The sequence below is a fragment of the Hemicordylus capensis genome, chromosome 4 (assembly GCF_027244095.1).
Source record: "Hemicordylus capensis ecotype Gifberg chromosome 4, rHemCap1.1.pri, whole genome shotgun sequence".
NCBI lineage: Eukaryota > Metazoa > Chordata > Lepidosauria > Squamata > Cordylidae > Hemicordylus > Hemicordylus capensis.
Genome location: NC_069660.1, coordinates 67,646,177 through 67,718,265, shown reverse-complemented (window position 1 = coordinate 67,718,265; position 72,089 = coordinate 67,646,177). Strand labels below are relative to the sequence as shown.

The 72,089-nt window shown below is 44.6% G+C and overlaps 1 protein-coding gene and 1 long non-coding RNA gene across 2 annotated transcripts; one reads left to right on the top strand and one right to left on the bottom strand.

The window, feature by feature from the left end:
• Nucleotides 1-30,769: 30,769 nt before the first annotated feature.
• On the bottom strand, nt 30,770-54,461 carry NUAK2 (NUAK family kinase 2). Its single transcript, XM_053250621.1, has 7 exons — nt 54,134-54,461; nt 44,518-44,638; nt 42,624-42,775; nt 38,950-39,015; nt 34,694-34,813; nt 34,096-34,228; nt 30,770-33,793 (listed from the first exon to the last, which is right to left on the bottom strand). Exons 1-7 carry the CDS (start codon nt 54,347-54,349, stop codon nt 32,658-32,660), a joined length of 1,944 nt encoding a protein of 647 aa, XP_053106596.1. The 5' UTR covers nt 54,350-54,461; the 3' UTR covers nt 30,770-32,657.
• On the top strand, nt 53,608-58,207 carry LOC128325139 (uncharacterized). The gene is made up of 2 exons (XR_008307279.1): nt 53,608-54,332; nt 56,624-58,207. It is a non-coding gene; the product is annotated as an uncharacterized LOC128325139 (long non-coding RNA).
• Nucleotides 58,208-72,089: the final 13,882 nt, after the last annotated feature.

Below are 72,089 nucleotides of genomic sequence, written 5' to 3'. Positions count from 1 at the left end.
CTTTATACAGTTGCTTCACAACACAACCAGGAAGTGGAGACGGAACAGGTGGCCCTCATTATTTGTGGGGGTTCGGTTCTTGTCTACAACAGCGGATAATGAAACCACGGATAATAAAACCTTAAGTCGATGGGAATTGGGGGGTTTGGTTCCAGAGCACAAGATAATGACAGAAAAATAACCAAAAAGACAGGGTAAAAGCAAATATAAGGATGGAGCACAGCACTGTACCTTGGCCACCTCAGCCCTCATAGGATCATAGGAACATAGGAAACTGCCATATACTGAGTCAGACCATTGGTCCATCTAGCTCAGTATTGTCTTCACAGACTGGCAGCAGCTTCTCCAAGGTTGCAGGCAGGAATCTCTCTCAGCCCTATCTTGGAGAAGCCAGGGAGGGAACTTGAAACCTTCTGCTCTTCCCAGAGTGGCTTCATCCCCTGAGGGGAATATCTTGCAGTGCTCACACATCAAGTCTCTCATTCATATGCAACCAGGGCAGACCCTGCTTAGCTATGGGGACAAGTCATGCTTGCTGCCACAAGACCAGCTCTCCTCTCCTTTCTCCCCTCCTCCCCTCCTGCTCTCTTACTCTCTAGCTTCTCTTCTCGGACCTCTGAAAAGTATAAGCATGCATATGTATTCAGTACTTGGTTTGGGCCCCTTTTGCAGCAATTACTGCCTCAATGCGGCGTGGCATGGATGCTATCAGCCTGTGGCACTGATGAGGTATTATGGAAGACCAGGATGCTTCATTAGCGGCCTTCAGCAATTCTGCATTGTTTGGTCTCATGTCTCTCATCCTTCTCTTGGCAATGCCCCATAGATTCTCTATGGGGTCAGGTCAGGCGAGTTTGCTGGCCAATCAAGTACAGTACACTGTATACTTTTCAGAGGTCCAATATTGTTCTATTCTTCAGTCCTTGTCTTCTTGGTTCCATGTAATATTCTAATTTTCTGAGATTGTGGATTTGGGGTTTTCATGAGCTGTACGCCATGATCATCACAATTATAACAAATTAAGGCTTGACTTATCTCGCTTTGCATGTAATGCGCCTGTCTCATATATCAGTTTCACCTTTTAATTTGCATTACTGAAATTAATGGACTTTTGCACAATATTCTAATTTTCCGAGTTTCACCTGTATATTGGGCAGCAGCAATATAGGAAGATGCTGATAGGCATCATCTCACACTGCGAGGGAGGAGGCAATGGTAATCTCCTCCTGTATTCTATTGAAGAGAACCACATGGCTCTGTGGTTGCCAGAAGTCGACACCGACTCAACGGCACAACTTTACCTTTACTTTCTATTTGCCCATGGGAGTTAGTTGGGTGGTTTTTTGTTTGTTTGTTTGCTTAACTTCTGTACCACCCACTTTGGCTCTGCCCACCACCTGCCTGTCTGGTGCCCACCCAGTCCCAGGAGTCAGCAGTCGCCACTGTTTCAGCATCTTCCTACCTCGCTGCTGCCCGATATAGGTGTTTCCCATATTCTGGGAAACATACCAGCGGGGATTTGAACCAGCTACCTCTTGGTCCATAGGCAAGCTACTTCCCCACTGCGCCATTAGGTGGCTACGAGATATAGAGTAGAAGTCCTTAAAGATTTTTGCAGGCACATCCTAAATGTGAGGTAAAAATATCAGAACAGAAAACATCCCTGCTGGATCAGACTCAAGGCCTATCTAGTCCAGCATCCTGTTTCACACAGTGGCCCACCAGATGCCTCTGAGAAGCCCACAGGCGACAAGTGAGGCTTGGCCCCTCTCTTGCTGCTGTTTCCCTGCAACTGGTATCTAGAGGCATCTTGTCTCTGGGGCTGGCGGTGGCCTATAGCCATCAAGATTAATAGCAGGTGCAGAGGGAGACTAGAGGCGGCCTGGGTTCAGCGCACCACCGCGGCCCCCATAACTCCATTGCCTGCATCAGACATGAGCGTCTGTCGTCAGACGCAGGGAGTGAATGTTAGCCACGCCCTCTGTAGGGGGAGTAATCTAGCTTGCAAACGGGGCCGCACGGTGAGCAAAATCAGCCAGTGCCGCATTTGCAGCATGACCAGAGTGGCTCCTCCTGCCTTTAAAAGGCAGGGAGAGCTACTCCCGGCCACACTGCAAACGTGGCACTGGCTGGTTCTAGTGTTGTGAGAGAGGGGGAGAAATTTCTCTCTATTCACTCTCTCTACCCCATGCATAATTTTATAAACCTCTGTCATGTCTCCCTGAGATACATATTTCTACACATATATTTTAAAAGTTTGAACAATACAATGGAATCTGATGAAGTGGGCTTCATCCTACAAAAGCTTATGCTACAACAAATTTGTTAGTCTTTAAGATGTGACAACGCTCTGTGTTTTGAATGGTAAGACTCTCACTTTGAATAACTGCTGTAATATCTCCAAACTCAGATCAAGAGAATAAGCATGTAGCAGTGTGTCCCCCCTTCTGCCTTCTTGCAGACTAGCTCCACACGAATAGCACTTTTCATGGGAATTGGACAGTGTTTCAGCTATTTCTTTGCTTTCCCCTCTTCTGTTCCATTGGTTGCATCGTCCCAGTTTGCACTAAGAATGCTCATTTTCTTCTTTTCCTTTCCTAAGCAATACAAGATACTTGTCTGTACTGACAATAAATCACAAGGAGGAGGAAATCGCAGCACCATTTCCAAAGGAGATTGTGTTGTAGTCGTTTCTCAGGGGTTAGTTAACACCCTGAATTTCTAGCTAGTTTTCTATGGAATCTTATCCTGCAAAAGTGCTTTTAAAAATTTATTTGAATGACACCGTGCATCTTAAAAGGGTGCTTAGTGCTTCCTGCGAAGGTGCAGAGTTCAGTTCTCAAAATGCTTGCTGCAGTGCAAAGGTACTGAACTGAAGTAAACCTACTGGGAAGGATGGAAGATGACTGAAATAAAATGTCTACTGAAATGAAAGAGTCGAGGGCTTTTCACAGGGTTTGGGGATCTGGCCCTTGACTTCCGTTAAAGCTCTGGATTGGACCTTTGTATCTTTTGGGAAAACATAAAGGGACTCATTAATAATCCTCATTTAGTGAATAGAGCCCTCCTTGTGGAGTGTGCTGCAGCCAGAGATCAGAGCGTGATGGGGGTGGAGTGGGAGGAGGGGTAGCTCTGGAAACAGCCACCATCCAGTGAAAAGGCCGTCTCCAAGGATCAGATGGAGAATGTTGGGACCCCACATGTAATTGTATTTGCTCAGTTCCCCCTTTTATCTTCAGCAGATGTGCCTTAAGCTGGGAAATGTAGAGTGTGAAAGGGTTTTGGAAAGAACTGGGTGGCTTGAGGCTGGGCAGCAATAAACGGAACCAGGATTCAATAGATCACTCTTTAAGGCATGATGGCGGGTTTAGGCACCTACTGGGATCACAAAGGGAAGAGGACCAGCACCTTGTTGGCCATCATCAGAGCAGGGATCAGCATCCCAGAGCATCAGTTCAGAAAACCATTGAAGATTAATGCTAACCCAAGGCCTACAGCTGACAAAGGTGGAATCCAGATCTGTCAATTCACCATCCAGTTCACCATACTAGGTTGATTTCTAGTTGATCTGTTTATTTTCTGTGCTTATTATTATTATTTACATTTTATATCCCGCTCTTCCTCCAAGGAGCCCAGAGTGGTGCACTACATACTTAAGTTTCTCCTCACAACAACCCTGTGAAGTAGGTTAGGCTGAGAGAGAAGTGACTGGCCCAGAGTCACCCAGCAAGTATCATGGCTGAATGGGGATTTGAACTTGGGTCTCCCCGATCCTAGTCTAGCACTCTAACCACTACACCACACTGGCTCTAATGTGTTAATGTAGCCCACTCTGATCCATAGATATTTGGAAGTATGCTTCACAGATTTTGGTCAGTGGCCTTACTCCCAAGTAAATGGACTATAGCCTTAATCTCATAATTTAACAAGCACTTGGGGGGTTTGTTAACCCTCAGAAGATTTGGGTTTAACTGCTGAGCCTCAACCAATTTTGGCTAATCTACAGAAGTGCTGAAGCTACATTACAAAAAGCCCAAGCAGCTGGGCACAGCAGTCCCGTTGTTACAGTTAACCCAGCATATCATAATTTACCTAAAAAATAAATAAATAAATAAAACAAATCAGGCTTTCTTTTACCCTGGCAAGGTCCTGATGGAATTATGCCAAGGCTCAACTTAGACAAGTGTCATTAGCTTTGTTGATTCTTGTTTGCTTCTGAAACTCTCTCTAAGATTAACTACACCCAGGATAAGGGTGGCTTTTGCCTACAGCAAGTTATGCTGAGATTTGTCTCCTGCCATGCCTCGAAATGCCATATTCTAGCAAACAAGATGCTACAGTGCCAAGTTCTGCTCTCAGAGGGCTGACTCTAGCTTGTGCAGGGCTGAGTGAAAATAGTTTGTGTGGCCCCTCATGATCAATCAATATTGACCAGGCCCTGCCAGAACTGGAAGTATCTTTGTTGTAATGCCGCAGAGTGCGGTCTCTGTAAGCGTAGAGTCCACACACAGCCCACCATTTCAGACTGCCCTGCTCTCAAATACTTAGGAACAGAGGGAACTGCATAATACCAAGTCAGACCCTTGGACCAACTACTTTAATACTGTCTACCCTGACTGCCAGTGGCTCTTCAAGATTTCAGGTTGGGGATGGGTCTTTCCCACCCCTGCGTGGAGATGCCATGGATTGAACCTGGGATCCAGAGGCGTAACTATAGGGGGGCAGGGGGGGCACGTGCCCCGGGCGCCATCTTTTCTGGTCACGTGGGGGGCGCCGCCATGACCAAATTTATTTATTTTTAAAAAATTTTTTTTGTTAATACAAATGTTTCCTGCTCAGTGCAGCAGCGCTGCAGCAGTCAAGGGAGTGCATCGGTGCCCCCTTCCCCACGAGTGGTCCCTTCCGCGCCGCCTGCGTCCCCCCCATTGCTTTGCTGGCGCCTGGTGGCCAGTCAGTGGCCTGGCTTGGCGGCGGCGGCGGGCGCTTGTGAGGAAAAACCTAAGTATAATGTAGTATGTTGGGGGGGCGGCGGGGGGGCACGGTGGGGGGGCGCCATTTCAGTGTTTGCCCCGGGAGCTGTTTTCCCTAGTTATGCCTCTGCTGGGATCTTCTGCATGCGGGGCCCAGCAGGTATTCTACTACTGTGCTGTGGTATCATCCCCAGTTCTCAGCTCTGGATTTACACTGCATTGCACATGCGTCTATTCCCCCAAATCTGAATTCGATGCATTCGTTCAGCACAACTGGCTCCCCTGAACTCAGCCTGTATTGGGGTGTGTGTCTCTGTGTGTGTATTCCCTCATGATACATGAGACAGCACTGGCTGACATCCAGATTGATGCTGCATGCACAGAAAAACGTTTTGCATGCACAATGGGGAAGGGACGATTTTCACCAATCTCTTATTCCCCATGTGGCCCACTGTGCCTTCTGAAAATATATCCCTGAGCACTGTGGGACCCTCAGGGACACATTTTCAGCTGGCCTAGAGGGCTGCAGAAGGAAGATATCTGCAAAAAGCACCCCTTCCCCATTGCATGCAGACATTTTTTTTAGCATGTCCAGTGTTAGTCTGGATGTCAGTCAGCGAGCCCAGTGCAGGCCAGGCCCTGGAGTCTACACAACTCAATGCATGATGTTAACATAGGGTTCTCAGATACCATATTTAACTTTTGTGGGTGGGGCGGAACATAGGAAGCTGCCATATACTGAGTCAGACCATTGGTCTATCTAGCTTGGTATTGTCTTCACAGACTGGCAGCGGCTTCTCCAAGGTTGCAGGCAGGAATCTCTCTCGGACCTATCTTGGAGATGCCAGGGAAGGAACGTGGAACCTAGATGCGAGGGGAGAGCTGGTCTTGTGGTAGCAAGCATGACTTGTCCTCATAGCAAAGCAGGGCCCACCCTGGTTGCATATGAATGGGGATGAAGCCGCTCTGGGAAGAGCAGAAGGTTTCAAGTTCCCTCCCTGGCTTCTCCAAGATAGGGCTGAGAGAGATTCCTGCCTGCAACCTTGGAGAAGCTGCTGCCAGTCTGTGAAGACAATACTGAGCTAGATAGACCGTGGTCTGACTCAGTATATGGCAGTTTCCTATGTTTCCTATGCTCTTCCCAGAGTGGCTCCATCCCCTAAGGGGAATATCTTACAGTGCTCACACTTCTAGTTTCCCATTCATATGCAGCTAGGGCAGACCCTGCTTAGTTAAGGGGACAAGTCATGCTTGCTACCACAAGACCAGTTCAAGACTGGTGGGGTGGGGTACTTGATGCCCAAGGATATGATTTGCACTAAATCATCAAACTGGATGTGAGAGCTGTTTTCGTTCCTATGTAGCCTAAAAGGCTCTTAGCAGAATGATTCCAGAACTAGGCCAGGTATATAATTAGCAAGAGAATTTGGCTGCGTTGTTGCTTACCTCTGAAAGCCAAAGAGAAGTATTTCCTTTTAGACTAAGCCAAAGCCAGCTCCCTTCAGTACAAAGCTCTTCCTACCCAGTGACTCCCTAGGAGCTGTGGCCTGCCTGGTATTTATTACCCATTTCTGAGCCAGCCCCTAACAATTTGTATTCAGGGAAGAAACATGTCCCTTTTCCTCCCTGCTGGCCCATTTGGTTTCACAGGCATGTGATGGAGGTTTAGCAGCCCCTCAGCAATGCAACGGAATGTCTGCCAGGAGCAGAGCAAGGCAGCCAGACCTCAGCCATAACATTCCTGCCCTGCCCTCCACTTCTTCCTCCTTCTGGGAGAGAGTAAAGAGAAACCGCAGACGCTCTTTGTTCCCAGCTGCTCGCTCAGCCACACTCTCCAGACTCAGGCTAAAGGCACAGCACCGAGGTCAGCACTAGTTCACTTGCAACCACCCAAGGCTGACCAGGAAACACCTTCTCCATGGCACAAACCTGGCCTGGGAGCATTAAGAATTGATGGGACATCGGGCTGGCCCCGGGATTCCAAATCCTGATCATCCATCTAGGAGAGAGGGTAGGCAACCTTGGCTCTCCGGCTGTTGTTGAACTACAACTCCCATCAGTCCCAGCCACAATGTATTATGACTGGACTATCTCCTCTGGGAATGGTGCATGGCTGAAAGGCAGAGGCGTGTTGATGGGAGAGTCAGTCTGTGGTGCCAACAGAATTCAGCCAGAGAGAGTGTGCACGGCAGTCATGTATATGCATAAAACAAAAGCCTGAGCTCAAACACCCATATCCAGTCGCAACCTAGACATTACAGAGCACAAGAAATATACCATAAGCTGTAATGGTCCCAGCCAGTACCAGATAGTTGAAACTCTTTTGACCCCTCCCCCTGAAACTTTTTTTTTTTGTTTTTAAGGTATCAGCTTGTAAATATTTTGTTTGTTTGTTTATCAATCATATTTATATACCACCTGACATGTGCCTCTCTAGGCAGTGTGCACAATTTTAAAAAAACAAACAAATATAAAACAGAGTTTAAAAAATTTAAACATTTTCACAGAATAAAAAGATTAAAGCAATTTCATATGATAGAAACAAAGAGTTTAAAATTAATTTCAAATAAATGCCTGAGAAAACAGGTGTGTCTTGTGGGTCTTCCTAAAAGCAATCATAGATGGAGATGTTCTTATTTTGACAGAGAACATATCCCAAAACCGCGGGGCATTCACAGAGAAGGCCCCGCCCCAAGTCGCCACCAAATGAGCCAGTGGCAACTGTAACCAGACCTCCTCAGATGAGCTCAATAGCATGCAGGGTTCATGTTAAAGAAGGCGTTCTCTTAAGTACCCTGGACCCAAGTTTTATGATTTTAAAAACACCTTACAACTCTTTGAGGTAGGTTAGGCTAAGAAAGACTGGCTGAAAAAGAGCTCAGCGCCACACAGTTAGTTTCAGGGTGAAGTGGGGATGTGAACCAAGTTCAGTAATTTGTCATCTACACTGTATTGGTTTGTTGTCAGGTACTATGGCACCTGTGTCACCACCATAGTACCTGACTACCACCCAAGGTAACATGGCACCTGTGGCAAAGCACCAAATGATGCCTTGCAGTGCTTCTGGTGGGGGCCAGCTCCTGTTCAAAACCAACCCTTGCCAGCTTTGAAAGTGGCATGAGAGACACAGAAAAGAGAAAGTTGCCAGTTCTGTCGTCTTTCCTTGTCTCTTGCAAGTTTTGCAAGGAGTGTGAAAATCACTACTTTAAAAAAATTATTTATTTATAATTTTTTCATTTAAAACAAAACAATATAAACAATGAGCCCATTCTCATGATTAAGTGAGAGGGTCTGAAGGCGGGTGGCAAGGAAGGCATCAGAAGCTCGCCTTCTCCACAGATGATCCTGGAGAGATGCTGGGCTTGTCATCCCAGCCCCCGGAAATCCCACAATGCACCATGCCAATGTGCAGTGCTTTGTGGGAATCTCCTGTGCCCTCAGCAGCTGGGAGCGGCTGGAGTTCGCACATGAGCAGTTAGTCCAAGTTAAGGGTGCACTCGTGCCCTTAACCTCAGCTAACTGGTGGGCTTCTTTGGTGGGTTTGCTGCTGAGGTGCTGCTGGGATCCACGTGGATCCCAGTGATTCTCATGGTCAGCCAGCCCTGGGCTTGGCTGCCTTAGCCCAGTCTTGGCTACTTGTGAGAACAGACTCAGTGTATCACATAAAACAAGTATTTACAAACAAATTCAGCATCATTAATATCAAAAAGGGTACATAAAATATCTGCACTTTCAAACTTCAATATTTCACATAATAAATATCTTTAATCACTCTGGCCTGCTGTAAGTGGACTTAGACTTGATACAATTGAGAAAAGGAATCCACCTTTCTAAAAAATAATTTTTATAACTCACGTTCAATGAGGCTTTAATTTCTGATGATAATTTGTCCTCTATTACAATCTTCCTCTTTTTTAAAAAAAAATTGAAACCATTATTTTATTCCTGGTGGTCTCCCCGCCAACCCCCCGTCCGCCATTAGTGGCAATTCTAAATTCTGCTAATATTAATAACACCACAATTAATTCCTTTTGCAAATCTGAAGCTTTAATCTCTCTTAAGTCACTAAGTAAAACTATCTCCAGTTTATATGGCACAACAATTCCAGTTATATATTTTATATAATGCAAGACTCTGCCAAAATGGACATATGTGAGGACAAGACCACCACATGTGATTTCTCCAGCATAGAGATGTCTTTGAGGGGTCTAAAGTAGAACAACCATAATGGTGTTCTATACCTTTGCAACATTATCTTGTAAGAAAGTTCTTTTAGATTTAGTGAATCTGTTTTTAGGGGACTGCTTGACCATATTTGTGACCAATATAATTTATCCATTGTACAACCTAAATCTTTCCCCCAATTACTTACATACCTGAGTTGCCAGAACCTAAGGGGTATACTTGTGGGTCAAATGGACCGCAAGCCAGAATCTGGCTTTTTAAAAGCCAAATCTGGCCACCAAGTTACATACTTATGCGCTTTGTGATCCAATTCTATAGTGACCAAACATTTCTGTCTTATTGAAGGAAAGTCACTGCTTGCAAGGGTTAGACTGGTCTCAAAGAGTTGCTCCAGTTCAGCAAAAGGGGGCATCTCACTTCCTTGCTGGAGCCCCAATAGCCTGCTGCCTGAGGCGACTGCTGTGCCTCAGTTTACCTCATGAAAGGGCTGCTGCCACTCTTAGTAGTATGTAGGGGATCTGTGTCCCTTTTCCACCTAGTATGCCTCTGGATTAGCATTAGCAAATGAATGGCCTGAATGGCTTTAAGAGGCATTTAGATACACTAGCCGGCCCCGCACAGAGCATCTGTGCACTCTTTGGGGCCGGTGGTTACTCACACCCCCCCTTCTGCCCCAGTCTCCACTTCCAGGCCCAGCCGCCTCGCCTCCCCACCGCCACTTCTGCCCCCCCCACTTTCTCTCCCCCTCCTGGGCCTTGCCTCCGTGGGCCTGCCGCTGCCTCTGGCCTCTGCAGCCAGGCCTGCCGCTGCCGCGGCGACCAATTCTCCTGGGTAGGGATGTGCGAAATGTTTCGGATACAAAACGTTTTGTACTCAAAACAGCCTGTTTCGGGTGTTTTGTAGACAAAACAAAACACCCATTTTCCAGATCCAAAAGTTTTGTATACAAAACAAAATGTCTCTGTTTCGGCTACAAAACGTTTTGTTGTTTTGGACCTCCATTTTGTGGTGATCTCTGAGTTAGTCTCCATTTTGTGTTTGACATCTCTTTGAATTTCCCACCCTTCCAGCCTTCTGATCGGTGACCTAAATCATGGGCTGACCTGCTGACAATTCCCTCCTTGTTCCTCATTGGCTCTTTTGCTTCTTCCCACTCTTTACTGACCCCACATTGGCCAGGGGAAGGGTTGCTAACCCATGGGGTGCTGGGTTCTGTTGTTTCTGTGGTTTTCTGAGTGTAGATTCTCTGGTAGCATATGAGAGTGGATTCTTGTTTTTCACTGAAAATCTCATATACTACCAGAGAATCTACAATGAACACCTCAGAAACACAAAACCCAGTACCCCAAGGGCTTGTGAGTATGGAGGTGGTTGGCACCTATGTGCACTACACAACCCCTCGCTCTGGGAAACCCCAGTGCCCCCCAAGTGGAATTATGGGGCTGCTGAAACCTCTATTATTCCCTATGGGAGAAATCTTAAAAGACACGTAAACTTCAACAATTCACAAAAGATCAGCCCTTTGCCCAATGGAGAGGAGAACTGGTCTTGTGGTTGAGCATGACTTGTCTCCATAGCTAAGCAGGGTCTGCCCTGGTTGCATCTGAATGGGAGACTTGATGTGTGAGCACTGCAAGATATTCCCCTCAGGGGATGAAGCCGCTCTGGGAAGAGCAGAAGGTTTCAAGTTCCCTCCCTGGCTTCTCCAAGATAGGGCTGAGAGAGATTCCTGCCTGCAACCTTGGAGAAGCCGCTGCCAGTCTGTAAAGACATACTGAGCTAGATAGACCAATAGTCTAACTCAGTATATGGCAGTTTCCTATGTTTCTAATTCTTTTGAGATAATTCTGAAAGTTTCCTTGCCCTCATTGGGCACTACCACCCACCACACTCCACTCTGGGTCATCCCTTTCCCCTTGATTTGAAGCGATACATTTGCTGGAATCCCCATTATTCCCTATGGGAAAATTCTTAAAGATGTGTAAACTTTAAAAATTCACAAAAAACCAGCCCTTTGCCTAATTCCTTTGAAATTTGGGTGGTAGCTTCCACTCATTGGACACTACCACCAACACCCACTCTTTTTGCCCTGGGACCCTTTTTAAAAATCCAAATCGATTCGGATTTGGAAAATTTGGCTACAAAACAAAACAGGGCTGATTCGGATTCAGAAAATTTGGGTACAAAACAAAACAGGGGTGTTTTGATTCGGATACAAATCGAAACAAGAAAAATCCAAAATGCACACCCCTACTCCTGGGTGCGCCTCAGCCAGTCTGGCCCGTCTGCCGTCCAGCCAACCAGCTGGGCACTGGGACGCACTTTCCAAGGCACACCCAGGAGAATTATATATATAGATTCATGGAGGATAGGTCTATCAATAGCTACAAGTCTGAGGGCTATAGGCCACCTCAAGCCTCAGAGGCAAGATGCCTCTAAATACCAGTTGCAGGGGAGTAACAGTAGGAGATAGGGCATGCCCTCAGCTCTTGTCTTTAGGCTTCCCAGAGGCATCTGGTGGGCCACTGTGTGAAACAGGATGCTGGGCTAGATGGGCCTTGGGCCTGATCCAGCTGGGCTGTTCTTATGAATAAATGACAAAATCAGTTGATGATAAAGTAAGGATAACAGGGCTGAGGACAGCCTGTTTGATTATCTTCTGGTGTGCTTGGCTTAGGAGTGCCTTAATGCCAGCCTAACTAGTGTCCCCCAAATGCTTGGGCAAATGGTAGTAACACATACACACACACCAATGAACATGGCAGGTGGTTTTGCCATAGCATTGCAAGAGAGCCAGCATGGTGTCGTGGTTAGAATGCCGGACTAGGACCGGGGAGACCCGAATTCAAATCCCCATTCAGCCATAATACTAGCTGGGTGACTCTGGGCCAGTCACTTCTCTCTCAGCCTAACCTACTTCACAGGGTTGTGGTGAAAGAGAAAGTCAAGTATGTAGTACACCGCTCTGGGCTCCTTGGAGGAAGAGCGGGATATACATGTAAAAAATAAATAAAATAAATAGCTGGGATCCTGAAATAAGGATACCAGGTGGGAAATACAGACAAAAAAGCACAGGCCCAAGCTGGGGTGGGGTGGGGGGGTAACATCCATTATTTTATTTATCTTCTGTCTCTCTGTTTGATATTGGGTCAATAACTGATATGATCTTGCATCAGCATAGTTGCAGCATGCCTCAATTTTCTTCTCTGTACAATGGAGAATATGATGAAGTATGTCTGGAGAACTGTGTTCAGATCGTGACCTGTCAGACTTGTCAGATCCCATGTATATCAGAGACCTTCTGTGCACATAATAGTTGCCCAGAAGAAATAAGAGCGGCTTCTCCCACCACTACAGCATCATGAAGGAAGAAGCTGTACTGACCTAAACCCTCCCTTTTATGCAAATGTTAAATGTCGGGAACCACCAAGCAACACTGGGTGGTCTGGGATTGGCAACAGCCTGATCTCTTTATCTCTAAAAGTGGTGAAATAATCCTAACTATCTACCTCTCAAAGAGTTGGATTGACATGAGGTTATGTTTGTAAAGGAGCTAGCCCATTCAAAGTGCTGTATTCACAGGGCTTGTGGTTACTAGTCCCATCTTATGTTTATTTAACTTTTTAATAACAAGCTTTCCAGGCAGACTTGACCTCCCATCTATGCAGAGGATTGCTGCATCAGGCCAAAGCCTATCTAATCCAGCACCCTGTTTCTCACTGTAGCCCACCAGATGCTTCAAGGATGCTCACAGGCAGGAGATGAAGGCATGTCACAGGCATGGAGATGAAGACAGGCACTAGCGACAGCCACTGGAGGAATGTTGTGCTAGGGACAGATGGGGCCTGTTGTTCTCCCCCTGCTCAATAAAGAGAATTGCCACTTGAAACGGGTACCTCTTTGCTCAGTTAGCAGGGGAGCTTCCCTGGCAGTGTGTGACCATGTGGGAAAGACCCACACCATAAGCCCTGCCTATATTGTTGCTTCTTTCACGCACAGCCCACAGTGACAGGAGATCACACCATGGGGAAATAACTCTCAAGCCACAGCAATTACAAAAGAAAGGGCCTCAGAGAGATGTGTAGGCATGGCAATTCTGGATTTAACCACATGGAGATTGCAGATGACCCTTTCTTGACACATTTCAACAATCATCCAGGTTCCGAGACTGAAAACTGATTGAGATTGAGGGAGATGCAAACGTAGTACAAATAGGCTCCGTGTGGTCAGAAATTAAACTAATGTCTGCCAGTACCTCTAATCTGACTGTACGATCATCACACACTACCATTTTAATACAGTAACCGCAATAACTACAGTGTGCAGGCATGATCAACAACACTGGTGATATCCATTCCCCTGATGTTATCTGGTCATACCCACTGGACCTTTGCTAAGCTTTGTGAAATCCCCTATACAAAACATGTACAATATACTCCTCCCTTATCTTTCTTGCTGTTTGTACTATGCTCTAGATTTCTAGATCTTTTTTCCTAGCTGGGAATATATTTTTACTTGTGGTGCCTTAGTCAAAACAGTATTTATACTGCCCCCCCTTTTTTGCATCTTTGCAGTAAGAGCAATCCTGAACTATGCATGAACTGACATCATTGCTTGCCTCTGGGCAATGGTTTTGAGACAATCCAGAGGTAGTGCATTGTGAAAACCTGGGGGCATTTGACTTCATTTTGGGAGGCAGCCCATTGCTGTGGTCATGGCTTCAGCTCTGTGTGTGTGTCATGGCTGTAGATGGTATCACAGAGGAAGCATCAAATTTCTAGAAAGAAGTGATTACTATACTATTGGAGGAAGCCAGGTACAATCCATGCCAGATGCATATCATCCATCTTCCCATTTGCCTCCAGTAAACACGGCGAAACTGTTATCTTTTGTGGCTGAATGAAGCCTGGAATGCTTCTTCAGTCCCTTCTTTAATCTGTTGGCATTCTACATTCTTACGGAACTTTTAAAAAGTAACTTGGCTCAAAGGCAGAAAAATATACAGAAGAAACAGATGTACAAATAGATGGAAATCTTTCAATCACCTGTTCAGATGTGATAGAAATGATAGCCTTGGGACCTTGTACTTTCAAAGGGGTGGTGGTGGAATGAGATATTTTATTTCTACATCTTTAATGTAATGTTAGCAATGCACTCAACTGTCAGCTCAAGGATTCTGCCATTGTTTGGAGGACAAAGACCATATTTAAAAACTCTCTTGGAAAGTGGGGAACACACATCTCCACTGTACTGTATTTCTCAGCTTGTGTATATATATTTATACACTTGGAGTCACTTCAAGCATCTGATGAAGTGATCTATTGACTGCCAAAGTTCCTTCCTGCCACAACAAATCAGTTAGACCTTAAAGTGCCATAATGCATTTTATCTTTAAGTACCATGATTGAAGTACCACTGTATTGAGCTAATATCAAAGACTTGGCATTCGAATGCTATAGACCGCTATAGATGCTATAGACTGCTACCATTCTCCATGTCAGAGATGGTTGCATTTCTGCAGGGAATGTAACACATGTATCGCAATAATAAGCATGGCAGGTGCCTCCAAAAAGTGGAGGTGCTACGAGTCTCATGGACCCTGCCAACTACTCCCACCACACCTTTCCTTAGCTTCATGCACCCAAAGCTCCTCCTCCTTGCTTCACCCATTCAAGCCCTTATTTGATGACTACCTATATCATCAAATGGAATCTCCATGTTTAAAGAGGCAGTAGACATCTGAATACTAGGTGCTGGGGGAAACAGCATCAGGACACTTTTGCCCTTGTACCCTGCTAGGGAGATTCCCAGGAGCACTGCAGCTGCCACTGTTGGAAATTGAGTGCTAAACTGGAGACAAATGACTTGCCAAGGCTACACACCAAGGATTCATTATGCATGGTGAGCTCTGAGCTCCAAGCATCAAAACATAAAAATCGTTTCCTTTACTACTTGTTTTACAGCTGCTTCCCTCATACACACAAGGAAATCTTACGTAGATTTAACTAAAGGTTTATTGAGCAACAGCTCCATTTTCTTCTTCTCTTTTCCCTCCCTTTTCCTTTCTGACTCCTCCTCCAGACTCTCTACAGGATCCCCCATAGGACAAATTTCCAAACAAACTGCAAAAGATAACTAGACAGGCTACAACACTGCTGCTGACCTCTGGTATGCCATGTTCTGAATTGCTCTTCTCTCTGTCCTGTACATCCCATGTTTGCAGAGATAATGGGAGAAACAAATTCAGGCAGCCCACATTGTATTCTTCACACAATGTTGTGCAATTTGTTTTTGGCAGTGCAGGAATCAAGTGTTGACATCTCTGGGCAACTGCCAAAGGCCTTGGGTCCTCAGAGGACTCACTGCTGATTCCTGAGAGCTCTGTGCCCAGAGCCTTCATGTGATGGTGGAGGCGTGATTCTCTCTTATGGCCCACCCATGTAGATTCACTATGCTTCAATAAAACAAACAAACAATGTGTAGCATTAATACAGTGCTTTGAAGCATTTCACATACATGATCTCAATAATCCTCAAAACAATCTACTTGCAAAGTAGGCCAGGGACCAAGTACTGCTTGTGTGGTATGCAAACAAGACATTATGGTAAACTACAGATGGATGTCTTTATGCATTTTTGGACCAGTGTGGGTGCAACCATGGAGACAGCAGTACAGCACCCCTGAGAAGCCATGGAAAGGGAATCTAATCCTACCATCCACAATGCTCATGGGCAAATCTCTGTCCCCTCTCTTCTCTCCTTGTCTATCTAAAGCGGATTGTACAGATGACACCCAAGTCTTGGCTCCATATGTGCAGCTGGAAAAAATGCTGTTGTAACTGGGGCTGTGATGTAACTGGCCTGGCTCTATGTCTTGCAGGCAGAGATTCCTGGGTAGCATTAGTGAGGGGAATAAAGAGTGGAGGCAGGGTCTGGAGGGTGAGAGTTCAAAGCCACATGGAAAAGATCTGGTAGAAAATGTTTATGATCTGAGAGGATGCCCCCTAATCCTACCGCATGCAGTGGGGCCTGCACGCACATTCCCTCCCTTGAAGGTCAACACTTTGCCAAGGCCAGGGCTCCATCCTATTAACATTCCTGAGCAAGATGAAAGCGGCAGGCCAGCAGCCAGACAAGCTCCTTGAGCAGAAACAACACCTGCTAAAGCCATGTGCTCAGCTCCCCTTTCAAAACAGAAGCTTGGGATTTGGGAGGCAGGAAGGAGTTGGAATAGCATCTGACTCCAGGAGAACTCAGCAACCCCTTCCTCACTGAAATAGGTGCACCTGCTTCTGCTTTGCAGCTCTCCATTTCCCTTTCCCCCCTGTTGTATTCTATCCACTAATCTTTTATGTTTTGTGACATAAAAGATTGCAGCAGCACAAGAAAGGAGGAGCTACCAGTGCTACAAATGTGGAGATTCTGCCACACAAAGCCAATTTTGCTCACTGTCCTGCATGGAAGGTCACTTGCAACAGGTGCAAAAATGGGGTGGGGGGGTGGGTTGCAAGTCTGCAGTCCAGTCCATTACTTGATGTGGATGGGGCTTGTTCCTGGGTCCGTTTAACCAATCAGTCAGACACAAGGATTGGGAATTATTAATTGAGGTTTTATTGCTTCTGCAGATAGCAATAGGAAATCAGTAGGCTCATGCTCTCAAACCAATTACAGTTTGCTTACAGGTGCACCTTACATTTATACAAACAGTCTAAATGGTGCTGACATCCTAGACACAGTATGGTGGTCTAAGTATCTAGTACACATGTGAACACCTGATTCATTGTTAATCGGGTGATTACTCCTTATTTGGTTAGATCCTGTTTTCTAGCTGTGGGAAGCTTAGCTGTGTTAGCAAGTTTCATGGATACAATTTAGCTAGAGAGAGAGAGAATGACATTAATCATGAGAGGCAGTGATATCGCTGAGTTTGGCTAGGTTACTTTAAGTTAAAATGAGGTTTTCTAGGCAAAAATGGAGTTTCTTTGGTTTTCTAACCACATCAATTGATTCACTGAATGATAAGGATGAGGCAGATGAAACACTTCCTGACAGTGTTTTAAGTGGGACAGAATCGGAGCCTGCTCATGATTCATCCACATTGTCAAATTAAACTTTATGGCCATGAAGTGTGGATGCTGGCTGATTCTGGTTCTCCATACACTATCATTTCCCATCTACTCTACAAGAAACTCAGATCTGCACCTGCAGCCTTCACATCCACCCATGGGGATATGGAGGTTCCCCTATTGCCATAAACAAACACTTCACTGCTGTCCTGGAATACAAAGGCTGTTCTGCAGAAGGGAAAGTGTATGTATGTATGTGTTTGTTTGTTTCAGCCCAAGGCCAGCATGGAAAGTGTATATGTCACAAAAAGGAGTCTCAATATTGGGCTGGAAACATAAGAAAGATCTACAGATAGACCCAAATAGCATGGAATCCTTATTACAGAGTATGGAGCATCCATATGCTGATATGATTGCTGATTTCTCTGGTGTTTTTGCTGATACTCCTAGCACTGCCATACATTTTGAACATAAAATTCAGATAGCCATACCTGTACAAAACCAAGTGAGGAACTTTAGTATTTTAGTATTTAGTATTTTAGTATTTAGTATAATACCATAATATTGCTCCAACCACTTAAAGAGGGGCTCTTAAGACTACAGCATGCTGACATCATAGAGCCTGTTGATTCATCAGAACAGGTCTCTCTCATTGTTCTTTTGTGGAAATCAAGTGGTACACTTTGAATGTGCATAGATTTAAGAGATGTGAACTCCATGTTCACATGGACAATCCAACATGGTAGTGGATTGTCATCCATTACCCAATATCAATAAAATGTTGCTTACTCTGAAAAAGACCTTGGGTTAGGGCGGTATAAAAATGTGCTAAATAAATAAATAAATAAAATAGGCCTCACAACTTTGGATTTGTCTTTGTCCTATCATCACTTTGCTCTGCTCAAAGGTTATTGCAAATATACAGCCTTCATTACCCCAGAGGGTCTTCTTTAATTCAAATGACTGCCTTTTGGATTAGCCTCTGCATCTTAGGTATTCCAGAGAATGATGCATGCATTTTTTAGGTCACTTACTTTCAGGATGACATGTTAGTGTATGGCAAAAACCATTGAGGAGCATGATGCTAAACTGAGAGAAGTCTTAAGAAAACTCTGACAGCATTGACCTACTATCTCTGCAGAGAAATGTCAGTTTCACACACACTCGGTGATGTACTTGGGATACACAATATGTGGCGTACATCCCAAAACAGATTGGTGAAAGCTATTCAGGAAGCACCAGAGCCCCACACAACAGGGATGCACTTCACTCATTTTTAGGACTGTGTGAATATTACTCTAAATTTGTTAGAGAGTTTGCCTCAAAAGTTGCTCCATTGCATCTTCTTTTTAAAAAAGAATACAGCATCTAATTGGGATGCATCCTGCAAAGCTAGTTTTCAGATATCAAATCTGCCATTGCTGAAAGCCCTACTTTCATTTCTTTTGACACCAACAGGCACACTAATGTAACCACTGATGATTATGAATATGGTTTGAGTGCTGTCTTGACCCAGCAAAAGGGTGGCAAGGAAGTTACAGGTGCCTTTGCTTCCAGAGTGCTTAAAGGCAAAGTGTGCCATCAAGTCGATTTTTACTCCTTTAGCCCACAGAACCCTGTGGTTTTCTTTGGTATAATACAGAAGGGGTTTACCATTGCCTCCTCCTGCACAGTATGAGATACCTTTCAGCACCTTCCTATATCACTGCTGCCCGATATAGTACCAGTGGGGATTCGAACCAGCAACTTCTGCTTTTTAGTCAAGCATTTCCCCACTGCACCACTCAAAGTGGTTCCAGAGTGCTTACTGCTTCAGAAAAGATGTACTGTGTCATTGAAAAAAAAAGCTCTAGCATGTTTATGGATGGCGAAGCACTTTAGGATTTACTTAGTAATTGCACAAATAGCTTCATCCACTCATGGAGTGATCATGTCTTCTGAATGGAAAGGAGCCCTCAGTATTGATCAAGGGCTTACTGAACTTAAACCTTACATCACTAATGCATGGCCATGCAAAAACAAGGTACCTGAACATCTTCAGCCATTCATGCACATGGTGAGTGAACTGTCTCTTTTCAAAGAGCTGGTGCTAAGGATTGATCGTTTGGTGGTGTCAACCTCATTACCAGCAAAAGTGATCAAAATTGCCCGTGAAGGTCACCTGGGCATGAGCTTGACTAAAAGGTGAATCTGAGAAAGTTTTTGGTGGCCATGTATGGACAAACACATTGAAAATATAATCAGGCACTGCATGGCTTGTGCTGTATGTGACAAATTGCAGAACACTTTTACCACCCTCTGACTCCAGTAGAGTATCCAAGTGGTCTCTGCGTAAAATCATTCACTCACTGTGATGCCTTCCATTACTTCTTTGTGGATAAAATCTCATATTCGGGCTGAGATGGATTCCACAGTTACTGCAGAGTCTATTGCAGAGGTGTCCAGCAACTCCTCTTACAGGATTCAATTGGATCACTTTCAGTTTGTGATTCCTGAGGATATGGACAAACTGCTTTGGATTGTGTGTCCTACAACCTGTTCTCTTGATCCTTGCCCAACTTGGTTTATCTCATCTGGTAATCATATTATCAGAGAGTGTCTGGTAAATATTATAAATGCTTCTCTGAGGGAGGGCAGGATGCCTCCTTGTCTTAAGGAGGCTATTATTAGACCTTATTTGGAGAAACTTGCATTGACTTCCTTGGAGTTGGATAATTACAGACTTGTTTCTAATCTTCCATGGTTGGGCAAGGTGATTGAGGGGGTGGTGGCTTCTCAGCTCCAGGCAGTTTGGGATGATACCGATTATTTATTTCAAACTGGATTTCAGGCAGGTTATAGGGTTGAGACTGCCTTGGTTGGCCTGATGGATGATCTCCAATTGCCTATCGACAGAGGGAGTATGACTCTGCTGATCTTTTTGGATCTCTTGATGGTTTTCTGGAGAAGTCCAGTTATGGTTGCAGCCAGCTCATTTGGTGGCAACTCGGGACCAGGCCTTTCAGTGGCTGCCCCAAGGCTTTGGAATATGCTCCCTATTTAAATAAGAGCATCTCCTTCTCTGTTTGCTTTTAGGGAGACCCTCAAGAAGCACCTGTGTTTCTCAGGCTTTTAACTGAAATTTATTTTAAACTATTTTATTTGTTTTTACCTTATGAGATCATTTTTATTTGTCTTGTGAAATTTTAGTTGTTTTTACTGTGTTTTATATTTGTTGTGTTTTAACTTTGTACACTGCCTAGAGATGCACATATCAGGTGGTATAGAAATATGATAAATAAAAAATTAAAATTAAAAACTTGCTCTGGATATAATGGATCCTTTTGATAACCAACCTACAAACAAAGATTTGCTTTAGCGATGGTAGATTACTGTTCCAGGTGGCAATAATTTTCATTTGCTGACAACATGATTACAAACAAGGAGATCTAGTTCATGGCTGCAGTTTTTGTGAGAGATGGTCTTCCTAACGAATTGGTGTCTGACAATGGGACACAGCATGCCTCATTTGAAATGGAGCAATATTTGCATAGCCATGGGATAAAACACAAGACTATTTCCTTGTATCATCCTCAAAGAAATGGCTTAGTGGAAAGAATGAACAGATTAGTGAAAGAAAGTTTACAATGGGTTACCTCTGCTAACGCGTCACCTTAAGTTGAGCAGTGGGGAAATGCTTGATTAACAAGCAGAAGTTTGCTGGTTCGAATCCCTGCTGGTATGTTTCCCAGAATATGGGGAACACCTATATTGGACAACAATGATATAGGAAGATGCTTAAAGGCATCATCTCATACTGTGCAGGAGGAGGCAATGGTAAACTCCTCCTGCATTCTACCAAAAGAAAACCACAGGGCTCTGTGGGCACCAGGAGTCGAAATCGACTTGATGGCACACTTTACCATTACCTTTACCCCTGCTAACAGAGCAAAGAGGCACCTTCTAAATGTGGTGATTCTCTTTATTTAGCAGGGGGAGAGCAACTGGCCCTATCCACCACAGCACAATATTACTCCAGTAGTTGTTGCTGATGTCTATCTTATATTTCTTTTTTAGATTGTGAGCCTTTGGGGGACAGGGAACCATTTTAATTTCAATTTATTTTAATTATTTTAATTTAATTATGTATCGCTATTATAACTGCTTTGGGGACTTTTGTTGAAAAGCAGTCTATAAATATTCATTGTATTGCATTGTGTACTATGTAACAACAACCCTGGAAACAGGCAATCTGTGAAACTCTATTTGCTTATTGAATGACTCCTAATTCCACTACAGGAAAATCAGCTTTTGAACTGCTGAGATGATGCAAAGCTACCACCAAACTTATTTATTTAATTTATTTAAAATGTTTCTATACCACCCAAAACATGTGTCTCTGGGTGGTTTACTCAATGGCAACAACTGAAAGGGCTTTCGATGCCATTTCATCCTGAGGATGCAGAGATTTGTGATCAGGTAAGGGAGAAGCAACAAAAATGCAAATTGTATGTATATCAGAAACGGGGTATAAAACAACGAACATTTCAGGTGGGGGACTTTGTTAGAATATGGCTGCCTTATAATGTGAGAAAGGGATGTTGCCGATATTCTGGACCAAAACAAATTATCAAAATCCGAGGAGATTCTGTCATATTGGATGATGGAAAGAAATGGAACAGTTCAAGACTTTCCAGCATGCATACTATGAGAAAAAAGAGGAGTCTGATCTCCAGAGAATAACTGGAAAAGAATTTGATCATGCCTCCAGTTTTGACCTTACAGAGGAGACTGATGAAAAGTGATGGACAATCTTCTGTACCGGAAAAAACATCACTAACAGCTCCTGTGCCAGAGGCCCCAACAATTAGGAGAAGTGTGTGTGACAGCAGCCCACCTAAAAGACTTCAAGACTTTATCGCTGAATTTTAAATTAATTCAATTTCGGTTGTTATAAGGGTGTGTGTGATGTGTTGTATTCTATCCAGTAATCTTTTATGTTTTGTTGTTGTTTAGAAGTTTGCCCAAGAAGTGGGGATCCCATGGCGGGGGGGGGGGAAGAGGAGTCAGAAAGTAAATGGGAGAGGGAGAAGAAAGTTGTTTCTGAATAAATTCTTAGTTAAATGTACATAAGATTACTTTGTGTTTGTGAGAGAAGCAGCTATAGAACACCCCCCTTTTAGTAGGGAAGAAGAGGCTGGAGCCAAGATTTCAAGAGTGGTGGTCTTAACTCTTTGTTCTTTATTAGGGTGGATGGCTTTTCTTGTGATAAAGAGGGACCTCAAATAAAATCAAACATTATTTTATAGCAAAAGTATTGTCTTATAGCAGAGGTTCTCAAACTTGGGATCCCAGATGTTGTTACACTACAACTCCCATAATCCCCAGCTACAATGGCCAATTATAAACAGTCAATCAGGTCCTTTTCAATGCACCAGTGTCACATGTGTATCATATCTAAAACTATCATGCTAGTTATGCTCAGCACCTTGCAAACTCCTTGCTTAGATCTGCAAATGAATCTTTGTCCTACCCATTGGAAAATGGGTTATATTAAGAGATCCCTGCTTATCAGTAAGGTCATCTTAATCATGCACAGGAACCTTATGTTTCAGGCCAATATAATGTAATACCTTTTTATACAAATGCCAGCAAAACCAGACTCATGCCTAGAAACAAGCTTTAAGGGCTTGTAATGCTCACCGCAAAGGAGAGGAAAGTATTAGAAGCCTTGAATTCTTGTCTGGCTCCAAGAATTAAAACCTGAGTTGGAGAAGAATTCCTGGTTTTCACCTTGTCCCTAAATGACCTCCTTCTGGGTTCCAAACTATTTTGTATTTGCTACAATGGCACTTTAGCGACTAACTCAGATGGACACTTGTTTTCTTATGGCTGTTTTGACCTGCATGTATGTATGTAACCTCCCGCTTCGGAAACGTGGCCTGTAACATATTTGCATGCTAAATGAACCATGCCAGCACAGCGGCTGACCACACCAGGAACTCTTGCTGACAACACCCCTGGAGGACCCCCTGGACCTGGAGAAGACCCTCCGCCGTCAAGGACCCACACCCAGAGGTTGCAATTGGCAGAAGAAGATTGGCACAGTCCTGCCGGCCACACACAAGGTGCAGCTGGGAACTGACCCTCTCTTGGACCTTTTGGACATTCCTCTCACTGAACCCTTTTAACTGGACTCTACCCAAACCCGTAGGAACTTGCGTACAGTGCTATATTCTCTCTACCATTGCGACCACACGTTTGTTAATTCGTGGCTCTGTTTTATCAGGAAATTCTTTTCACTGTTGCTTTTGTAAACCATATGTTCAGCATTCTCTAATAAAAGTCAATCTATTGTAGGTGTAACTTTCAATGGGAAAAAAGGCACAGAGATTAAACAGTCTCTCCCTCCACACTGTGGTCCTTATCTACAGCAGCCAAGCAGCAGCTTAAATAAATAAATAAATAAATCTGTTATTAAAATACTACAAGAATACATTACATATTGAGAAAAAGCCCAATATTATTAAGACAGTGGTTTGCATGCATATTCACAGTGATTATAATTATAATGGCATATGACCTTACTAGCCAACTAATGGCATAGTGGGGAAGCAATCTGCCTAGAGAGTAGGAGGCTGTTGGTTCGAATCCCTTCTGGTGTGTTTCCCAAGATATGGGAAACTCCTATATCGGGCAGCCGCAATATAGGAAGGTGCTAAAAGGCAACATCTCATACTGTGTGGGAGAAGGCAATGGTAAACCACTCCTGTATTCTACCAAGAAAACCACATGGCTCTGTGGTCGCCAGGAGTCGACACTGACTCGATGGCACAACCTTTCCTTTTCCTTTTATGATTCTACTAATGAAATATTTTCTGGTAAGTAGAAATAGCTAAATGAGATTTACCCAAGCAAGTCCTTCCAAAATAATTGCTGAGTCCTGGCTGTGTGTGAAACATCTGAGTTTCTGAACAGAACAGAACTTTATTACGGTCATAGACCACTGAGTTTCTGATAATGTAAGAAAGAAATGCTTTATTTATTTATTTATTTATTTAACATATTTTTATACCGCCCAAAACTTATGTCTCTTGAAGAAACGGTCTCTGGTTTAGTTATTCCCTTAAAAGATTAATCTCTTGCATATGTTTTTCTGATAAAGCAGTGGCTATTTTTAAATGAAGGAAAGCTCTGAACAATGCATTGAGCGTCACATCTAGTTCGGCATGAAGAAATGTTGATATAGTTGCAACTGCATGCAAAGAACAAGCCTTGTTTACAGTCACATCCTGAACTGGCAAGCATTCTGTGCTGCTTGATTCAAGGGAGACTGGGTGTGGGAAAGCAGATGGAGAACACTTGACATCTCAAAAGGGTAGAAGACAATGCTTAGGGAGGTACAAAGTCCATTCTATGGGCTGAGAGGGTTTTTTGTTTGTTTGTTTGTTTGTTGTTTTTAATGGTTGTATTCCAGATGGAGGACAGTATGTATGGCATGAATGTGAGAGTGACTGTTGTAGCCTGTCTCCCTAACTGTAACATTTAAATTGATGTTTTTATATAATTGGTGTTTTTATGTATATGCGTGTGTGTATACATATACATAAAAACACCAATTTAAGTGTTACAGTTAGGGAGACAGGTTACTACAGTCACTCTTACATTCATACTAAGTTATTCATAACTTAGATAATGAGTTATCTTAGAGAGCGCCTTCTTCTGCATGATCCCCACTGCACATTAAGGTCATCTGAGGAGGTCTGTCTCCAGTTACCACTGGTACGTCTAGTGGTGACTCAGAGGCAGGCCTTCTCTGTAGCTGCTCCTGGGCTGTGGAATGCACTCCCGGCAGAAATCCGTAATTTGAGTTCATTATTGTCTTTCAGGAGAGCCATTGAAACCTATCTGTTTGGCCTGGCCTTCCAGGGTTTTTTTTAAAAAAATGTTGTAAATGGTTTTTAATTGTTTTAAATGTTTGCCCTGGTTTTCCAGGGTTTGTAACTGTTTGAATGTTTAATTGGTTTTATTCTGTTTTTATAGTTTTGATTTTTATTAACTGGTTTTGTTTGTATTTTGTTGTAAACTGCCCTGAGCCATTTTTGGAAGGGCGGCATATAAATTGAATGAATGAATAAAAATAAACAGTCTTATTTAAATTAATGGGACAAGTTCACTTGTCCCATTCATTTCAAAAGGAGTAAAGGTGAAGTGTGCCGTCAAGTTGATTTCAACTCTTGGAGCCCACAGAGCCCTGTGGTTTTCTTTGGTAGGCTACAGGAGGGATTTACCATTGTCTCTTCATGCTCTCAGTGCTAATTTTATGAAGCCTGCCCATCAGACTTAGGGGAGGGGTATGCTGAGCTTATGATTGGCCCATAGCCAGCCAATCCGGAGCAGTTCTCTTCTGCAGTGGACACATCACTGTGACATGATGTATTGGCTTCAAGCTGGTAATTCTCAAATGGGGAATAAATAACACTAATGCAGTGTGCAGGGGCAGGACATCCCTGAGTACCCCCCCCAAAAACCCTGCAAGTACCCCTAGGAGTACTAGCACCCCTTGGGCTATAGGATACTTCAGCTGGAACTTGTTCTGCTCTACACCTGTGACCTGCTAAAGGTGGATCTTTCTGAGCAGAGAACATTTCCCCTCACACTTCTGTATTCTGCAGCATAAAGTTCCTTCGCCCTTACTTTGAGGCAATTTCCCCATAGCAGGTTTACATGCACTTTAGGTTGGGGTGTCTGTGTCAGGTACAACACATGAGGATAGCACAGAGCTGAAAACTGGGGGGCCTGTAACTTACAGGTCTTACAGAATCCCATGTTCCTAATGTACACCGTCTTATTTGAAGAGAGTATGTGTGTGCTTGGAAACATAGCTTCCCAATTGCCCAAATTATTTTCAGGCCATTTTAAAAGGCAATGGTGCTAAGAGTGTGCCACAATCTTGCATTTGTTTGTTTTCCTGCCCCCCCCCCCCGGCTAGAGATCTGCCATCCCTAGCCATGTACTTGACAAGTCTATTGTCAAATGCCTGTCACCCCCGTGAGGTCATTCAGGTGCAAGCGGTACCCCATGCACTCTGGGGAAAGCCTACTGAGAGAGCAGCTCACATGACCTGTGTCCCTTCCATCAACAGAGGACACCTGCCAAGTTTCCAAAAGTTTGGCAGTCGTGCTGCTGCTCTCTCTGCCGTCATTCCGCTCCCCCCCCACCCACCCCGTCCCACCATTCCCCATTAAAATTTGTTGGCTGTCGGGACTTTGCCCTTGTTAATCAGCATGTCCTCAAAAATGGCTTTAAAGCATTCCCAAGTTTCTTAATGGAGCTCGAGGCATGTGGGGAATGCTCTGCAGGGGGGTAAATTGCACATTGCCCTTGCAAATTTCATCTGAATCAGTAAAGAGGTGGGGAATTCCAGGCATTCATTCCTTTCATTTCAGGCTTTGTGTAGCAGCTAGCAGTGGGGTAAGGGGACAGGATCAGTAAAATGTTTTATTAGTCCAAGTGGAAATGAGAGAAAATGTTACAATGCTTTATAGTCTAATAAAACACACTTGGGCACAATAAGAGGAGCCACCATATAAAGGAGCAGAGGAGGAGGAGGGGCTGGGGGAAATAGTTTTCTTCTCAGTTTGGTAGAGCTCCTGCCCTGACTTTTACTAGTATAGTATCTTTGAGATCCAGTCCTCAGTCACTGCCACCCTCTAAAGAACTGGGCACAGACTGCTCTAAAGTTCTGCTGCAGCTGTCTTCTCATTTTGCACAAGCATGATCCTGCTAGTAGATTTAATGGAGAATTTACAACTAATAGGCGATTATCTTTTTCTTGTGGAAGAGAAAGGAATTATGGAAGCATAACCACATAAGGAAAGGAGCTAAAATAGTGTCTTTTGTGGCTGAGGTTCTGATCATAGACAAGATCGCTCATAGGAAGCTGTCTTATACTGGGTGAGACCATTGGCCTGTCTGGCTCAGTATTGTCTACCCTGATTGGTAGCAGGTCTCCAGGGTTTCAGGCAAGAGTCTCTCCCACTCCTACCTGGAGATGCCAGGGATTGAACCTGAAACCCTCTGCATGCAAAGCAGATGCTCCACCACTGACTGAGCTACCATCATATGCTCTCTTGCTCACTGCTAGGCAATAAGAAACAATCATTTCCAGCACAAAAGCTGGTTACAGAGAAATCAATGGGAATACATCAAAATGGTGGGGGAGAAAGAAGTCAAGTAAGCACTCCAAAGGAGTAAATGGAGCTAATCTCTCACAGGGCAATTTGTCCTCCTAATGCTGTGTTTCACCATACACTTGGCAACTCTTGCAATGATGCTACTTGCCCAACTTGAAAAGGAAGCTGAAAAGATGACAACTTTCCAGTGAGCGTTTACCTAAGAACAGGTATTTGGAGTTTGTCAGCTTCTTGGCTTTAGAGAGGGGGAGGAATGGAGTTTGTATAATTTTAGAAATTGAATTTGTTTCATGATAGCACACTCAAAACACTGGAACAGAAATTAATGCGAATAAACCAGCTTGTATTTAAAATTACAAAAGCAACAGCACCTGAAATTTTGTAATCCATTAACTCCTGGTTTGATCTGTGAGTTTTCACAGAAGTTCCAAGCTGCTCTGGCTGATTGGCATCCAAATTTTGCAAGTCACATCGTAGACCCAAGTTTTTCTTGTACATTAAACCTGAACCCAGGAACACAATGATCCCCAATGTTTGTCCTAATGCTTTGTTTCAGCATGAAATGCCTTATTGCATCTATGGCAACCAGAAAAGATGGGGGTGGCAAATAAAGGATAAAACATACTATGAGGGGAAAAGGTCTTCTTACATGTTCAAGTCCTTTGGGAAAGTATGATATGTAGCTGGAAGCTAGCAAAGGAGCAGGAAAGTTGTTTTTAAAGGCAACATTTGCCCACAGCTCATCTTTACACACCTGTGATTACTTGGAAACTGAGGCAATGAACATGGATAGAAGAGGACACTTCTCCAAACAACTCTTGTATTTGCAAACCAATGGCTGTCTTCCTGACCTAACCCTAAATTTTGGGAAGCTAAGCAATGGTCCCATTTTAGTTACTCATAGTGAGAATCTCTTCTGCAAGAGGGACGCATACATTTTTAATGCAAAGCCTTGAGTCATTTTCGGATGGGTAGTATATAAATAAAATAGAGGTTTTATGCAAATACGTAGGTCAAGCAGCCGCCGCCTATGAACCTGTTCCTCGCCTATCCCATACTGTACATCAAGCCAGCCGTCAGTGCACTCCCAGCCTTTATTTCTTAACAGGCAACATGTGCTCTAACTTAAGTCAGGACGGAATCCTATTGAAATTAATGGAACTTAAACTAGTCATGACTAGCTTAAGTCCCATGGGTCACTGTGGTGTTTTGTCAGAAGTTGTGTCTTGAAGCTGCCCCATGTTTGCTTCATCAGTGCCCCTCAAATTCCAACATGGGTGCCTGTGGCTATGCTGCCTCCACTTTCCATAGACACGCCTAGGGCTGGGGCAAGTGATTGCATGGTAGGATCCCCTCTAACCAACTAAGGAGTTGCTAGGAAAAGTGGGAGAGTTGGCCATGCAGGTATGCCCCCGCCTTTTTAGGAAGTGCTCTGGATCACGATAGGCTAACCCTCAGTTGCCTCAGGATCTGTACTTTGGCACTGGTAGTGCTCTCCACTCCAGCTCTAGTCCCACCCTTGTTCTGAAGGTCTTTTCCCAGAACAAGGTCCACAGCCCTCTTCATTAGCCTCTCCCCATGCTATGAGCAGGTCACAGTCTCTCTTGCTGAACCACTCAATAGGTTATGCCTGCCACTCATGCTCTCACCAGAAACCGATACCCATAATTTGCTTATTAGCTTTTGAGTCTTCTACTGCCTAGAAGGCACTAAAAGGCAGTGCTTAGGCCACTTTTCACTTTTCTGTTGGTAGTTTCTCTTTCAGTTCCTATGCATTGATAAAGGACTGGGCTCAGCCACAGAAAAAACTGAGACTAGGGATAGTATTAGTCATAAAGCCTTTGTTTCATTCTGCTCAACCTTGCTGATTTAGATATTTAACTCCATGTGCCTATTCATAGAAACATTTAGGTTTTGGAGGGGAAGCAAGATGGTGTCTTGCCCCTCCGTCTCAGTTTTACTCTGATTCTTATTTACAGTTACAGGGTATGAGGTTGCTGGTCAAGAATTCTTATGTTCTTATTAGCTTGGATGGCTTCAGGGGCATAGCAAGGTTGTAGTGGGCCCAAAGACAAGATTTTAAAATGCTCCACTCACAGAAGCTCAGCTCATGAAGTAAAGAAATCTTAGATGAGGCTGAATAGTGGTAACAAAAAGCATAGTAATATTTATTTCATATATATATGGTGTGTGTGTGTGTGTGTGTGTGTGTGTGTGTGTGTGTGTGTGTGTGTGTATAACACCTGTGCTCCACAATAGAACATCATCCTAATTTCCTTTTTTTTTTTTTTTTAAGGTTTTGTACATTGTGGACAATGCAAGTCATTTAATGGTACTAAAGAAAGACATGCTATTCTGGTAGCTCCAGGTCTTAACACTCACATCAATTTCGGAGGATGAATACAACTGAAGGAAGTCTGGTCGGGTGCACGGCTTTGGGAGTCAGTTATGTGGCTTGCCTCCCCACCAGGCAATGGGCCCCCAGACAACTGTCTCTCCTTGCCCTATTATAGTTACGCCTCTGAATGGCTTTAAATTAGCTTGGACAAAATTGATAGGCCCAGGTCTATCAATGGCTACTAGTTTGGTGGCTATAGTCCACTTCCAGCCTCAGAGGCAAGATGTTTCTGAATACCAGTTGCAGGAGAGAGGGTGTGTCTTCACCTCTTGCCTGTGGGCTTCCCAGAGGCATCTGGTGGGCCACTGTGTGAAACAGTATGCTGGACTAGATAGGTCTTTGGCCTGATCCAGTAAGGCTATTCAGTCAGAAAAGATGACCTTCAATGGCTATGCTAAGAATATGAATGCATGGTCAAGGTAACTTGGATTAGTTACCACTCGCCATATTAAATCACTCCTCACCACTGACAGTGATGTGCAGTGGCTAGAGTGCTGTGTTTGGATTTTTGAAAAAAGTGGGTTCAAACTTCTAGCCAGCTGTGGTAGTCACTTGATCTAGTGATTACTCCCATGGAATTAGGGTTTGATAGTACTTTCCAATTAATAGAGTGTGATCTTGTATGTATAGTGTGTATGTTCCTCTAGATCTCCAGAGATTAGTCTAGCAATTTTATTTATGAAGCTCAGGTTAAGGAATGTGAGTGACTACCATAGAAAAGCTCGGGGGTGGGGGGAATGAATGAGGCCGTTCACACAATCAAAAACTATGTTCTACCCAGGTTTGTAGCTTTGTGTGCTCCAAATTTTTGGTTGTACAGAAGCAAGGTAGATGGAAAAGCTGGGCAGCTTTCCTACCTTGCTTCCACACAACCGACAATTGGGAGCACACACAGCTCCCAAACTTGGGTAGAACAGTTTTTGATTGTGTGAATGACCTTGATAGATAGCTCCAGTCAATGAACCAACAGTAACAGTGACAGTTCAAACACTCAGATCTTTTTTATTTGTGACTTTATTATTTCTGCATGACCATTGTTGCAGTCTGAGAGATGTAGAGCTGCACACAGGCAAAAATTTTCAGATCTCACTTTTGCTTTTACATTTAAATGTAACTTCTCTGGATGAGAAGAAGCATAACAGAGCCTGGAGGGGCAACCAGAGAAGACATGGCAAGACAGTGCAACAGCTATTTAGAATCCAAAGTGTTAACCATATCTAAACATTTTGCAGATCACTTCTCATTATGAAGCCTCCAAAGTTCCTTTTTAAAAAATAAAAATAAAAAAGATACAATCTTTAACACATTTTTTAAACTTTCATCAAGTATATTGCTCAGAAAGGCAGTATTTTAAAATATTCAAGTAGCAGACATCCAGGCAAAATCATCCAGAATTTTTTTTTAAAAGTCATACTCATTTATCATATTTTGGCAGGACCAAGTGTCTACTTCTTTAAAGCCTGTTGGGCCGATTACTTCAAGCCCAACATCCCTCATGGCCCAAATTCTAGTAAAGGGCTTCCATCATTTGGCAATCTCATGTACCCACCCACCCCAGCCTCATGGCCCAGTCCCAATTAGATTTCCAAGGACCCTCATAGGCTACAATCCATTCCCAAGCTAACCACATTCTAGGAGATACCAATACCTTTTGTAACTCAGTAGCCTTGGGACAAGTTTCCTTCTACAAGAGTCATAGCTGTAGCCTAGGTAGAACTGGATCAAGCTACAATATCTGCTGAGTGGCATAGAGAAGCGTGGATGTACCAAGATGTATTCTTTCAGCCATCTCACTAAATTGCTTTAACACAGGTTAAATGTACATACGATCCAAAAGCAAAATATTCTTCCAGTCTGCTAAAAAATAAACCAAAGCAGAGGTGATTGCGGGGAAGAGATTTTCAATGCCTGTATGCCATTATTGCATCCAGTTCTCAACACCACAACATCTGCACTATACAACTGACTTAAGTTAGTTTAACTGCCCTGGCTTATCCCACAGAAAGCTGGAGCTTTTGTTTTTATGGGAGAGCTAAGAATTCAACTAGGAAGTTCTTGCCCCGCTTGGGGAAGAACAGCAGGGCTGTTAGACCTCTAGGTTTGTACAGTAGTGCAGATACTTTCTAACAAGTCAGAAATCCAGTTTTTTCAGCCCAAGAGCTGTTCCTTTCCTATTACCTTGCCATGTCACCTTCCTACTTCAGAGGCATCTTACCCCTCTGCCATCATTGTGCAATTAAAGCAGCACAGTGCAAAAAAAAAAAAAAAAAAAGCCATCAACAACCATCCCACTCACTAGGATGAAGAGATTATCCTCAGGGTCTGTTTGGAGAGATGAAGGTGTTCAAGAGAGTGCTACAGGGCCCCACCAATTAGTCTTTCAACTTACTGTTCTTTTGCTGGTGATGCTGGGCAAACCATTTGGGGGGCAATTAACCCATTGCCCTGCAACTTACAGGTACCTCGCCACTTCTCCCCAACTTCTCCAGCCTGACTTCACTGGCTTTGCTCAATTCCTACATCCGCCAACCTTCCATCCACATACTTTCCCCTCCTCTCTCCAAACATACACCTTTACCCTGTTGTACCATGTTTTAAGCCATTATTTTTTTAAAGGTATTCTCCCCATACATTCCAAGAAGAGTCCAGAGTATGCAACAAATAAATACTTCGCCACTTGCACTTCCAGCTCTGTTACAGGGAAACAAAAGCTGTTAAAAGTTCTCATGTCCATCCCAATGGGAAGTGCAAATCATTTGGACAATGCTGTTCCTTCCAAGCAGAGTCAGAGCGGTGAAACACTGCTGCAGATGTGTGCATTGATTGGCAGCTGCCTCTTGGTGGCCTTATTGGCAAGGGGTCCCTCAGCTCAGTTTCATACTGATAGTCACGGCCCGCTTGTAGACCTCAGTGACATTATCACAGTCCGCCAGAGAGAAGCAGCTATCTGCAAGGGGATTTTGGCAACGTGTTACTGTCCAGCGGCGGAGTCGGCGACCTGTCTCTTCCTCCGCCTCCTCCAGGTGCAGGAGGTCATCTGCAGAGACTGATCCACGCATGGGGACTCCTCCACTCCCTGGCATTCTATCAGGCAAATCAAGCTGGTCAAACGACTCTGTGGAAAGAATGCTGTCTTCACTCACAGCACTGGATGGGCGCACACGGGAGGCCAGGGAGATCTTGGGCAAGTTGACCTCAACAAAAGTAGAGTAGACCTTGGCAGGAACACTGTCAGATTCAGTGCTGCTGGAGGAGTATTTACCATTGTGCTTCAAGATGCCTTTCCTTTTGGCACGATGTCCAATGGGGCTCTGAGCAGGGGAGGGATTGCTAGCAAAGACATTAGCATCAAGCTCCAGGTTTTCAGAATCCAAGACATCTGCTGATTCACTACGCTCTGGGGATGAGTAATACCCAGATTCTCTCTTCTGGGGCTTCTTCAGGATTCCTTTCTTAGGCATTGCAGGGGTGGATGCAACATTCTCTTCTTTATAGGCCAAAGTCCTGGATGACAGAACACAAGCCAGATCTACAGGAGATCCAATACAGTCCTCCTTCCTTGTGTCAACAGGAACCGCCATTGGTGGTGGAGGAATCTGGACCTTCTCACAGGAATTCTTTTTCTTCAAGATGCCTTTGGGTCTCTTCAGGATAGATTTTGAAGGGTTATCTGGAGCAGGGCCCATCTCTTGCAGAGCGTGAGACACATCGTTCTCCTTCTTCGACTTCTTGAGTGAACGCTGCCTCTCTAGCGTGACTCCGGGGATGTGTTGCTTGAAGAAGCACCGTACCTTGGAGCCATTTTCAAAGAGAGGCCTGGAGGAGCGGCGCAACCACTCTGCCACTGTGGCCAATGGGGATTCATTCTCACGCAGAGATTCCTGCTCCCCGACTGGCACCTTGTAGCCCCAGTTCACCCACCAGTGGCTGGCAATATCTTCAATGGTAGCTCGACGCTCTGGGTTCACCATCAGCATCCACCGGATCAGGCCACAGGCATCTGGAGGACAAGACAACCACACAATCAGATGTGTAAGTTCCATTTAGGCCTCCCTTTCCAGAGACAGCAGTACTAACATCTCAGCCAGGGGACATCTAGGACTTCATCCACTTTTCAGCCAATTGCTTGGTTTAATGAATTCATATTCAAAAGACATAACTGAATCTTTTAGACTCTGGTGAGAAGCATGGAGCACTGCCACATATTCAAAGGCTGCAGGTTCTGCTATGTGCTTCAAACCACTATTGTAGCAGCACCCTCCCCCCATCAATGCTGAAGCTCTAACTTTCATTTCTACTCACCTGATAGCTTGGTGGGCTCTCTATAGTCCCCACTTGTGATCTGCTTTACTAGAGTCTTGTAATCTTGACCATCAAAAGGCATTGCCCCATGAATCAGTATATAGAGGAGCACACCAAGGGACCAGCTGTCAACCTGGAAATACAGAAGGGATCCCTGTTAGGAGGTGCAGTCGTGGTCTAGCTGTTCCCACTACCAGACCTTTAAGTTGGCACTGAGCATCAGGAAGAGAAAAATAAGAAACTCCTCAGCCTTGTTCAGTGCCATTGGTTTAGCAGCAGAACTGATGTACAAATGCATCACAGGAAACAGACTTTCTTGCTATGTAGCCGATTCTCTCTTCTTACCCAGGGTATTTATCACAGAAGTCTACAAACAGGCTTCTCCCAACAGGCCTATTAAATGCAATGTACTCAAAATCACCCACGTGATCTTATCGCAGTTGATGTTCAGTACCAAGAGCTGGAAACCTCAGCTATGGTCTCTTGCAGCAACTGAGTACCTTCACTGGAAGCAGCACATATGTCCATGTTTCTGGAAGTTACTGTATGCAGCATTGTTCAAATATTTGAGGGTTTGTTTTACAAGAAGTGGTCTTACCTCAGGTCCTTTATAGGGTCTCCCATTGACTATCTCAGGGGATGCATAGAGTGGGCTGCCACAGAAGGTCTGGAGAAACTTATCTTGCTGGAAGACATTGGAGAGGCCAAAGTCTGCAATCTGGTGGGGAGGAAAAATAAAAAATAAAGATCACCAGTTAATATTGCTGGAAAAGGCAAATGTCTAGGACAATCCTTAAAATGCACATTATTAATATTCTGTTGAAAAACAAAGAAGTTCTCAGAACAGTTACATAGCAAATTGAATGAGAATTCTGCATATTTACAGACCTACTTTACAGCCCAAATATTTGGGCTGTATTTACACAGAAATTCTTCCATCCTTTGTATTACAAAAATGGCAACAAGATGTTCTGAGCAGTTCATTGGGAACTTCCCAGCTCACTAGAGGTGTACAGAACAGGTTCAAATTGAACTGTTACGGCGGTGGCTGGTCCGGGTTTGAACCGAACTGGGCCCAGTCAGTTACAGATGGGCTCGGTTCTAGTGGCGATGCTTGTAAAGGGAGATCCTCACCGGATTCCCCTTTACAAGCAAAGGGGAATCCTGCCTGTAAAAGGTTTTCAAGGGCAGCCGGGGGTGGGGAGATGAGAGGGCACCTTACCAGCAGCAGGACTCCTCTAAACACTGGTGCTCCTCCCATCAGTGCAGCTTGTGCTGCTGGGAGGAGTGCCAGGATTTAGAGGAGCCACTGGCTGGGGCGGTAAGGTACCCTCTCGCTGTTCCCCACAGCTGCCCTTAGAAACCTTTTAAAGGCAGGACTCCCCTTTGCTTGTAGAGGGGAATCCTTGTCGATTCCCCTTTACAAGCATAGCCCCTTGGATTGGGTAGAACCAGTTCAACCTGGTTCAATTGAACAGAATGGACCACCAGCTGGCTCGACTGAACCAGTCTGTGGACAGGCGGTTCAGTTCTAATTCGAACGGACCGCTAAAAACGGTTCTGTGCACACCCCTACAGCTCACATGTTCAGCCATTAAGATATACATATGTCAGTCCTCTCTAGTCCTGTCCATCTGCAGTACACAAATGATGCACAAAGAGAACACATTTTTAGGTACTTGCTTTTGTTCTGCAGGCTTTGTTGTGCAAGAGCATTTTGTTCCTGTGCAGATTTTGGCAAAAGAATAAGAAGTGTGCTCACTACCTTAATTATAGCTTGGGCCTACAAGAATGTGTTGGAATCAGATTTGAGTTTTGGATCTAGAGCTATATAGTTTGATTCATATTACTCAACTATCATCCGTCAGATGAGCAGTAATCTGCAAAATTACTCAGCTACCATCTGTAAAGTTTCTGCCTGTCAGACACTCGCTAACTGTCTAGAAGCCTACCAGGAAAGAGGTGACACTTTAAAAGAATACTTTGTTCCTAGAGTGAAAGTAGATTTGCTGTGTACTAAGGTTTTAAGAACTGATTAGCTTGGGCTCCTGTTCTACCAGTCTGCTTCTGCCATAACTCAAGCTATTTGCTGAGACCACAGTTTTAATATCTTTGTTTAATCAGCCCACAGCCAATCAGGTAAGCTGGAAGGTACAGAACCTGCTTCCAGATTTACAGTTGCGGAACAGCTATTGTTCAGGCAAAACCAACTATGGCAGGGCTTTGTTTATTATTAACTGTATGAAATCTCTAGCACTCAGCTGCTACTTTAAAAAAAGAATGGACTCTTAAAGGAAGGGAAAATGGGTACCATATAGCAGGATTTAGGAAGCCCACAACTCTGTTTGCTCATCACACATTTCTGGTATCTAGTCTAGTCTCCATATCCCTGTGCTATTTGCGGGGCTGAGACTACCAGTGCAGTCTCCCTGTATCTAACAATGGACCATCCCTCTAAGAGAACATTCTTCCTAACCTTGCTAGAAGAAGTGGGGACAGAGGGGCTGGAGCCACAGTACACCATCATGGTCATCTTCACTCATCCTGCTTCCTCAATGATCCCAGCTCCCAAAGCTCCTGCACAGCAGGCTGGGCCAGGAAGAGCAGGTTACACACATGAAGGTAAGCTGTTGACCTACTGTACCATAAATGCACATTCAGCAGGCCAGTGAGTCTAACTAGCTCAGCATGAACTTTAAAACCAGACACGGCAAGGCACAATGGAGTTCTTTTCTCTATACATGATTTTCTTCCCTGCTGGGAAACATTACAGCTTGTGGTTCAAGTGATTTCTTTCCATTACCAGAATCACTGCACTTCATCTTTGCTTCTTGAGATTCCTAAGTAACTACACATTATGTTAAGTGCATCCTCGATTCTGATGCCCTTAGCTTTTGTTTACTAAATAGCAGCTAGGTGGTATGGAGTAAGAATCTGGCTTGGGACTGTGGCAGGGCAAAGCTCCCCTGCCCCATGTTTTGGTCCCAATCTGGATCACCTGTGGCTCTCATTTAGTAAGCAAAGTTACATGGATCTGGGCTAATAATATATTTAATGAGACACATACTCTGGCCCTCCGTGGAACAGACCAACTCCAAGTATAGCAATCCTTCTGTAGAGAGCTAGAATCCATTCTGATGAATTATTCTCAGACTTCAGACAAATGAACTATTTGATCTAATGAAACTGTTTTCAGAGGAGCTTTTGCTGTTTCTTTGGCATTTCTTCCTTTTTACAAGCCACAACACATGTTGCTAACATCCTATGTTGCCATGTTACCATTTGGATTAATCCCAGTGTTTGCATACTAATCAAAGGAGATAAGCTAGCGTTTAAGGTAATTGTTTGCCATTTAGAGCATTCTCTTCTTCCTAGTTGAAGGCTTTAGACCCCATACTAATTGTTAGCCTGTTAGGGAATTTTTGTGACAGTATTTCTTTGCTTTCCAGAGCTACAGAAAGAAGGAAGGTTTTGCTTTTCACTCTGGAATCCAAAAGGAAGCAGATGGCAGTTCAAGAAGGAGAGGAGAGCTGGTCTTGTGGTAGCAAACATGACTTGTCCCCTTAACTAAGCAGGGTCCATCCTGATTGCATATGAATGGGATACATGATGTGTATCTGCAAGATATTCCCTTTAGGGGATGGAGCCGCTCTGGGAAGAGCAGAAGGTCCCAAGTTCCCTTCCTGGCTTCTCCAAGATAGGGCTAAGAGAGATTCCTGCCCACAACCTTGGAGAAGTCGCTGCCAGTCTGTGTTGACAATACGGAGCTAGATGGACCCTATGGTCTGACTCGGTACGTGGCAGCTTCCTATGTTCCCAAGTGGAACTGCCAGTGTCCTGTAGGTCACTGGCATGACCTGAAGGCATGTGATGCAGCAATCTTGCTGAAGCTAAGTAGGTCTGAGCATGGTCAGTGACTAGATTGAAAAATCACCTGGGAATCTTATGTACAGTGCCCCATGTTCAATGGAAAGAGAGGTAAAATGATTATGAGGATCATTGCAATCATTATGCCGGCTTTTAAAGCCTCAATCCCTGAAGTCATTGCCCATATCAAGAGCAAGGGAGGTAGGGTTGATTTGCAGCTACTATGGCAGCTTCCCATGCAACTGGGTCAATATTTGCACAAACCCAGAACAAAAGCAAGTACCTAGAAACAGGCTCTCTCTTTGTAGCCCAACCATGACCCCAACTATGTGGTACAGATGGACTGGACAGGAAAGGACTGACAAACATATATGCTAAGGTTGAACAAGTGAGCTGGAAAGTTACCAAATCCCATTTCAACCATGAACTCACTAGATGGTGGCCTTAAGGCAAGTCATGATTTGACAAGCCCTCCCATCTGCAACAAGGGAGTGTGAGTTAGTTGTTAGGCTTACTGAGCTAACATAAGTCAAACAGTTTGAATATATATTATATACACATGCTAAATACTGGGCTACACAATGTGTGGCTCTCCAGATGTTGCTGAACTACAGCTCTCATCATCCCCAGCTGTAACACATTGTTGTGGGGGGGGGGTGATGGGAGTTGTAGTTCAGCAACGTCTGGAGAGCTGTACTTGCCTACTCCTGTGCTAAAGGGTTAAAATTTGGTTTGTGCTTAGTCTACAACGCCAATCAAAACACCCACACTGGCTAGAAAGTATATATGATTTTTATTTTTGCATTTTATCATGCATTGATATTGTTAAGTTACTGTTATGTAAATTAGAACTGTCTCTTTCACAGTTTTTCATTTGTTAAAAAGTAGACTTGGTACGAAGGCTACCTGTCTCCTAGTGGGAAGGGGCTCAAATGCACTTGAATGTCACATGTGACAACACCCCATGTTTTATTCAACCCAACTAACCTTGATGTTTCCATGAGCATCTAGAAGGATGTTTTCTAGCTTCAAGTCTCTGTGAACAATTCCATTCTGTTGGGGAGAAAGGCAGAAGGTAAGTCCAAAGTCAAGGCAAGTGGCATCCAGTTTTGGCCATCTAGAAATAAGCCAGCAGAACGCTTATCAGACTGTTTGCCCGTCTCTGGTACAAAGGTTCAAACAGCTTGCAGCAAGTGAAAGTAACTATATGTCACATAGCAAGTATACAAGAGAGTGGACTATAGAGCAAAGCTCTATATTACAGCCCTCCTGCTAGGAGCCTTCTGTAGGTTAACACTAAGACAGGAGGACTTCTTTAGGATAGCGGGGCTGCCACATGAACATATATTTCACATATAAAACCCAGAAGCCATGTATTTTAGGTAGAGAACAGTGATGGTGGTTCCAAAGGTCTACAAAGCATCTCACTAATGCAGCCATAGCACTCTGTTCAAGACCTTCCATGTTCTCAGGACGTTGCATTTTTGCTCATGGAGGAGGGGGTCTATCAATGGCTACTAGTCTGGTGGCTATATAGGCCACTTCCAGCCTCAGAGGCATGATGCCCCTAAATACCAGTTGCAGGGCAGCAACAGCAAGAGAGGGGGACATGTCCTCATCTCTTCCCTGTGGGCTTCTCAGGGGCATCTGGTGGGCCACTGTGTGAAACAGGATGCTGGACTAGATAGGTCTCGGGTCTGATACAGCAGGGCTGTTCTTATGTTCTAGGGGTGAATCCCATGCTAACCACTGCTAGTCTACACAAATGGGCAGAACAGCACAAGATAAAGCTACAGGTGCACTCAACAGTGATGGTGGTTCTAAATGTTCACAAAGTATCTCTCCAGTGCAGTCATAGCACTCTTTTCAAGACCTTCTGTATTCTCAGGAAGTTGCATGTTGTCTATTGCCAAACCAGCAGTTTTCAGCACCATCATAGATCCCAGATCGCTAATATTTATAAGCTATTTTTCAACAAAAAGTTCTCAAAAGCAGCATAGAAAAAGGAATAAGATGGTTCTCTGTCCCAAGAGAGCTCACAATCACATAAGGGAGAAGCCAGCAGTAGCCATTGGGAGGGATGCTATGCAGGGTTGTATAGGGACAGTTGCTATCCCCGCTGCTAAATCTAAAGAGAGTCACCACTTTAAAGAGTTGCTTCTTTATCCACTTAGCAGGGGTCAATACAGCCACTGCATGATCATGCACACAGTACATCCAAGTACATCCCTAAGCACTTGATGAATCCTATAGAAAGAAGAAGGTTTCTAGCCCACGTGATTTCAAAGGAAAAAAAGTCTGTGGGCAGTTTCTAGGAATCGCTTCAAAATGCTGCAGAACAGCTTCCTATCTACCCCTTCTTCATTGTTCTCAGTCCCTTATTATTCCTTGATTCCCAGCATTTCTTCCTAAGAAAGAGGGAGAAATCCAAAAAATCTGCATTTCTACTCTCCATCTCACATTCTGCAATGAGAACAGAGTGGCTTAAATGTCTGGAATTCCTAGAATTCTAGGCCTCCTGGATATTTTAGAGTGGTGCATCCAAATTCTACCTCAATTACTCACATTAAGCTTCCCCATGTCTACCCATGGTTGGGGAAAAAGATGAACAGATTTTAAAGGTAGAATGTGAATGCAACCTGGTACATTCCAAACAGCAGCCATTTATGGGTCTTATAATGCAAGCTGAAAGTTGCATGAGCAAGTGCCAATAATAAAGACAACACCATCGCTAGCATTTCTAGAGTCAAGGACAAATTCTCTATGGGCTCTGTATCCCTACACAGTGGTCAACATTACTGAGGAAAGTTATTTAAAGCAGTCCCATTAGAAGGACATTAGGCACTGTAACTTTTGATTTCAATGGAACTATGAGTAATTTCCCTCAGAAAGTCAGCCAGTGTTCCTGTCCAATTAACTTCAGTGCAGCAAAATTATGCTACGAAGTCTAAGTTGCTTGGCCAGCAGAAAAGGACGAGATGGCAGACAGAAAGAATACATCTCCCTTATAGATCAACACATCTGAGTTTTGTTTCAGAATGGCGCTCTCGTTTCAAGTAAAAGTGAAATTCAATCCAGGATGCCTTACAATTTCACTCTTAAATCCAAAGTGACATCTATGAGAGTTTCCGTGAAGGCAAAGCCGAAGTTGACAATACTACTGTGACTAACCTTGTTAAGAAAGCATACTGCCTAGGCAGCAGAGAGACACCCTTGGAAAATATGCAGTTTTAGTTGTACCAAACAAGCCAGCCACCGAAGCAATACTCAATGAGCCCTCTCTCATGATCACAGAGAAAGGGCTCCACACTACAGAGGAGGAAGCCTTAAAATGTTTATCTCCCCCACAGACAATCCTGGTCTTCTGGCTAGGTGACAGTGTTTCCTCTATCAGGGATTCTCAGATGTAGTTGACTACAACTCCCAGCATCCCCAGCTGCAATGGCCTTTGGCTGGGGGTTATGGGAGTTGTAGTCCACAACATCTGGGAATCCCTCTTAGAGGGAACACTGCTAGGTGAGTGGATTGCTTGCCCAGACATTTATTGGCTGCTACTGGCAGCCGGGGGGGTTGGGGGCCAGGAGGCCCCTGGAACTCCCATAATGCACTGCGTGGCCCATTAGGAGGAGCTCCCAACACCGGCCAGGAGCCCCACAGTCTCACAGCCCCAGCCTCACAGCCAGCAAGATGCTGGCAGATGATCAGTAAGACGGGGTTGAGAACGCTCACACTCTTAATCCCATTTAAGAGGGTGGCTGGCTGGGTGGGTTTGTCACTGGGTCACCGCCGGGATTGGGCATGATCCCAGTGGTTATCACGCATGGGCAAGACTGGGCTAGGCTTTGTTAGCCTGCGCATGAGAACAGCCTCAATCTCTAGAGCACACTCTATGCATGGACACTGTGAGAGAGTGAAATGCCTAATGCATGTTCATGCACACATCCCATTTCACTTCACTGTCAACATTATATCTATGGCAGCCAGAAATTAGTCAAGTCTGCAACCGTTTAACAGGATAGCAGCAGCATCCATGCTTAAAAGGTTTCAAGGATGCTGCAGTGAACCTAATAAGCCAGATATGTTCCATGTAGGCAAGCGCTTGTGCAGACATCACAGATACCAGGATAGCAGAGACCAAATCCAGCTTTTGCTGGATTCCACACACAGTGGAACTTGAACCACACCAGTGGTGAGATCAATGAACACCAGGAGTCATCTCAGTTGTGTGAACTGGCTCTCGTAAGAACATAAGAATAACCCTGCTGGATCAGGCCCAAGGCCCATCTAGTCCAGCATCCTATTTCACACAGTGGCCCACCAGATGCCTCTGGGAAGCCGACAGGCAAGAGCTGATGGCATGCCCTCTCCTCTGCTGTTACTTGTATCTAGAGGCATCTTGCCACTGAGGCTGGAGGCGGCCTATAGAGCTCAGACTACTAGTCATTGATAGACCTGTCCTCCATGAATTTATCTAAACCCCTCTGAAAGCCATCCAGGCTCTCAAAGCTCTCAGATTTCTGTGTCCAATAGCCGATGTAGATTTCTATTATATAAAGAGCAATCAACATAGAAAGGTGAACCAAGACATGTTATGTTTATTTTGGTGAGCCCTCGTGGTTGCCTCAGTGTTAAGCATTTCTTCTAGGACAAGAGTCACTAACCTTGTGACAGTAGTAGATGGCAGACACCACCTGCCTGAAGAAGTGCCGTGCCTCCTGCTCAGTCAGCTTCTGCCGGTCACTGATGTAATCATAGAGATCTCCCTTGCTGGCGTACTCCATCACAATGACTATTTTGCTGCTGTTTTCAAATACTGTACAGATAAAAAGCAGGGAGAGAGTTTAGATGTATAATAATGCAGAACTCAAGATGCCTTCAATTCAAACCATTGCAAAGGCAAGCCTGTGGCTTTTGTTTTTTAGTCCCTAGAATGGCCAGATACTCTAGCAATTCAGTGTGGTGACTCCGTAACACACTACAAGGTCATTCGCACAATCAGAAACTGTGTTCTACCTGGATTTGGGAGCTGTGTGTAATCCCAATTTTTGGTTGCGTGGAAGCAAGGTAAGGGGAGAACCTGGGCAGACGTGACTGTGCGGAAGCAAGTAGGAGGAAAAGCTACCCAGGATGAATTTAAGCTGGTTTTATCAATTGCCTGTTTATAACAAACCAGTGAAATAAATTAAGATTAGTGTGCTAATCTTAATGTATTTTTCCAGTAAAGAATTACCACTGCCACTCAAAAAAATAGCATTTTTCCAGGACACAACTATGTGTCCTGCTATCTCCACAGTCTTGTCAGAAAAGCCTGGGCAGACCCCCTCATTTCTTTGACTACAACAGTAGCTTATGCTTAGATCAGGAAGAGGTTGGGCTTTTCTTATCATGTTACTTGAGTTATTTTTAGACTACAATACCAAACAGAATGACTGACTGTACAAACATTCTGTCAAATGAACTGCTAGCTCTTCTGTTATTTAACAGTTGGGCACTTTAAGCTCTTTTGCCTATATTACCCTTTACGAAACTGCATGTATTGGCCATACACTGACAAGGCTTTAGTACCTGGAGCAAGGCTGATAGCACACTATGAGGCCTTCCACAGAGTTCCAAGGACAGCTCTACAAGCACCTGTATTCAAAAAGCTTCAGGTAATGCCAAGTTGTTGTTTAAGAGCATGTGTTGCTACTACTATTCCAAAACTGCCTCAGTTGTTTTGTATACAAGGACAAAACAAGGAAGCAAATAGTGAAGGGGGGGGGGAACCTCAAGTGCTGCTGGTGAGTCATCCAGTTGTGCCTCGGGCAGAAGCTAGAGAGCTTCCACCCTTTTGTTTTGCAACATTTACCATTTTTGGCAAAGAACAGAGTTTACTTCAGCCTTAGAGGGGGAAACTAGGCAGAAACTGCAGCCACCCCACTTCCTGAAGAGGTTTCTACTCTGCAATTAGCCCTCATAATTGCTAATTATTCAGGCCCTTTACAAATGCGAAAGTAAATCATTTTAATGAGACTTTCAAGGTCAGGAAGGGGTGCAGGGGATATTTCAGAGGAGAGGTTATGTTGTATGGCACTGAATTTTCAGCTTGTATTGCTGTGCACCCTTCAGCAGAAGAGACAGTAGATATGAAACTCATGTGGTAAGGTACATTTCTTCAGTCAAGTATTCACAGGATGTTATGCTTATGTTTCAGGAAGTTATAGCACTGGTTTGTGCAATGTTTACAAAATATTTAAATAAGCCAAGAGAATCAAGACAACATTTAAGGGCCCTTTTTAACACACCAGTTGAGTTTGTGGGTATCCTGAGGAACACTGCAAACATTCAACATTTTAATACTTCTACTAGAAGGGAAAATGCCCTGTGGATATTGCATTTAGCAGCAACTGAACTCAGGACACAAGCCTCTCCACATGCAACAAGTCAGAAATACAACTTGTCTAGTTCACTTTGATCTTTTTCTGAACCACCAATTGCCTGAAAAAAGAAAAAGCAGGTACAGACACCAACAGGGACTGATCTAACTTAACAGAAGCAGTATGCAGAAGCTCCTACCTTCATGGACAGAAATGATGTGGGGGTGATTGAGGGACGACATGATTTCAATCTCTCGCCGGATATGGACAAGATCCTGCTCATCCTTTATTTTGTCTTTCCGGATAGACTTAATAGCGACCTGGAAATTGCAAGTTTGAAAGATGTTAGCAGTGGGGTAAATATCCTCATGGGAAAGGTTACCATGTTTAGGATTGAGACTAGACCAGTTATGAACAGTGGGCAATATCCAGATTAGTCATGACTAAGCACCACTGAAATTAATGGGGCAAGTTAAGATAATAATGACTAACTCGCCAAATTAATTTCAGTGGTGCTTAGTCATGACTAACTAGTCTGGATGTTGCTCTCTATTACTGTGGGAGAGAGATAAAAATTCCCGAATTAGAAGGTAGTAAGTTGAGCCTCATTTGAGCCTCAGGGACTTCAATGGACAAAATGGGGGCTTCCAAGTTATTCCTTGCTGGCCCTAAAACAGACATCAAATGTACAAGGGAACTACCACCACTAGGAACTGTGTGTTCAAGTTAGATAGTGATCTGGAGCTGGCTCAGTATTTGGACTCTCACATGTTTCTATCAATAACTAAAGTTATGCATGATGGAAAATGCACAGTCAACACAACTAATGAAAGCTATTCCCTAATGGAATTATGGAGCCAGAAACATTTGGGGATCAGCCTTATTTGCCAGCCAGCTCAATTTTCTCAATTAAAATATTATCCTTTATACAAGTTGAACACATTTCTTATTCTTTTAAACATATACTTGCTTTGTTCTTTCTTACAGAAGCAGTTACACACTGGCTTAATATGTTGCAAACATACCATCCATGGGTCAAAGGAACCTAGGAAGCTGCCTTATACACACACAGACACACAGACACACCCCGAGTCAGACCATTGGTCCATCTAGCTCAGTATTGTCTACACTGACTGTCAGTGGCTCTCCAAGGTAACAGGCAGCCATCTCTCCCAGCCCTACCTGGAGATGCCAGGGAGTGATGCTGGATCTGTATGCATACAAGCATGCAGATGCTCTTCCACTGAGCTATAGTCTCATCTCTTACAAGAGGAACAACTTACAGTGTTCACATGTAGACCCCTTTCTCACATTCAGTGAGAAGGGCTTGGTGGAGGGGAGTGGGGAAGGCTGCTCAAACTTACTTTCCCCACAGACAAGCCCTTGTTGCTCCCTGAGTGGACAGATCGCCCACCCAGACAATCTCTGGCAGTCCTCAGCAGCACAGAGGGTTGGAGGATGGGATGTGTCCTCCAGGTCCTCAGAACTCCCATAATGCACTGCACATGTATGTGGTGCATTATGGGTATCCCAGCAGGGATGGGTGGGCACCCGTCACTACTGCAGCGCCGGCTAAAAGCAGCCAGCACTGCACACAAGCAGGAAAATGCGGTTAAGAGGGTAGCAGTACAGAGGGTTTGCTGCCATGGCAGTACCCTGCAGCTTCACACATGCAGGCAAGAGTGGGCGTGCCTGACTTAGTCCTCTCATTGCTATGCGTGTGAACAGCCTCGTAGTCTCCTATCCAAATACAAACCAAGGCAGACCATACTTAGCAAAGACGACAATTCATGCTCACTACCACTAACTCAGCTCTCTAGAAGACCAGAGCTTCTGTAGTAGAATATTGCCAGGGAATGGAATTTAGTCAGTGTACATGACTTGCAGAACGTCAACAGCTTTATTTGGTGCACTGCAAATAAACACAAGTGTGTTATCCCTACAGATATGCAGCTGAGAAGTCACTCACTACGATTTGCTTTTTAAAAAACAAAACAAAACCAGGTATTGAAAGAAAAGCCAGCAAGTTCCAGGTAATGTTTCCTCTTCTGAAAAGTAGTAAACATGGAACTTCCCTCAATCAGAGCCAGCTGGCCAAAATGCTGGATATTTGAACTGGCAGGAGCAAACTGTCCAAAGTTTGCTCAGATTTCTTTATTATGAAAATTCCTCTACAAGGAAATGAAGGAGAAGAGAGGGGAAAGTGAGAGCGCTGGAAAATAGATGCAGCTAATCCTCTTTCAAAGGGATTGTGAAGACAATGCACTCCTTGGGTTGAATTTACAAGGAATCCAGCACAACCTCCTTTCTTCTGTTGGACAAGAATGCGGAACAGCATTAATCCTGTAAAAGGATCCTGGAAGACACATAATACTAAGTCTCCCAGCAACAACAAGGAAAGTGAGGCCCAGCCTTGCATCCCAAAGGCAGTGAAGAGTTGGAGCTCTCCCATTCACTCACCATTAACTTATTATTCCCCATTACCAATAACAGATGGAGGAGGTTACAGAAGGCATTTAACAGTCTCAAGGGATGGTGTGTTTTATGATCAATCTCTCTCTTTTTCTTTTGGCCTTGGCAGCAAAAATGTCTGGGCTAGGAAGCACAAATAGTGGTACCAAAATTAAGAGGTTGTTTATCTACAGGCTGGGATGCTTGCTTGAGATTTGAGAAGTCAGGCTGACTTCCCTGTTTTATTACTGAAAACATGATTTTGGCAGTCACCTAGGCTTCAGTCCTGAACAGTGAAACAATTCTATACGTTTCAGTGGGATTCAAGCAAGGCTAGGACTATGACCTTCCCATTCCATGAAGCTACAATAATATGAGTTATTCTTTAGTTCTGGTACAATGATCACAGAAGCCAACATGTTAAAAATGCTTTTCCAGCAAGATGCTAGAGGTGCAGTGAAGTTGTTAATATCAGCCCAGCTATTCTGGCGGTTCCCCATGTGTGGGGTCACTGGGAAGATTGCCACAGTCTTGTGTTGCCTTGACATACCTATGATGTCATCTCTGTTTCCTTCCCCTTTGCAATTTGTTACTGCTCTTTTAAAGACAGAGTTGCATCTCTGAAGATAAACTAAGTGAGCTCAACTAGGCACATCATCTATCATGAATCATCTCTTGAAACAATTATCAGACAGGTTAGAAGCAGGCTCTTCTGCTTAAGAGAAAGGCTTATATCAAATCAATGATATACAGGAGATGAATGGAGGGATGGGTGCCATGGGGGGGAAGAAGCAGACGGGTTTAGAAATAGGTGTGCTTGACTCATGATAGGTCTGGATTTAGTAAACAGTGGGTTACAGAACACTTAAACATCTCTGCATGCAAGGAGGGGAACCGTAACAGCATCCAGTTAAAGATTTCTTTTTAGAAAGCATAGGATACCAGCGAATAAGATTGAACTGAGGAATAACTGGGAGGTAAAAGGATTGTTTACAACAATACAGAAGGCACGTATAAGTCCAAGCCATTTTCTTCAAGTGACCTTTGTGCTAGGTTCAGAGGCTAATCATTAACCCTTTCTGCTTCAATGCCTCATCACCTGGTATACCAGCTGGAATGTGCACAACTGCTAGACAATACAAAGCCCCCCCCCCTTTTTTTTGCTGCTCCTGCTGCTGCCAGGCCAAGTTACCCCCTGCTGATTTATAAGAGATCCTCATGCATTCTGCCCCCTGCAAGATCTGTACTCATAGACTCCCTGTTGCTCCACTGCTCACCAACCCAGAGGTATGTATCTGGGATGCCTGGCATCTAGCCTGGCTTTAACTGCCCTACAAACTTGGACAACCTGCAGACAGCAGGCATAGCAGCTACTACCTAAGCAGCAAGCGAGCCATTCCACACTAGTTCTCAGAAACCGCTCCCCCCACAATAGGGGAGGAGAGCTTAGAGATGGTTCTGAGCTTGCTGGGGAGAGCAGATTCAGACCTTTCAAAAGCAGCTCAAAATGGAGGGTGAGAGCAGGGAAGCAGCAAGCACACTTGAGTTCTGCTCTGCATCCTTGGGATTGTTTTAATGAAAGGCGGTATATAAATTCAACAATAAAAATAAAAATCCTAGTTCAGAAATTACCATTGGCACAGAATGCGGCAGCCAGATTGGTCTCTGGGCTTACCCAAAGGGACCATATAATACCGATTGTAAAAGAACTGCAATGGTTGCTGATATGTTTCCAAATGAAATAGATTATTACCTATGAAGCCCTTAACGGCTTAAGTCTAGGGTACTTAAGAGAGTGCCTTCTCTGCCATGAACCTTGTCACCTATTAAGAGCAGCTTGGAGAGGTCCGGTTATGGTTGCTGCCGACTCGTTTGGTGGCAGGACTGGGCCTTCTCTGTGGCTGCCCCAGGGCTTTGGAATGCGCTCCCTGATGCGTTCCATCTCCTTCTCTGTTTGTTTTTAGAAGGACCCTGAAGATGTGCCTGTTTTCCCAGGCTTTTAACAGAAATCTAATTTTTAAATTTTAATGCATTTTTATCTACTGTGATTTTTATCTGTTTTATGAATTTTAAATGTTTTCTATTTTAAACAGAAATTGATAAAGTGTTGGGCAGAGAATTTGTAACTGGATTCAGGTAGGTTCAGAAAACGTGCTCAGAAGGAGCATATGCGATCTGCAACCTCCAATTCCTCTCCTTCCTAAAAAAATAAATGTAAAGATTGTGCTCCAATGACCGCCTGTGAGAAAGTCCTTGTGTATATATTGTGTGGGAGAGTTATTATTAATGCCTGTGGCCCACAAGGGTGGAGAAAGTGCCCATTAAGCTACCAGCATCACACCCTTCATAGAGAGACCAGTTAGACTGGGGATGTATTTCATGTAGCCAACTATTTCATACAGCAGACAGACAATGCGCATCACCAGCCAGCTCCACTCAATTGTTATAATTTGGCTTTAAAGCACATTTCAAATCCAGTTTTAATTATGGTTTTGGAGAGGAAAAGCTCTCCAGCGGGTAATGAAAGTCTGCCAGGTGCTTCAAAACCAGTTCCAGATTCTGGGCATTGCCCCATTCCTAGCAAGTTATGGATTATGTCCCACTGACACAGCTGCCAGTGTTCTCTAGTTACAGGGGAAGGAGAAGTTTCCCTTTTTAAACATTTCTCAAGACACCACCCCTCCCCTTTCTGTAGGCACAGTACAAACCTGGCATACATGTATCACATTTTGCCAGCAAAGAAAACTCAGGCTTCCTGTTTGATTTGGCTAGGAGCCACCGACAAAAAGCTAGGTTGTCTCTTTGGCAGACACAGTATGGCAAACAGGTGTAGAAACCAATTCAACTCATCCCTTCTAGCCAGTATGCAGTTTCATATGAAGTGCCCAATAGAAAACAGGCAGCTCATAACCTCTACATAAGCAAATACTGTAGTGCCAAATAAAGCGGTAGCTTCATGCAGCAAGGCAACAGGTTTGGTCGCAATAAGGAAATGTGCACAAGGAAAAGTAGGACAGACACCATCAAATGGAGAAAGGTGGAGGTGGAGGAGTTCCTTTGTTTCTTTAACCACAGGGCTTCTTGCATGAGAGCTGTTCATTTAAGATCTGTCCGCCTACAACTAACTCAGTAATACTGACTTGGTTTCCTTTGACAGGCATCATCCTTGAGAAAGACTTGCTTGGATTCATTTGAAGTCTAAGTAGGCTTAGATATAAGGGGAAGCAGTTAGGCCAGACGATTCCCTAAGATGCAGCTAATATACCTTTAGAGCAGCTAAAGCTTGTACAAGGACAATGGTTATGATCCATATTAGCAAGAGGAGAATGAGTGTGCGACTCCACATGCAATGGCAGCAAAGAAGCACATGAGAGCCACTGGCTGCAGGCCAGTACATGCTCCCCTACCGCTGCCATTTTAATGACGTCTGAAGTCACTGATGCTGGGCAGAGAATGTCAGTTACTGACTTCAGCCCAACTTCATCAAGCCGACTTCAAATGTTGGTTTCAGATGCCAGGCTGAGGTCTATATCAGACATTGAGGCTGTTCTCACTACTACTACTACTACTATTTATATATCACTTTTTAACAGAAGTTCTCAAAGTGGTTCACACAGAAACAAAGTAAATGCTCCCTGTCCCCAAAGGGCTCACAGTCAAAAAAAGAAATATAAGGTAGACACCAGCAACAGCCACTGGAGGGATGCATTGCTGGGGATGGATAGGGCCAGTTGCTCTCCCTCTACTAAATATAAGAAAACCACCACTTTGAAAAAGGTGCCTCTTTGCCCAGTTAGCAAAGGTTCTCACGTGCAGCCTAATCCAGGCTAGGGACAGCCTGGGCTAGGCTACACGTGAGAACCGCCGGAATTAGACCTGATCCCAGTGGGCCAGCACCACCTAGCGTGGCTGCTAGCTGCGGTTAAGGGACTGAGTGTTTCCTTAACCCAGGCTACTTGTTCATGTGTGAGCCGGGCTGCTTCCGGCCCGGCTGCACACAGAGATGGGTGCCTAGAGCACCCATCTCTTGGGGGAATCCACTGATGCATCACGTGGTGCATTGTGGGATTCCTGGAGCCCCACAACTAGCCCCGGCCCACAACTAGCCCCGGCCCCTGCTTACCTGAGCTGCCAGGAGCAGTGCAGAGATCCATCCTCCTTGCTCCTGGCAGTGCTGGTCATGTGTACGTGCAGCTGTGAGCAGTCATCTGGGGGGAGGTAGGTTGAATCCTGCCTTCCTGCCCGCCCACCATGTGTGGTCATGTGAACCCCAGTCTCTGCTTGACACTGGCAGCTTCAGACATCACAAAAACGGTGGTGGTTAACAGGAGCCCATGCCTGGCAACAACTAGCAGTTCTCCTATACGTCCTGGCCACATTACATGTGAAGCCACCATGTATGTCCTCTGCAAAGGACATGTATGTCCTCTGCACCCAGCTTGCCCTTCAGTCATTTGGAAACAGGAACGTGACAGAATGAAATTAAAGAGGAGCTGCACTATTTGATAGAATCTGGAGAATAAGGTTGGTCTTTCTTGAGAAGAGCCTGCCATGTACACCAATATCAGGAGTGTGCACTTAGCAACAGAGCCTCAAATTTTTAAACAGAACTTACACCCAGGTAACCAGACATAGTGTGCTTGTGCAGGCCTATGCCCCATCAAAAGTCAGAAAGCTGACCTGACCTAGCAATTTAAAAAAAATGTTGCCTGTTAAAACCTGGTTAAGATACTATATTAGCCATAAGAATTATAACATGTGAACTTCAGTCAAGCTACTATAAACCTGATGAGGCTTTACAAGCTTTAATTCAAAAGACTAGGGCCAAGAAAAGAAGGTCAGAAGAGTTCAAACTCCTCAGTGGACTGGATTTTAAATTTAAAAAGTGAGAGGGATATTTGAAGAAGAAGGGCTAGCTCTAGTCTGCCATTTGTAATAGTCTTGAAAGGGAGTGTGTGTGGGGGGCGGGGGGGCGGGTGTTATGCAGGTGAGTGGTTTAGGTTGTACTTAGTGCAAAGAGATTTCAGGCTGCACTGCACCATAGGTTACCTACAATTTTTGTTTACAAATTCACTTGATAACTATTGATAGAAAGGTCAAGCCTGCAACTGAGATAGTACTTCTTCTTTCCTGCTCACCAAGTCACATGCAAATCCCCTTCAAGGAAACAGAACTGCCACTTCAGTCAGCATGATGGGGCACTGATCCACCACCCACATCAACGCTGCTCCTAATCTGCAAGAACCACTAAGATGATGGTGCTACGCAATTGCCAAACTTTAAATCCTGTGCAGCCTACACATACACGCCACCTTAATGAAGCATATGGAGAGAAGTTGTGGTCAACAACTCGACTACACACTTCTAGCAAGCGATTTATCTAGGTGTCTATAGCAAAAGGCAGGAGACAGCTTCACCGCAAATTTAAGTTTGCTTACACAGATGCGGGAAATACTAATTTGCACCAGAATAGCAAGGTCAGAATGGACAGATCAGATCTTGGGTCCCTTTTAGATTCTGCGGCTCTCCCCCCACCCCCTTCCATTCCAGCCAATGAGAGTCGACTTTCTGCACTTCAAGGGAGGCTAGTCACAAAGGCAAACAGACTTTGACAGACAATTCATGTCGGATCAATAATAGCAAAGGGAGAGAAATAAATAAATAATCCTAGCAGACGACTGACTAGTTTTGTCCTCCACTTTCGGGGGCGGTGGGGGGGGGATCCAAGTTTCTGCCAAAGGGGTCCTGTCACCACCTGCATGCCCATTTTACAAGTGTAATCTGCTGCCACTAACTTAGTCTGCAAGAAAAAGAAGACTTTTCTATCCTACCTACCACCATCGGAGCCATTCGAGGCAGCCTTGCAAAACAGCCGACAAATTTTGCCACCCTGGCTATGACAAAATTGCCCTTAATCCCATTGCTCTTCCTCACCAACCAGAATGAATCACCCAAGCAGCAAGTGAAATTTTGCCAGGCTACCTTCAGCTGCATGGGCATGCCTCACTCCGTCTGCCAACACAGTTTATTAAAATCAGACAGGGATGAATTAGCTCATGTTCTCTTCACCACTTGCATCACTAACTAGGATAAAAGGGCCCCTTCCCCACCAACCGGGGCAGTTTAAAGTTGGGGTCAGAGGTCCGTCCCTACCTAACAGAGGCACAATCCAGTTCTTTGCTCAAATGCTAGTTTATTTTAAAGCATTTGGGATGGATGAGCCACAGATCGCTTTGCAGAATTACAACGCTCACCTAAAGTGCAAAAAAGAATAAAAACGCACCATTCTCAAGCCGCGCACGAGGCATTTCCACCCCCCCTGAATACGAACGTACAGTCAAAGTACAATTAACCTTAATTATGCAACCCCTTTCTTTCGGTGATCCCGCGTAAGCTTTTACAAGGGCTGTTAAATCTGTCCTGCGCATCAGCAAACCCTGCGGGGCGTACAATCCCCAATTACTTTCGCTGTGCGGCAACCGCCCCTTATTAACAGCGCTCTCTGGCAGACTCAATAGCCGGCTCTCTTTGCCACATGCAGCAGCCGGCAGTCAGCCCTGCGCTCTTTGGGGCGGTGCAGCAACGAAAGGAAAGCGCGGGGTGGGGGAGGAGAAAAAGAGCTCGGCCTTCATTACATCAGATGCACAAGAATCAACGAGCCGCTGCGAGAGGGTAGGGAGCTCACGCCATTCAGCAATACAAAAGCCACAGAGAAGCCCAGCAAGCCACGATGGCCTGTTACCGGGTTACGCGACTTAGAGGCTAGAAGGGGGCGGGGGAGGAGAAGAAAAGAGCGGGCGGGGGGGGGGGGGAGACGCTCGCTGACTGCAGAGGTGCTGCTACGGAGGAGGGCTCTGCAGGGGAGCTGGTGAGGGGGTTTTCCGCCTAGCCGTTAAGAGACCTCACCGACAGCGAGGAAAGGAAATCCAAGAAAGCAAGAGGGCCTCAAGATTCCCCGCGGGATGATAAAGGCAGTTAGTGTTTAGGGTGGCAATGCTTATACCGAGTTTCAGCCAAAAAGAGGTTCTCAAAACGGGTGAAACAGCAAAAGCTGCGAGAGACTTGCTCGGTCCGTACCCAAACGGCTCAAGGAAACTCGCTAGGGAGTCATGAAGAGAGGAGTTCCCCTGTCCCTTCCGTCTGACAAGCTGCAGAAAGGTCATCACTTTCGCCTGATCACACACACGGAAGGAGTCTTGTAGCGCCTTGAAAACGAACGGACTGATTGCTGGCTGCGGCACGGGCTTCCGCGGAGGAGCGCATCTCCATGCATTCGGTTTATCATGCCACAATCAGTCCGTTCGCCTCCAAAGGCAGCGGCGCAAGCACTTTTTCCTGCTGCCCGGGCTCGGCTACCTCCTTACCAGCTTGCCGGATCGCTCCCGCGCCTTCTTCACCTTGCCGTAGGTGCCTTTGCCCAGCGTCTCGAGGAACTCGTAGCGGTGCCGGAGGTTGTGCTTGTGGTAGTGGCGCTTCACCGCCTGCTTCTTCATCAGGGGCTTGGGGGAACTAAGGGGCCCTTCCTTCAGCAGCGAGGAGGGCGCCGCCGCCGCGGGATCCGAGGTAGGAAGGCGCTCCATCGCAGCCCCCCAGGCACAGGTGGACGAGCCAAAAACAGCTCAGGAGCCTGGAAGCGCTATAGCCAGCCGGCAGTCCTGGTGCCAATAAATGCTGCAAACCTGCCCGCTCCTGATCCGCCCCCTTGTCATCATTGGCTGCGGCGGACCACGTGATCGCCCGCCTCTTTCGCAAGGTGTCTGCGGGAATTGCGGGGGGGGCGTGCGGGGGGGGGGGCTGGAAAAGCAGAAAAAACAGCCGCAGGCAGCCGGCAATAAATGAACACACTTTAGCAGAGAGATCGAGAGAGAATAAGATCTCGAGATTGCCGTCCTCTGTGCCTATCTGCGTGGTGGGAAAACCCCTTGGAACTCAGTAGGGTCTTATTTCCGAGTCAGCACATGTACATGATCGGACTGTTTGACTATCTATCTCGCATCATACCCACAAACAAAGGGAAGAGAGAATGTGATACATTGGCATATTCAGAGACGAGTAAAGCGGGAGAGAGACGCAGACAAAAAGAAAAGTAATTTTATGCAGGCTTTCTTGGAAGCAAATCTGTTTTAAATCAGTTGCATCTGCTTGAACACATAGCTTTGGAAACGCAGACATGAGAATGCCATGGGTGACAACATGGTTGTGCACAATATTGTGCACAAGGATGCAGAAGGAACGCTTGAGGAGGAACTCCTCACTTAAATTTTTTTGAAGGAAAGGAAAGACATTTCCCCCCCGGGGGGGGGGTGGATGGAAGGATATGTTTTCCGGGGAGTTCGGGAAAATGAAGGAACTCTTTAAATGCTGGGAGGTGGGGGATGGGGGGGTGGGGGCATCTGTATGCCAACAGTTAAGGTAGATAGGTAGGTAAATTTTATTTCGGTGATTGACCAGTAAATAAAGACAGTTACAGAACAGTACAAAAAGCAGTTACAGAAGTTCAGAACGGATTTTACAGACAAGATAGATATAAGTTTATTCGGTCATTGACCAGCAAACATTTACAATAAACCAGTACGTATTTTACAAATAATATAACAAAACCTGGCCATAACAGAGATAATATGAGTGTCCACATTAGTTAAAAGATAATTTAAATAAAATTCATCAGACCGGCCAGGCAAATTATCTAACATAAGAGATGTAACAAAACATAGCTATTCTGCAAATAATCTTCTTCTTGGTATTTGCCAATAAGAAATTTAGATAGATAGAAGTCGTCAGGGCATCCAGGGAGGTTTTCCAGCAGAGGAGAAATTAATCTTAAGCGTATATCCCTATAAAAAGCACAGTGTAAAATAACATGTGAAGTAGTTTCTATAGCCCCAGAGCCACACGGACACAGCCGGGACCGCCATAGGTAATGCATTAACCTGTGCTAGAGTAAGGGCACATCTAAATTTGGGCAGCCATACCTTGCTTAGATATTCCGCTGGTTTAAGGTTGGTAATTTGGTTCCCTGTGTAAATATCGCTCTTGAGACCAGCCAGTTCCTCTTGTAATTCCATGTCTAAAATGCGTTGTTTAACCACCTTCGTGGCCTGATCTAGTCCTAGGTCAATTAGTTCAACTGGGGAAAGTCCATAATGGGATAATTTATTTATCACCAGAGACTTCCATTTAAGTTTGCAGTCATCCATCATTATTAAGGGGGCTAAACCCCCATGAGTAAGTACCAATTTTAACCAAAACAAAATAATACGCCAATAACACAACTCTAATCTGATAAGCCCCACCAACTTGTTGATCGGTCCCAACTGAGCTCCATAAAGTAGTAAGGGATACACTTTTATGGCAAAAAGCCTAATTGTAGCAGGAATAAATGATGCCCCTCGTGTAGAATGATATAATTTAATTGTATTTATGACAAGTTGGTCAGTCTGCCTAATTGAGTTGAAATAGACATTCCTTGAGCCCGAGACTACACCTAATAGACATTCCTTGAGCCCAAGACTACACCTAAGTATTGAAAAGAATTCACCTGTTCAGTTTTATGACATGCATTAGCCAGTTGTGTAGTCTTGGATGCTTGGCAAAAACCATTACCTTCGTTTTACAGTAATTGATTTCAATTAATTCATTGGTGCAAAAAGATGTAAAGAGTCTGAGAGCATGTTTTAAGCCTATAGGCGTCTGGGACATGATAGCCATGTCATCCGCATATAGAAATATTGGTGTATTCCTGTTTGCTAATTTTGGAGGATGAATAGAGGGGATAGACAAACAGGAAACCACTGGATTTATATAGATATTAAACAAAATGGGCACTAAAATGCATCCCTTCCTCACCCCTCTAGACGTTGGAATCTCCGAAGATAAATGACTGCTCGGGTTGCATCGAACCTCCAGATGAGTATCCAGTAGTTAAAGAATATGGAACCCAAATGATGGATCTATTTGTTGGCTCTGTAGCAGGACCTAAACAAGTGTAGTCATTGGTGAAAAATGTCCCTGTTTCCTATGCAGACTACAAATGCAATCTAATCCTGTTCATTTTATTTCAAACTAATGGAACTTACTTCCAAGTAAGTCTGCATCAGACTGCAGCCTTCACATTTGCATTATTCTTTAGTTGTGGCTTCTTTTTATGTTATTTAATAAAAACCTGCTTGGATAAAAACAAAACACTGTGTACCCATCTAATATGAAAAGTATGTTGCAGGTTTAAACTAAACACTTCTCTGAGTTTGTAATTATTTTGGTCTTTGCTGAGATGTAGATAGGTTAGACCTGCAGATCATGGTGGCTGTAACTTTTTTGATAGGCTTTCCCCTCCTCTGTTATATTTTCTTGTATTAACAAACAATTACAATTAGAAGAAGATAAACAACTATGAAAATGCACCCCAAACCCTTTAGGTACTGGGTATATGTTTAAGAAATCTAAATAATAAAAACAACACTTACAGTTTATATTTCCTTCTTTTTTAAAATGGAATTTAAGAGAGAATAGCTGCAATGACTGCCACATTGTGGCTTCAGATCTTAAGAGGAAAGTTCCAAGGGCAGTCAAAACAAAAGCTTCAGCCTAACTTTGGCATGTGAGGTCATCACATTGATTGTAGAAAGAGATAACTGCAGGGTTACTCATCCAGACCTGGATTTTCCCAGAACTTCAAAGGGCTCTGGGCTGGGATAACATATATCAGAACACACCAACACATACAATCAAGGCAGATCAAACAAAAAATAATTCAATTAATTAATTCAATTGGTTTTAACCAAAAAATAATCCAATCAGTTCAGTGCCAGATAGGATTGAATAAGGTCATTTGTAACATCAAAAAACTTCAATCATTAACTGTTAGTAGTGTTATTTTCAGTATTGATTTGGTATTCTTAGAATCTCTTCATGAAAGAGATGAATACAGACAATGGCTAACATATTGCTCTCCTGAATCATCCATTGTATGGCTGTGGGGAACCCTAAACAGATCCTCTCTCTGGCTAATTATTTTTATAAGCTTCCCCTCCCTAATCTTCATTGCGCCTTTACTGCCCCTGATAGAATCAGGCATGACTGAATCAGTTGAACATGTGTTGTTTTATTGTTTATTGTTTACAGATATATGCTCCTCTTTTATAGGTTCAGTTCTGATACAGTATTCAGGCAGACCAGATTATTTTTATGTGAATCATCTTCTCTGCAATGTTGATGCCAAGATGACCTATCACGTGGTCAGATTTTGCATGGCAGCCTGTATTATCAGAAAGCAATTGGTAAATGTCCCTATAAGTATGTAAGACATAGGTCATTGTGATGCCAGGTTGGTAGAGTTTAGCAATATTATTATTTGAACATTTCAGGTTGGTATCCCTGGAACTGTTATTGTTGTATGTGCTATTTGATCTTGGACTGTAATAAAGGAATTTTGAATCTGATTTTGGCTAACAGGATACAAAGTGCAAATGACAATGGGAGGGTATTGTGTAAAGATGTGCACTGGTTCGGCACTGCAGGGAGGGGAGTGGGGAGTGGGATCTTTTAAAAAGAGACCACCAATTATTGGACCATTTGGATAATACCATTGCAAATAGGAAGGGCACATGCTGTGAATGTGCCCATCAGAACATCCTCTGAAGACATCCCAAGGCCCTCCCAGGACATCCCTTTATTGCTTGGGGGATTTATTGCCCTCTCCACAAGCTCCAAATTCAGACCAATAATCGAGCCACAATAAAGTGGCATGCCAGAAGCGAGTCAGGAAGTCCATGGAGGATGTCATGATGGGTGTGCTTCCCCTTCCTCATATAGCTCATATAGTGCATCCCCTTCCTCATATAGCCAGTATTATCCATGCAGTCTAAAATCTCCAGCATTGCTTTCAGTAGCTATTTGGAGACTGATTCCGATTCCTGGAGATACCAGGCCAATCCTGGAGACATGGCCACCCTAACTGTTGGACTACTTTTTCTTTTAAGAAGCTTCTCGTGTTTGTACCAAAACATGCCAACCTATAACTTAAGCTCATTAGATCTAGTACTACCCAAGAACAACTGTTTGCCTTCTTCTGTGTTTGCCCTTCATGTGCTGTCCAGAGGTGTGATGAGGTTGGAATGGGCCCTGGGACAAAAAATTAAGAGACTCCTCAGTACACTGCAAATATATGTCAGTAGGCTTGTCTCTCTTCAGGCACTAACCCAGTGCAGAAAACTTTGTGAATATATATTGCTTTTCAAGAACAAAGTTCTCAAAGCAGTTTACATAGCAAAACGTATGAGAAAATGGTTCCCTGTCCCAAAAGGGCTCACAGTTGATGATGATCCTGGCTGACATGATACCCAGTGCTAACAGCAATGGGTGAGTATTGTGGTGGCACTCTTGTGGACACGGAAGCAGTTGTTGTGCCACTGGGGAGGATGCTGGTTGCATAAGCAGCATTACTATAGTTTCATCCATTGTGGCAAATGGGAGAAATGCACTGATTGCACAACTAGAACCCTCCCCAGTGGTGCCTCTGTCCACAGCAGTGCCATCACAATACTAAGGATGTGCAGGAACTGAGGTTTGTGCATTGCTTCAGCACCAAACTGGTTTGGCGCCATGGGGAGGGGAGTGGGGAGCAGGAGCTTTTAAAAAGAGGGGAGCAGGTCCTTACCTTCTCTCTGCCACTTCAGCTTCCTGCTGCAGCAGCATTTGTCCCAAAAACCTATGTATGGCACTGGGATGCGCATGGCATCCGCGCATGCATGGGCGCCATTTGCGTGGTCAGCATGGTGTTGCTGAGGGGGTTCTCTCTCTCTCAGAGCCAGGCCAAGGCATTTGTGTGTCCTATTCAGAGTTTGAGAATTACACTCCCAGCAAAAGTATAAAGTATGTCATTTTACCTCTCAAAACCAGTTCCTGCACTGATTCCCTACTTCCATTTGAGATTCTCTGCGCAACTGGTCACTGACTTTTGAAGTTGGGAAGAGAATCTTAGGTAAGAGAATCTTAGGTGGAAGTTAGGAACTGGAGGTTGGCTGGTTCAGATGATTTATTTATTCATTCATTCGATTTCTATACTGCCCTTCCAAAAATGGCTCAGGGCGGTGATGATGAGCCTGGCAGGACCCAGGGCAGAGTGTACGCTGTCTGAGAACCTGTGGCTCCCATCTTACTTACTTTCAGGTGGTCGTATGAACCAGCCTTGTATATAACAGGGTCCTGCTATCCCTTTCTGTCATAAGCAACACATTTATAGTTTCCTTGACAAACAGTCAGATGGTGTGCACTTTTCAGGCTGTAGGATTAGTGAATTACTGTTGAAAGGAGGATGAGATTCTTGCTTCTTCTTGTAGCAATGTCCGCCTGTCTTTTGTAATGGTTCAGGAAATCTCTCCCCCCGCCCGCACAAATTGCCAAATATCTATGCAATACTATCCTTGAGTAAGGGCTTCATTTTAATGCCTGCAACTGAAAGTATCAGGAAATACATGCCATGGAGGAAGGATTTTTCTGATATTAAAAATATGTTTATAAAGTATAACATTTAGTTAAAATGGTCATTCATAAGAACATGAGAACATAAGAATGGCCCTGCTGGATCAGGCCCAAGGCCCATCTAGTCCAGCATCCTGTTTCTCACAGTGGCCCACCAGATGCAGCTGGAAGCCACAGGCAGGAGTTGAGGGCATGCCCTCTCACCTGCCATTACTCCCCTGCAACTGGGGAGCAACCTAGGATTGCACCTAGGATTGCCACATGGCCAAGATTGGCCTAGACAGTCCAGGAATTGAGTGTCCTGTCCAGGATGTAGGGAAAGTGTCATTCTGGATTTGAAATGTCCAGGAGTTTGAGCTGGAAGATTGCTTTAATGGATTTTACAAATGCTTCTGGTGTTTCTCCACAAACATTGTAGCTGCAATGTAGGTGTCAATGTTTTTGAAAGCCTCATATTCTTACCCTTTATATAACTGTCTGGCGCATAAGTTGGCTCTCTCTCTATAACTCAGTAAAGCCCTCCCCTCCTTTCTGGCTCATCTCTAGAGTTATGCAGGGGAGGTAGTGGGCTTCTTGGTTTAGCTGTGAAGTATATGGACAGAGAAAGCCCCCCTTCTTTTAGTGGCACTTTTTTGGGAGGGGGCGGGATTCCATCTTCATTTCTTGTCCCAGGGCCCCAGGGGTATAGCTATAATTGAGTGGATGGGTTCAAAGAACCCGGGGCCCCCAATTTCTGAGGGGCACCCAGCTCCAACCCTACCTCTTTTCTTCATTATCTCCCTCCTTCTGAGGGGCTGCCAGGTAAAGGGGCAGACACAGGCCCCCTCCCCTAGCTATGCCCCTACAGGGCCCACTCCTGCCTTTCTATGCCTTTGTCGCTATGCACAGGAATGAAGGGAAGCACATATGTACATCTTTGCAAAACTGGTGTCATAGTAAGGAATATCTTGAATAGTTAGGGAGTAACAGGATGATCAAGCATATCTCCTGGTGTATGTTAGGTATGCTTTGCAATGCTCTTTAAAAAGCAACCCTGAACTTTAATGCCTTAAGAACATATTAAGCTGTATGAAAACTCAAACTTGGAGGAATTTGGAGATAAAGATCAACCATCCAAAATGTTGGAGTCATTGCAGACTCCCTGACCATGACTAACATCCAGTAACATTCCAGATGGAGCACTTAAAGAAAAGAAAATGCTCAAAGAGGAACATCCTTGAGAAGGCATGGTGCTCCACTCCCTCAAGCAGAGCTTCTTATAAGTGTAAGAAGAAACAGATCCATTCTGTTATTAAATGTCCAAGTTACAATTATTCACACATGCAACCCAGAGTGCATATGAGTTTTGTTATGGACTATCTCATTTCTGTTATCTAAATCCACAATGTTATCTGTACTAAGAGGCAGAGTTCTTTTTGCCATTATTGCTGAGTGTAAGGGAGAGATGAGATTGGTGATTACTAATATAGAAAGAGGCATGTGAAATGTGTATTTTATCTGAGATTCTGTGTGTTTTATCTGAGATTGTATCTGAGGTTGTTGCAGAACGCAGCAACCCTTTTGTGCTGGCTGTATCGCCAGGCATGGTCCTGTGCATGCCTTTCTCGTTCACCCAAATGAGGGCATGTAGTTATCCAGCTACTTAATGGTGCCTAGCGACTCAGAAAGCTGAATGCCATGTCCATATCCTCATCTGAACCCATCAATGCCAGAGTCTCATTCACCAAGAAGCCAGGTTTTAAAATGAGAGTGACTGAACGAATGCAGAGCCAGGCAGCCAGACCATTCGACTCCTCCAATTTGCCAAGCCAAATAATCCATTTGTAAATAAGATTACAAGAAATGTTGGGGAGGTATTTCTTGGAAGAAACTGGTATTTGGAGGCCTCTCTGTGGGTGACAAGAATATCCAGCACGGCAGCTAATGTTCCAAATTTGCCAATGAGGCAGAACTCCCTGCGCGGTTGCGTATAAAGCCATCACAGAATGAATTGGTGATGATAGGCCATGTAGCTGGGGTCAAACAAGGACTAATGAACTCATGGAAGATGCCAATAGCCAGCAATTACAGTAGGCGCCCATCCTCCTACTTGTGTGTCTAGATGGCAGCTTCCTGTGTTCCCAGTTGGGTGCTCTTATGCTCAGCCGAGACTGAGATTTTCCGAGACTGGAAAATCTTCTGGGGAAAGAGAGTTTTGTTTCTCAAGGCTTCCCTCTCTCCCTCTCATGATCACTGCAAAAATAGAGAACAAGGAGGCTCAGGATTCATAGGATGGGCCCTAGAAATTGTGCTGCTCTTCAGATTAAGTTTGGGCTTGAGTGAGTACCAGTCCTCCTTCCCTCTTTCCTTGCCCTGTTCCTCATTTGCCTCACTGTTGTTGGGATCAGATCCTATAATATCCCAAGAATAAAATTAATGCAATCAGTGTCATGTATGAACGGCATGTTGTCATCACTGTACACACAAGAAGGGTCTGGTCCTCATTGGCTCACAACTCTGAATCAGCATCCTTCCCATGGGCATTTTGTCCTGCTTCTAATTGCTTGTACCAGTATCTGAAGTATAAGTTACTGGCTACTCTTGGCTTGGGTCCAAGGTATTTAAGAGACCGCCTTCTTCTTCATGAACCCTGCCACCTATTAAGACCATCCAGGGAGGACTCGTTGCTGTTGCCACTGGCTCGGTTAATGGTGATTCAAATCCAGGCCTTTTCTAGGGTTGCCCTTGGACTTTGGAACACACTTCCTAACAAGATTAGAGTCTCCCCTTCTCTGGAGGTTTTAAAAGAAAAATCTGAAAATAGACCTGTTTAATCCGGCTTTAATTTATAGTTTTGAAGTTTAAAGTTTTAGAGTTTTTAATCTATATTTTAAATTGTTTTTTTCAATGTTTATTGCTGTGTTTTAAATTGTAAACTGCCCAGAGATTTGTTTATGGAAATATGTCAAATGAATACATACATACATACATACATACATACATACATACATACACTCTGAGCAGGGGCAGCCCAAGGTATTGCATTCGCCTTGAATCAGTGTTGGAAATGAATCTCTTCAGTTTCTCCAATTCTTTGAGCCCACAGGCTTGATCCAACCCACCTACCTTGCTGCCATACCCTAAAGACTTCCCATTGCTACAGTAAGGAACAATTTGAGTGTTTCAGTTGATGAACAAGCAGCAACTTAAAGTCAGTGTGGGGTAGTGGACAACGTATTGGGTTGTGACCAAGGAGACATGGGTTCAAATACTTCCTCTGCCATGAAGCTCACTGAGTTCCCTTGAAAGGGAGATAAATTATAGTCACTGGGAGAGAAGGCTTTCGGGCCCTCAATTATATATTTTTTTGTGGCGGGGAAGAGAAAGGCTCAGTCCTCAACAACTGTAGTTTAGGGAAGAGAGACAATCTCATCCATTATTTGCAAGACACCTCATTTTCACTTCCTCTCAACCCTTATTTCCCTTTCCTTCCTTCCGTCCTTGTTTTTCTTTGTGAGGGGGGTCACACAACTGACAGAAGGCAAGTCAGAGGGAACTGGAGGTTTTCAGGGAGTGGGTGTGCTCCTGGCACAAGCTGCAAGTTTGGCTCATTTTGTGAGGTTGGGTTAACAGTGTCAGGTCCCCCCTCCCACAACATTCACCCGCTGAGATGTGAAGTTGGGTGGAGAATGCTGATGGTGGTGGGAATCCAACATTGTCAACGTGACATTGGCAGCTTCAGACTTCACAAAATAAACCAAACTTGTGTCTCACACTGAGAGCGTGTGCTGCCTGGGAACTTCTGGGTTTTTTTCAACTGTCTTTGTGGTGGTCATGTGAAGCTTTCTCTTCCTTTCTCTCTTCCTTTTTATTTTGTCTGCTTCTTTTTCAGTTAGTTTGAGAGGTGCGCATTATGGATGTGCACGGAACTGGCTGGCCCGGTTCGGTCCAGCACCCCCTCAAATCCCCCCCGCCGCCGGTTCAGTCCAGGGGGTTCACAGACTTTTTTAAAAAAACTATTTTTTAAAAAAATGTCACTTACCCCCTCAGGGGGAGTTGTTGGAGGTGGGGGGGGAGGGTTAGAGTTAGGGTTAGAACGGCAGAGGTTCCCCCTCCCCCTGCTGGCCTCAATGCAGCTTGAACTGGCCCATTCGGCCAGCTTGTTGGCCCATTTGGGCCTTCCACTTTGCGCGGTGGCCATTTTGGAGGCTGCCACGCCTGTGCAATTGGCCTCTGAGAGGCCTGGGGGAAGAGCTTGCTGAACTGGCCAGTTCAGGCTGCATTGAGGCTAGAGGGGGGAGAGGAAACCTCCGCAGGACCCACCCAGACAACAAGTGAGCCAGTGTGGTGTAGTGGCTAGAGTGCTGGACTAGGACCAGGGAGACGCGAGTTCAAATCCCCATTCAGCCATGAAACTAGCTGGGTGGCTCTGGGCCAGTCACTTCTCTCTCAGCCCAACCTACTTCACAGGGTTGTTGTGAGGAGAAACCTAAGTATGTAGTCCACTGCTCTGGGCTCCTTGGAGAAAGAGTGGGATATAAATATAAAATAAAAGTGCTGCCTGAAATAACAAGCAGAGAGTTCGCTCGGTTGCCTCAGGAGCCCAGGTATGGGAGGGGAGAGTTTGCTGTGGGGTCCTCTGGAACCCAAGCCATGCCCTACTGCGGGCTTCAGCGGCCCTTTTCATTGATGGCCCGTTCACACAATGGTGGCTCCACCCCTGGGTGGGGGCATGCCCTCTCATCTGCTATTACTCACCTGTAACTGGTATTCAGAGGCATCCTGCTTCTGAGGCTGCAGGTGGCCTATAGCCCTCAGACTAGTAGCCATTGATAGACATCTCCTCCATGAAATTATCCAAATCCCTCTTAAAGCCATCCAGGTGTTGGCTGTCACCACATCTTGTGGCAGAGAATTCCACAAGTTGATTATCCGTTTTATGAAAAAGTACTTCCTTTTGTAGGTCCTAAACATCTTGGCAATCCATTTCATGGGATGACTGCTGGTTCTAGTGTTATGCGAGAGGGAGACAAATTTATCGCTATCAACTTTCTCCACACCATACATGATTTTATAGACCTCTATCATGCCTCCCCTTAGTTATTTCCCCCACTAAAAATAAACCCTGGTGAAAAATAATAATAAACCCTAGTGTAGTGTTGTTCTTCCACCCTTTTGCTTTCCAGAGTTCTTTTACTACACAAGGTGAAGCAAGTACCACATATTATTAGCAAGCAAGGGGTGCAGAGATTCCATTATACGTCACTGATAGGGTTGCCAGCTCTCTGGGATTGGTCAGGAGTCTCCCAGAATTAGCATCAATCTTCAATGGACTATTGAAATAAATCTTGGAGATTTTAATAACTTGGTATTGTGAGAAATATTGGAAAAAATATTGGGGCGAGGGGAGAACTCCATGAAGAGCTTCAGTCAGAGTCATTAACGCTAGCCACTGAATGGTAGAAACCCAGCTGTCCAGAAGTACTGACACTGGAGAGCTGTTATATATATATATATATATATATATATATATATATATATATATATATATATAACATTTTATATCCCGCTCTTCCTCCAAGGAGCCCAGAGCGGTGTACTACATACATAGATTTCTCCTCACAACAACCCTGTGAAGTAGGTTAGGCTGAGAGATAAGTGACTGGCCCAGAGTCACCCAGCTAGTTTCATGGCTGAATGGGGATTTGAACTCGAGTCTCCCCAGTCCTAGTCCAGCACTCTAACCACTACACCACACTGGCTCATTGTTGCCAACATGCTGAGCTGTTGTTGCCTTCATGCCTTTCTCCCCAGAAGCATCTGGCTCACTGCTGTTGGAAAAGGAATTCACGTTTACAGGGACCTTTGGGTCTCACACAAGCAGGGCTTTCCCTGTGTTCATCATTTGGCTCCCTAGCCGGACTAACTGCATAGGGATCAGTCCCCACTGCTCCAGCTGTTAAGCTATTCCTGTGAAATGCTAAAAGCCCCCTCCAGTGAAAATAAATGTCCCACCTTTACCCATTGTTTATGTTTGATTAATACCTGTGCACCAGAAGGCCATTGTAGTACCCTGGGCTCCTAAACCCTCAACACAATTTTTTAATTACTCGCTTTGATGTGGTTGCAAGACATTCCATGTCACATTCTATGGTTGCCTTTTGTATTTGATCTTTTGCAGGAGGCCATTTGATAAGAAAGACTAAGCAAGGAAATATAAAACAGAAGGGCATGGAATAAGAAACCAAAGGTTTAGATTTCTTCCCTCTGGGCTGCTGGTGGTTTTTTTGTTGTTGATTGGTTGGTTTATTTTTGCTGATATGCATACAGAACCCTCCATTAAAAGAACTATTTGCTTTCACCAGGATGGAAACATAAGGACCTACTTCAAACTCACAAAAGTTTGGGAATGTCAGACAATAATTAACACTCCATCTTACGCCACAGTCCTTGATTCTTATCAAGAACAATTTGGGGGCTTTATAGCACTGGTGCATTATGGTACTGCATCGACGGTGGGGGCGGGCGGATGTGAGGAATGAAGAACAGTCCCTACCATTTTAACTCCTAATATGCCCTAATCTTGTAATTTTGTTTTAGTCTGTCTTTGTGCCTATTGGATTGCATGCCTCTCATCTCCTTTTGGAATTACTTTCAGACAAACTGAGGTTCAAACATACTAGCTAACCTGCTGCAGGTCATGTGGTTTATCTTGACTAGTTAGTAAGTGACCAGTTCTGCAACCATTCTATATATTTCTTGGCTAGTGTGTTTTTAAAGGAACTCTCTCTTGCATCTTTGATACTAGTGACCACCATCTTAGGATTCACATGTAACAGCAGCAAGCAAGTAGGAGAGAACCACCGGTTCCTGGTACTCGCGGGTACATTTGCACCAGTGTTGGGTGGACAATGTTGAACCCACTCCCCTACCCAAATTCTTCACCCAATGTCAAATCTAGGGTAAATATGCAGGGATGTAGCTATAATTGAGTGAAGGGGTTCAAAGAACCCAGCCCCCCCAGTTCCTGAGGGCCCACCCCAACTCCACCTCTCCCTATTTTCTTCATTATCACTCAGAGGGGCCGCTAGAGAGAGTGGTGAACACGGCTCCCCTCTCCCCTACCTAACATATGTTGGGCAAATGGGTGGTAGAGGGAACCCTACATTGTCCAGCTGAAATTGGCAAGTTCACATGGTATGCAAAAGAGTGGAGCACTGGAAGTGCACACTTGCCAGGAACTGATGGTTTTTTCCTACTTACTTGCCACTTTTAAGTGTGAACTGGTATATAGTGAGAACCATACATTTCATTCTGCTAACCCCTGCTAACTTGGCAAAGAGGCATCTTTTAACGTGGTGATTCTCTTTATTTAGCAGGGGGAGAGTAACTGGCCCTATCCACCCCCCCAGCACAGTACCTCCAGTGACTGTTGCTGGTGTCTGTCTTGTGTTTCTTATTAGATTGTGAGCCCTTTGGGGACAGGGTTCCATCTTATTTATTTGTTATTTCTCTGCATCAACTGCCCTGAGCCATTTTTGAGAAGGGCGGTATAGAAATTGAATAAATAAATAATAAATAATAATAATTTGTGCCTCTTATTCTCTTTTCTTAAAGGCTATCCTGTTATTATACATCAATACATATACATTATTCTTCTGTTGCCCCCTGAACTTGTTCAAAAGGCAACAAATGATGGTGTTACTGGTAAATTGGAATGGGGGGCAGGATTATAACTTTCCAAGGGCTATGCAGCAAAACCAGGAGCACACCTCAAATATTCCAATTCCCACTCTTTCATGTCTATTAATGGGAAATGCTATTTTAGATCACTTGTACTCCACCTATTTAGATCACTTGCACTCTACCTTTCTGATTCCAAAACCAAAATCAAAGCAGCTAAAAGGGGTGGGGGTGGGGGAAGCAATCCTAAAACGGTAAATTAAGAACATGAGTAGAACATATGATTTAAAAAAAAATACCACAAAGCAAAGCAAAAATGCACTTAAAAGAGAGCCAAGCAAAATCAAATAACTGTCTGGCCAAAGGTTTGCCAAAACAAAAAAAAAAACCTCTTCCAGTGTGAACTAAATGCCCAGTGGATTTCCTGGGACAGGGAGTTCCAGGGACTGGTACTGAGACTGTATTGTGATCTACAATGGCCAAGAGGTTCAGATTCTAAGAATTTTAATCCCCTTCTTGTTAGGTTTTTTTTTTTTTTTAACGAAAAGAAATAAAGCATGCTTTGTAGGCATTAGGTATGAATTCATGGACATCCATTATGTTCTATGGAAGCCTGTTACTGGATGTGGTTTGTGAAGTTATTTTTCCTGACTGCCAGTGACCCTATCAAATTTGGATAATGGTGTAGCTGAAGTTTTGCCCTGAATAGTACAGGAGCTGTCCATCTTTGTAGAATCATGCAGTATAATACTGGTGATCTCTGGAAATAAAGGCCACCAGGCAACCTTATCATGATTGTCTCCAATAACAGCAAAAAGCTTTGTCCTTGGCAGTATTTTAATTGCTTGTTATAATAAAAGAGCACAGAAATCAACTTTCTTCAATATGCTATATACATCATATGGAAGAGCAAAAGATGAGATTTAGGGCTTTTTGGGCACATTGTCTATAGGAATAATATATTATTTAGGCCTTTGTATTCTAATTTAGGGTGTGTTTTTATTACACACAATCACACTTGGAAAGATAGCTGCACTTCATGCCTCTATAGCACCAGTACCAAGTAGGTAACTCCTTTTGCTGTTCCTGCTTGCTGGCTTTGTTGCATGCTAGAATTCCTAGATGGGCACACTGTTCCAGAGACAAATAACGTATGGAAGGGAACATTGAAGGGTCATGCTGGAACCTTTGCATCATGAGATGCTGGCCTGTTGCAAGCTAGAAGATGCTCTTCATTTCTATTCCTCCCTACTCATAAAGCACCCACTTCTTTCTAGCTTCATTTTTAAAATGAGCTGCTTGTACTCTGTATGTCAGAAATCTTCACTTTTTTTCAAGCATTTTTTCAACCACTTTGGCAAAACACTTTCAGTGTGAGAGCCATTTCCCACTGTGCTGACCTATGCACAGTACTGCACTTTGCTCAGTGCTGGGAAAGCCCCTTATGGAGCCCTCTCTTAAGAGCTCAGTGGGAAACAGTGGGAAGGGCTTAGGGCCATCCCTAGGAGGGTGCAAGGCTGGGGACTGGATGAGTGGCACTCCCCCACAACCACACTCCTACTCCTCCTCTGCTCCTCGCCCACCGCCCTGCTGGGTACTCCCCACCCTCCACACTCCTGATCAGCTGCCTAGTTCCTTCTTCGCGCGTGCGCAGAAGGCTCCCTGCACTTTGCACTCGGCAAGGCAGGGAGCGGGCGGGCGGACGGACGTCTCGCTGCCGCCCGCCCGAGCGCGGTTTCTCCTCCGGTCCGGGCGAGATTTAAGTGGGCTTCATCGGCAGCAGGGGGCTTCGAGGGGGCGGCAGGGAAGCACCCTGCCGCCCCCCGATTTTTAAAATGAGGAGGAGCAGAGCCATAATTAGTAATAGAAGCGGGCGGCGAGGGATCCTGCCGCCCGGATTTCTTGCAATATTTACGGTGCCAAAGCAGCAAAGGGCGGGAGGGGTAAGTAAAGCCCCCCCTGCCCTTCATGGAACCCCCCACCCCAGCTCCGAACCGCAGCTCTCTAGTGTGGATATCAGTAGCCAGATCTGCCTTCTCAAAAAAGGGATGCAGCTGGTGCACTAGCAAAGCTGTGCAAAGGCACCCCTGGCCACCATCTCCACCTGAGCTTCCAAAAGCACAGCTGGGTCCAGCAGTACCCCCACGCTGTGCACTTGCTCTTTCATGGGGAGTGCAACCCCATCCAGAACCAGTAGAATCTCCTCAACCCGATTGGCTCTCATACTGACCCATCAATGCCTCCAGCCCCTGATTCAGGACGTCCACTGTCTCCTTAGCATCCTGTGACAAGGAGAGATAGAGCTGAGTGTCATCTGCATATTGCTGACAACTCAGTCCAAGTCCATGGATGACTTCTCCCAGCAGTTTCATGTAGATGTTAAATAGCATGGGGGACAAAACCAAACCCTGCAGGATGCCACAAGCCAACGGCCATGGATCCGAGCAATAGTCTCCCAGCACCATCTTCTGGATCCTTCCCCCAAGAAAGAACCTAAGACACTCCAAAACAGTGCCTCAATACTCAGTACTCGAGAGGCAGTCCAGAAGGATGCCATGGTTGATGGTATTGAACACTGCTGAGAGGTCCAGAAGAACTAATCGGGACCCCCTGTTTAGTTCCCGTTGTAGGCCATTCACGTGAGCTGGATAGTAAATGAGAGACCAGTGCATGCCCCAATTAAGCATCGGAGTACACGTGTGCCTCTCATTTAGTCTGCAGCTCACATGGGGTCGGGAAGTTCGGATGCCGCTCTCCTCGCTGAAATGAGGAGGGAGGTGATCAAACTCCTTAGCATTGGATACTCAGTAGTGCAGCACTAAGGAGTTTAATCGCTTCCCTCCTCAATTCAGCAAGGAGAGTGGCAACCGAATTTCCCAGCCCCATGCAAGCTGGATACTAAATGAGAGGCACATGTGTGTTCCGATGCTTAGGCAGGGTGCACATGGGCTTCTCATTTACTATCCGGCCTGTGTGGGGTTGGGAAGTTTGATCACCTCTCTCTTTGTTCAAAGGAAGAGGGAGGCAATGGAACTAAATTAACCCTAAAGCTACTAGGGAATTTTCCTGTACAGAAGCACTCCTTTAATTTCATTTCACTGAGCAAGGAAGGGAGCGAGGAGCAGTGGCTGATGGGGAGTGTGTGGGTGGTTGGGCCTAGGCGTGGGGCCTGGGAGAGTGCAGGATTGAGGGCAACTGCCCCACTTGCCCCACTTAAAGGACGGACCTGGAAGAGCAGCAGTTCCCATCACCGTGCATGCCTTCCAAGATGGTTCAGGGGGTCAAAAGGGCTCCGTTTCCCTTTGAAGACCCCCCCCTCAGTGCCAGGCAAGTGCAGCACTGCACATTGAGAATGGCTGTCTTCACATGGTGCCAGGGGGACTGCGTAGTGTCTTCTGCTTTAGCCAAAGCTTCACACAGGCCCAATAAGTGGTCAGGGGTCTGTACTTAGTGGCCCCAGGCCTTACAATGAAGAACACTGCGCTTGTGAACACTTGAAAGCCATAAGACATTGCGGTTGGGGTGGGGAGTTCATGCTATGGGTATCCATTGCTTTAAAAATTAAAAAAAACAGTCTTGTTTGTCTTAGAAGGTGTACCTAGACGGTCCAGGGGTACACAAATCAAATGCCCCAGTGGGCCGGAACCAACCATGCCTTGCTGAGCAGGGCCAAGGTCAATTTTCAGCACATTAATTATAACATTAAAGTAAATTTTAAAAAATATTAATAAAAGTGAGGAACAGAGGGTTGGAGTCCTAGCCCCTGGTGGCGCAGTGGTAAAACTGCCGCCCTGTAACCAGAAGGTTACAAGTTCGATCCTGACCAGGGGCTCAAGGTTGACTCAGCCTTCCATCCTTCCGAGGTCGGTAAAATGAGTACCCAGAATGTTGGGGGCAATATGCTAAATCATTGTAAACCGCTTAGAGAGCTCCGGCTATAAAGTGGTATATAAATGTAAGTGCTATTGCTATTGCCCTTGCTAGGGAAAGATGAGGGGAAAGAGGGATAGTGTCCATAGGCTGACTGTGTTGAGCCACTGTTCTTTATCCATGAGACAAGCCAAGAGTTCTTCATGGCTCTTACTGTTACTGCAGGACATTCCTACCTGGGGGCCAGAAAAAAATCCCCACAGGCTGGATCAGGCCCCCGGGCCTTGTTGTGGAGGCCTAGCCTAGACA

What these genes read in the sequence shown, in the direction of transcription:
- NUAK2 (XM_053250621.1), bottom strand. Translation starts at nt 54,349, where the DNA reads ATGGAGCGCCTTCCTACCTCGGATCCCGCGGCGGCGGCGCCCTCCTCG. An exon ending in CATCATTTCTGTCCATGAAG is followed by an intron (nt 42,776 to 44,517) that starts GTAGGAGCTTCT and finishes TTATCTGTACAG; the next exon opens with TATTTGAAAACAGCAGCAAA. An exon ending in CCATCTACTACTGTCACAAG is followed by an intron (nt 39,016 to 42,623) that starts GTTAGTGACTCT and finishes TCTCCCCAACAG; the next exon opens with AATGGAATTGTTCACAGAGA.